A 72089-nucleotide genomic window follows, 5' to 3' on the forward strand; every position below is an offset into this window, starting at 1 on the left:
AATAATAAAATTACTTAAGAAAACATAGCAGTAAGCTTCACGCTAGACTAAAGTACAACGTTTTGTGGTACGATGTGTATTTAAAATAAATAAAAATATGACTTATACACCCTACGCCCTACCCAATGACATAAATCGAAATAAAACATACATTTAAAAGGTTTTTTAACCAAGATCGTATTGCTGACATAACACATTTATCCACTTGGTTATTCAATTTATATATAACTAGGATATAAAATTAAATAATTTTGTATCTCTTGTTTCTATAGTTCATGTAATTGTTAAAACTAATTATTCCCAGCTTATTTTTAATGATCATATAATTTTTGAGGTTTTTCCAATAATTTTCTTATTTATATGATATTGTGATATCGTAAACAAGTGTTGTTTATTACTTTCCCAATCAACCTCCATAAAATTAAGCGTCGTGTATCGTATTGTCTACGTTAATAAAATTTAAAGAGTCGTTTAATTAAGATAAAGTTCCCATAAAATTTACTGGCATACTTAAAACCGTTATCGAAATTAAGGGACCTTTTACGATCCTCTGATCACTATTCTAACTCCGAATGGGATGGGTTAAATTGAAAATATTCAAATTAAATAATCTTTAAAAGTGATAAAGGTCATTAGGCTAATTGTTTTTAAGTAACTCTTACAATAAAACGAATATCTGTATCCAGGAAATCGCCACAGGAATTATATAACCGAGCAATAGCTTCAGGAAGAAAAAACAAATAAAATCAAAATTTTTGAGTTGTATTTGTGTATTTTCCAAGTTATTTTTAAATCGGTTTCTTTCTTACGCATTCTCAGATTGCCACATTGCGGGTTCAATATTACAATAGAACAAAAAACCGCCACGGCCGTGCGCGCAGTAACAAAACTCGTAACAGATACGAAAACGTCATTCTTTCAACTCGCCGAGTTCTTAATATGAGTATATTTCCCTGTTGTTTGAAAACAAGAAATATTTACAATAATCAAAACTTTATAAAATAAGAAATACCAGACAGTAGTCGATAGATTTCAGTAGAGTACATAATTGCTACTTCTCTGTTTGTTACGTGAAAATCTTTATTAACCCATTAACGCTGAGAAAAAAAAATTGTGAATTTACAATTTTTTTTTTGAACTTTTATAAAGAAAGGTGTAAAATTAATCTACGTTTGGAAAAAAATAAATTTTTATTTCAAAATATACAAAAAACATGCTGTCACCATATGGGCCCTGTAGGCGTTCCATGGTATACACAAAATATCTGAATTAAGTGTTTGTGTGAAATTTCATAAAACATTCTAAATATAAACCAACATCGTACTTGATACACATTGTACGCCCTTTGCTTATACAATTGAACCCGGCACATCTTCTTCTTTTTCCTTCTGGCACTACTACTACGTAATGGTTTAGCCCATCAAATCTGACATCGTCTCCAACACGGCTGTTACTTCCAGCAGCCTTCGGCCAGGCATTCGACCTTGACCTTTAGCTGTCGTTTTGTAATTTGCCAAATATGTCTAAAAACCACAGTAACATGTAAGACTACGTAAATATGTAGTAAATTATAACATTAACTGAGCAATACTTCGCCTAAACTCCAACTGGCTGATATTTCTGCTACTTTTGCGGTAGAGAATCCAAGCATTTTGTATAGATATGTCAATAAGATATGTGAATATCGACCAGTACCACTTTTTTGATCTTACACCAATACGATAACTGAAACAATGTATGTTATTATATTATTATAATTAATATACTTTACGTACCAAGATACATTTGCATCCATCAGATCGGTGCCTCCCATGTTTTTATTGTATTTGGAAATTACATCCGGGCGTGGTATAGGTACGTTTCTTTTATCTTTCCTTGAAAATATCTCTACAGATTTCACTGGAGTAACCCCAAAACACGTACTGGTCACTGTTACCACATTATTGTCCATCGACCTCACATAAACAATATCATCGTTTGTTTCAAGAGTTGAAGTGTAGGTGCCTCGAGCTTCTTTGGTCATAATCTTTTTAGGCGGTATAGAAACTTCTTTTTGAATTCGGTCATCCCTAATTGTTCCAGTTGCTTCATACCCATTTGCTTTCAAAGTACAAAGGAGGTTAGCACCAGTGAATAAGTTGTCTATAAAAAAGTTATAGCGGAGATCTTTTTTGGCTCCTAAATTTTCAATCATGTGTATAAGTGGAGCAGCAGGTTTTCCGAATATAGCATCATAACCTTGTTTCTTTATTATACTTTTTCCTTGATAAATTTCGAAATTTATCAGGTATCCACTATTGGTGTTCAAACACAATAGCTTCGTTCTGTTGGCAATACATTGTAACCACTTACAATTAGAATAGCGATGAAAACTTTTATCTCTTCTACAGACAAATTTAGATTCGGTAGATTTTTGATAAGTGAATAATTTTTTGTTTCCTTTATTATCTCTTGAATAAGTTGTTTTGTAAAAAACAACTCAAATAATTGAACTGAACTCAAACTTTGATATGACGAGTTATTCGGTGTTGGAAAAGGATAATTAGGATAAACAAGATCCGCCTCAATGAATTCACTTTTCTCTGATTTAGTTACTATCGTCGTAAGTCCTGAATTTGCTTTAGCGTCACTTTGTACCACAGTAGGTAATTGCTCATTTGCTAAATCTTCAGATGTGTCCTCCACTCTCGTACCATTTGAAAATACAACTTCAGCTGACGACGTAGTTGACGACTACTCAAATTTTCAACAGTTCCACCCTCATCTTCATCCCCTGAATCCTCATCGGTCAGATCCTGACAGTCACGTGGCTGTATGTATATATCAGTGACTTCGTTATCAGATTCGTAGGCGATATCTAATGCTTCTTGAAGAGTTATTCCTCTGAAACTAAAATTATCGTATAAAACTATAGGCTAATACATATTGTATGTAGTACGCCTACTGGTCCCATATGGTGACAGTGACGTTGACGATGAAATTATGAAAAACTAGAACCATATATTTAGAAAATCAACAAACAGTATTGCGAAAATACGTTTTTTAAACAAAATCGATCGCCTAGATATACAATAAAATAAATAAGATCGACATAATTTAACTTACTGTAACGGGATGTCCATATTTTCGTCGTCGAAAATAATCTGTCCAATAAAAAATAGCCTAACCTCTCAATCGCGAGTACAACAAGCAACTGATCTTGTCATTGTCAGGCGCATCCGATGAGCATTTCGAACGATTAGTTCTCAGTCAGTGGCGTTCAAATTAAATTTGTCAGTTAGTACAAGCACATAAATAGAGGGCGGTTTTGTGTCCCCATATGGGACCCGTAGGCGTTAATGTGTTAAAACAATTATTTAAAAAATTGTTTAAAAATAACAAAATTCTCCATTTTATTAAATTGTCTATTTACTTAGACGTGGTCGCCATTTTCGAGTAGGTATAGATATTCGAGCCAAGACATAACCGAACACGAAAGGAAAACCAATGCCAAGCATCAGTGGATTCCTCATTTAATCACGGGACTAGCGACGATACTCATTGCTATGTTGATCGTCATGTGTATTATTATGTCCTTTAGTGCAAAGGATTTTATATCACGTTCAGGGCTTTCACCCAGTCGCTCTGATGAGTCCTGCTACAAAGACGAAATACAAGTGATTTGTAGAGGCTATATAAGTAAATTCTTAACTGTCTATTCTAGATCTTTGTTTACTCGTATTTTAAGTAGAAGAAAGCAGTTCACGAAAGGTTCTTGCCTAGATGAATCGATATGCTTTAGACATTTCCGATGTGAAAAGTCAGAGAGGGGCAAATAGCAAAAGTCCGATCACCACCTTGTACTCCTTAAATTTAAACAAAAAATTAACGCCAAGGAAACAGAGAAAGGTCAAGAAAGGATCAAATATGCTTCAGATATATTGACCTCTAATGATAAAAAAAAGCGTGAGATATAAAACGAAAAAAGAAAACATTATTGAAGAATGTAATAAAGTAAATGAAAATCAGGTCGGAAATATCGAAGATAAGTGGAGTGTTTTAAAAGAAGCAATTAAAACAGCTACAAAAGAAGTAGGGGGAAACACAAAAACTTAGCCAAAAAAGACAGTGTGACAAGGAGTAGAAATACAAAAAGAGTACTTTTGAAAAAGAGAAAAAAATTAAACGGGAAGATACCAAGAGATAGGCCCAGAAAGAGATAGATTGATGGTATTAACCAAGCTTTATAAGAACGAGGAATACGAGAATGGGTAAAACAAGCAAATAAAAACATGGTCAACTATAGTCAAGAAAACAAAATATACATGACACTGAAACGATGTCCTCAAAGAAGACAAACTAGAAAGTAACGATTTTAAATATAAAACGCTGGACTTTTTGAGCAGTTATGCATGTGGTTGATCACACCGTGTAAAACTTTAGAGCCTAGAAATCACAACGGGCGACCTTGGCCCTTCATGGGATGTCAGTTGTCACAGATGATGATGATGACTTCATGATAATCGTTTTAATCTTATTTCTCTTTATCGTCTGTCGTACCTTTGACGTTATATTATTATGTATACATACTCGATTTAAAACGTCTTTCTTTTTTGTCCAATGTCTATTCCTCATGCATTTTGGTCATTTCATCGACATTCTACAAGAATTTACAACTGGCCAATTGGTAATGTCCCCTTTTCAGATTTTTTCATGGGAACCAACTAATAATACATATGAACATAACTGTATACCACTCTTAAAATTTAATTAGTCTTGCTCGAACTTATAAAAGAAATAGCAAGGCCCAATTTTGGTCTCAGTTTTTAGTTTTCCGTCGAAATGGCTTGTGATGTAAATGTTTGATTTTGGCTAAACCTGCAATTTATGCAGTAAGATTTCAATTTACTATTGTCGTCTCCGGTGTAAGTAATAAACGTATGAAAATGTGTTAGCAACTTAGTGCAAGTTTCCATGTTTATTAATTGTTCTAACTATTGCGCAATATGGTGTAATATTGCGTGGTTAGCCGGTACGCTCTTATTGTGGCATTGTCTTGAAGAGACAATGCCTTTATGGTTTTATTGGTGGTGGAAATAAAACACAGTCTTTCTAAGAAGAAAAAAACTCAGCTTCAGAGTCTTAGAAAGTTTGCAGAGCCCTTCGAGCAAAGTGCTCTAGGGAGCTACCCTACACGGGTAAAACTAAACCATACACTGACTTGAGATCCGAAAATGTCCCATATTTAAAGATAAATTAACTTTTATATGAAACCTTTTCATTTCTCAACCAATTAAATTTAATTATAAGTTCCAGAAGGAAGGGCGATGCACATCGAGGTGCGTGATTGGTGGCACCTGGATGACATCCCCCCTGCTTTGGAGACTCTGAGGCTGATAAAAAAAGCTGATTTTATTAAAAAACTTAAGAAAAACAATTTTTTTACAATTCACATATAGAAAAGAAAAAATGCATAAAATATATTAAAAATGTATATGTCCATATTGTCAAATTAACTTACAGTTCTCTAACACACACTACACTCGCGTACACTCGCGTAGCACGCACTTGCACTGCACAAAACACTCACAGGCGGTGGTCGGTGTTGTTGACAGCATATGCAGGTCCATCCTCGGCGATGTGCTCGTTCTACGGCGGCTTCGTCCTCTCTAGCTATACGTTTCCCATCTGCATGTCGCCGGTGAGTTTGCCTGAGCCTCCGTGGTGACTCTGGACCACATAATGGTAGGCAGGCAGTGACTGGCTACTGCGGAGACATCCATCGCATCAGGTACTTAGCATCAAGTAGGCTGGCTCGTCGGAGATATGGCACATCGACGGTTTCAGGGCTGCAGAAGGTGATATCGGCCTGTTAGTTTGGTGTACTAACATCCGATGCTTCTCCCCGCTGTTTTCTTGAGTGGTTTTGATGCAGGCGTTGTGTTGGAACTTTTGCGATTTTCGATCGCGGAGCATGAGAACTCTGACATCTCGGGGTCGTGGTAGAGTTCGTTAAAAGGTTGGGCGCCATGTCGTCTCCGGTGTAAGTAATAAACGTATGAAAATGTGTTAGCAACTTGGTGCAAGTTTCCATGTTTATTAATTGTTCTTACTATTGCGCAATATGGTGTAATATTGCGTAGTTAGCCGGTACGCTCTTATTGTGGCATTGTCTTGAAGAGACAATGCCTTTATGGTTTTATTGGTGGTGGAAATAAAACACAGTCTTTCTAAGACGAAAAAAACTCAGCTTCAGAGTCTTAGAAAGTTTGCAGAGCCCTTCGAGCAAAGTGCTCTAGGGAGCTACCCTACACGGGTAAAACTACACCATACACTGACTTGAGATCCTAAAATGTCCCATATTTAAAGATAAATTAACTTTTATATGAAACCTTTTCATTTCTCAACCAATTAAATTTAATTATAAGTTCCAGAAGGAAGGGCGATGCACATCGAGGTGCGTGGTTGGTGGCACCTGGATGACACTATTAATTTATTCGATAAAATAGATATTCTTCTATAGAGTTTCACTGGCTATCTCCCACGCATGTTTGAATATCTGTGATCTCTCCCTGTTTTTGATGTATGTTCCATGCTTGTTTATTCTGACACTTTGTACTCCTGCGGTTTCTCCCACGTAGAAATTGTTGCATTTATAAGGTATTTTATAAATGCAGTTATTTGGTCTCTCTTGATCTCTGAGAATATTTGAATTTAAAAATTTATTTATAAAAAAATTGTTCATAAAAATTGGTACCACTTTTTGAAATGAAGGATCTACATATTCGTTATCAGCGAACAATTTTACATAAGATAAAATTGTTATCAACTATCCAACTCTCCTTCTTCTTAGGGTGCCTGTCTGTTCCAAACGTTGGCGATCATTCTGGCTATGATGACTTTATTGGTTGCTGTACAGAATAGCAGTGTTGAGGTCTTTTTATACCATGCTCTCAGGGTAGGATATTCTTCTTCGTCCTGGGGCCCTCTTTCTTTTAATTTTACCTTACAAAATGCATTGGAGTGGCTCATATCTGCCTTGATTTTTCATTATGTCTCACAAGTACTGCAGCTTACGGCCCTTCACGATGTTTACCAAATCCGCGGTTGTGTTGATCCTCCGCAGTACTTCTTCATTGTTGTATTTGTCTGACCATGGTATCTTCAGGATCCTTCTGTATAACCATAGCTCAAAAACCTGAAGTTTTGATAGAGTTTCCTCCTTATATGTCCACGTTTCTACTTCGTAGAGAAGCACTGAGTACACGTACCATTTAAGAAGGCTTTTTTGTTTCTAGGGTGAGGTCATGGCTCTTGAACACAGAGCTCATAGTCAAGAATGCATTTTTTGCCTTTTCGATGCGACATTTAATCCTTTGGTTATTGTCCCACGACAATATAGCAATTGATTATGGTTCCCAACTAGTTGTATTTTGAGACTCGTTTAATTCTCATTTGGATCGCATACAGATTTGCACCAGTTATGTTTTGCTTGCTTATGATCATTAGCTACCACTAAGCATAGAAAAAAGGTGCCCAGCTGCCGGACTAGTATAAAAAAGTTAGTTTTTAATCAGGTTTATGCTATATAAAATTATTTTATGACTATAAACTTGTTTAGAATTACATACATATAAACAAGATATAAAAAAGTTTACACATGCATTTTTTGTTAGGTTTTGGTAATTATGTTTTACCTTTTATCGATACGTCTCTAAAATATATATTAAAATGAGCTTTACGTACATTTAAAAAATTTATATTTCAAGAATTCTGCGATTGCTCGAATGTTAACAGCGCCTGCAGATATAAAGTGAACTAACGAATTCTATTTCCTTTATTTGTATCCAACTTATCAAACTTTAAACGAGAATCAATACCAGATGTGTTTGTCCAACATATACAAAGCTAAATATTTTAAAAAGGGCTGTATGTTAGTGATGTGTTTTGAAGTTTTTTGTTATGATTTGTGTTTTGTATGTAGTTTGTTAAGCTTTGAAAAATTAGCTGCATTATTTAGAGAGACTAGCCTTATGAATTTATAACATGTAACTTTTCAAGATCCGAAATCTTGCATATATATATATATATATATATATATATATATATTTATTTTTATGCTATGTAAAATTAAAAATAATATTGGTTTGCTCTTAATATATTTCAAATTATAAAATATAATAATTCAAAATATTTCAACTGATAAACTATGAAAGATATTTCAAAGAAAAGAAAGTCCATTATCTTTGGATTACCTGTAGTTAACAAAATTTAAGATATGCATAAATTATTTTCTTTGTAAAATATATTTGAGTGAACGTAGTGAATTGAACAATACGACCGGGTTTTCCAAATGGACTTGTACAGTGAATAAAGACAATAGGGTAGAAGTTAGAAATTATATTTCGCCGTTAGTTCTTAAGAATTTGTAGAAACCGATTAGCATGTTAATAGTTTGTAGGAAAGTTATAATTGTAGTTGAAATTGTTGTTTGTTATCTAAATAGGGATAAATATGACGAACTTTGATTGGCAAAGAGTGAAAAAAAGTGGGAGATATGGAGGAATGAGAGTTTAGCTAGATTTTAGAGGGAAAAAATATCATCAGTTGTTTTCGAAGGGTGCAAGGCGAACAGTCATTGTTCTTTGGCGGTTCCCAAGTGATAGTAAGCATTAGAAGTGAATGTTTGTGAGTTTTCGTGGACTAAGTGTATCCTGACGGAAGCTTGTCCAGTAAAATATTGTAAGTCATACTTTTCTACTTATATATTCCAAGAGTCACTGTTCAGGCCGGAACGAGAGATTCAGTTTATCGAGAGGAGAAGTTTATCTTTTGAACGATACGTGCATCTGAAGGAGATCATTGAAGACGAGAGGCTCGCAATAATTTGTTGTAAGATTGCTGATTACCTAGGGAACTGCTAAGAATAGATAGTGTAGGCTACAAGGAACAAGGATTTGGACAACTCATTATCAGAGAGATAGTTTTTTTATATTCGTCAGTTTTTCCTTTATCAACAAAGTTTTTTTTTTTAATTGCTTCATAAAAGATAGAAATAGTTATCAGGAGATATAGTACAACAATTTTGATTTGAAATTTTAATTTACATAGTATATAACATTAATTTTTGAAGGTTCACGTACGTAGAACAAAATTTTATAATCATTGTATGAGATATTTTTTGGTAAGATAGTTTCGAATAGATAAGATTCATTCAAGTTATTCATAGCCGTTCCGATAGAACGGCTATGAATAACTATTCTGATGAGACTTATTAAGTCGAAATACGTATCAATAGATACATAGACGCTTTGAACGTAAAATCAAATCTTTTCTGTCTTTTTCATTTTAAACAAGATATTTTTTGTTTAAGATATTTGAGTGTGAATTTTCTTTCAATATATAATTTTGTATCATATATGTTTATTATTCCGGTATTCCTCAGACCTTACCTATCATATGTAAAGCATAGATATTGAAGCACGAATATAACCCTGAGATAAGAGAATTAAATAGTGTGGTAAAATCATAATTGCATCATTTAAATAAGTTTAATTAATTAATTAATTAGCTAATTAATTGCTTGGCGCATCTCTGACTTTTACTAAACAGACTTTTACATCATTTTTATATTTGTCCAAACGATTTTCCATTTTCCTATCATTTTCTTCTAATTTTTGTTCATAGTTTTCCAGACGATGCTCTATATTCCTGTTGTTTAGTTCTATTGATTGTTTTGTTTCATCCATTTTTTGTGTCTGCATTTGCATCATTGCTAATAATTTTTCTAACATCGCTGTTTCTTTTCTTTTCTCCATTATTGTAGCATTTCCTTCATTATTAGATCCTTCTTCAACAATTGTTTCCTCTTCTCTGTTATCCTCCTTCCTTTCTTGCATTTTGCTTTGACTCCTTGTGGTCGACATATTGTTTCTTTACGTTACTGTTTTTTGTCCCCACCAAAGATGAAATTTTACAACACTCTATATGTTGCGGAACACGACAAATATGTCTCCCCAAATTTAATCAATTTTTTCGACAAATATCAAATACGCAATCAGAAAAATTCAAATAATTCAAAATAAATATCAAATGTACGATTGGTAAAGAAAATAAAAATCAAATATATCAATAGCAGTAAATATCAACTAACTACGATCAATCAATAAATCAAAATTTTTTTTATCCACTGGAAAAATTGTCACAATACTTTCAAATTCAAATTCCCTCAATGTTATTTTTTTATCTCTAGATCACCTGTACTTATTCCTGATCTCTTTCCCTACCATCATACGTAAAGCTGCGATATTTTCAAGCCACCACGTTTTGGGAGCCAGTTAATGTGATATTAAAAGTCAGAGATGCGCCAAGCAATTAATTAGCTAATTAATTAATTATTTAAACTTATTTAAATGATGCAATTATGATTTTATCACACTATTTAATTCTCTTATCTCAGGGTTATATTCGTGCTTCCATATCTATGCTTTACATATGATAGGTAAGGTCTGAGGAATACCGGAATAATAAACATATATGATACAAAATTATATATTGAATGAAAATTCACACTCAAATATCTTAAACAAAAAATATCTCATACAATGATTATCAAAATTTTGTTCTACGTACGTGAACCTTCAAAAATTAATGTTATATACTATATAAATTAAAATTTCAAATCAAAATTGTTGTTCTATATCTCCTGATAACTATTTCTATCTTTTCTGAAGCAATTAAAAAAAAAACTTTGTTGATAAAGGAAAAACTGACGAATAAAAAAAAACTATCTCTCTGATGATGAGTTGTCCAAATCCTTATTCCTTGTAGCCTACACTATCTATTCTTAGCAGTTCCCTAGGTAATCAGCAATCTTACAACAAATTATTGCGAGCCTCTCGTCTTCAATAATCTCCTTCAGATGCACGTATCGTTCAAAAGATAAACTTCTTCTCCTCTCGATAAACTGAATCTCTCGTTCCGGCCTGAACAGTGACTCTTGGAATATATAAGTATAAAAGTATGACTTACAATATTTTACTGGATCAGCTTCGGTCAGGATACACTTAGTCCACGAAAACTCACAAACATTCACTTCTAATGCTTACTATTACTTGGGAACCGCCAAAGAACAACGACTGTTTGCCTTGCACCCTTCGAAAATAACTGATGATATTGTTTCCCTCTAAAATCTAGCTAAACTCTCATTCCTCCATCTCTCCCATTTTTTTTCACTCTTTGCCAATCAAAGTTCGTCATATTTATCCCCATTTAGATAACAAACAACAATTTTAACTACAATTATAACTTTCCTACAAACTATTAACATGCTAATCGGTTTCTACAAATTCTTAAGAACTAACGGAGAAATATAATTTCTAAATTCTACCCTATTCTCTTTATTCACTGTACAAGTCCATTTGGAAAACCCGGTTGTATTGTTCAATTCACTACGTTCACTCAAATATATTTTACAAAGAAAATAATTTATGCATATCTTAAATTTTGTTTACTACAGGTAATTCAAAGATAATGGACTTTCTTTTCTTTGGAAGATCTTTCATAGTTTATCAGTTGAAATATTTTGAATTATTATATTTTATAATTTGAAATATATTAAGAGCAAACCAATATTATTTTTAATTTTACATAGCATAATATATATATATATATATATATATATATATATTAAAATAAAATGATCTAAATAAAATAACAAAGTAAAATGATTTAAATAAATGATAAAGTTGCCATGAATGATTTTGCTACCAAAAAATATAAGCTAGTTGGAAATAGTAAATTTTGTAATAAGCTATTCCAGTACATTGACAATTCCAGTCATTGGAAAATAAATCTTGACATAATGCAGGTGGTAAAGTATATATAAGCCATAAATCTCGTGTGTGAGACCTGGTTGTGATCGAATCATAGGTTACGTGCCTTCAAAGGGCTTGTAGTAGTTTAGAGCCGCAGTATTTCATCTCCTATTGTATATATACGGTGTATTTTGGGAGTCCGGAGTCCGGCAGTAGATCCATAAATTTGGTCGTTTAGCTTGCCAACGTTTAGGTTGACGGTTATTTTCGTCGGGAAGGAAATCTGGGACCACGCACCCTTTTTCTTTTCGGTTTTGTCTCCTTTTTTGTCAAAATAAATTATTTATTGCTCTTTTTATCTGCGACGTTCTACGCAGTACATCTAAAAACACTATTTTATAACGACACGGAGATTTCATCATATATATTTATTTATTATAATATTAGCCGTTTATTTAGTTTTATTAAAAAATAATTTATTATTAGTGTAGTTCTGCACACTAAAACTTATCATTTTAGGAATACGAGGACGTATTATAATATTTTCATATAGCTTAACTAAAAAATTGCTTAGCTTTTGTACAGAAATAATTGTACTTGAAAAATATAGACAAAATGTGCCTTTTTTGTTGCATTCTTTATTAAGTACCAGTGGTATTCTGTCATGATCTGTCATTAACGAAATAAAAAACAAATACATGAAGGCCAGCTATTAAGCGAAAAAGTTATAGAACTGAAAAGAGAAGCTGCTACGTTTGGTCTATATATAAATGAAAGCAAAACAAAATATATGGAGTGCACAAAATCGAATGAACATGAGAATCTGAAGGTAGACAACCATACCTACAAATATGCCTCTACTTTTCCCTACCTAGGCTCAATAATAAATGATAACAACAACATCAGTCACGAAATACAAGCACGGATTCTTAGTTGTAATAAGTGCTTTTATGCATACAAAGACTTAATGAAAAGTAAGTTACTAAATCGTGAGTCTAAGCTGAGAATCTACAAAACAGTAATTAGACCAGTGGTCACATATGGATGTGAAACGTGGACCCTCTCAACCACCGATGAAAATCAACTGAGAATATTTGAGCGCAAAATACTAAGGAAGATATTTGGACCAACCCAATGCAGTTCGTTGGGAATTAAAATGAACCACGAGCTGGATGAACTAATGCAGAGCGCAGATATTGTCAGATTTGTAAAGTCACAAAGACTAAACTGGCTTGGTCACCTAGAAAGAATGCCAGATAATCGAGCTGTAAAAGTAGTCCAGGGATGGAAGCCCCAAGGAAACAGAACAAGAGGAAGGCCCCGTAAAAGACGACGTAGAGATGGATCTTAAAACCATGAACATCAGGCAGTGGCGAAGAAAAGTATCCGACAGGGCAGAATGGAAGAACATTGTTAAGCAGGCCAAGACTCACAAAGGGTTGTAGCGCCATCAGAAAAAGAAGAAGACATGAAGGCCAGAAAATCGACAGGCCAAAGAAACCTACGGAATCTGACAATAGGAGACTATAACATCGAAAGCGTGAAATATTTTTCATATCTAGGTTCACTAGTTACCGCAGATAACAATGTCAGCAAAGAAGTTAAGAGGAGAATACATATCGCTAATAAAACATATAATGGACTAAATAAACATCTAAGATCTAACAACATCACAAGAAAAACCAAATGCAAAATATACAAGACCCTGATAAAACCGGTCCTTGTATATGAATCAGAGACGTGGACACTGTCGAGAAGCGATGAGAACCTATTAGGTACGTTTGAACGAAAAAGCTTTAGACACATATATAAGGGGGTGAAAGAAAATGACATATGGCGCAGAAGATATAATTTTGAAATATACACAGCATACAATGAACCCGAGGTCATAACATCCATAAAGATCGCACGTCTGCGCTGGATTTGCCATGTTGAACGGATGTTGGGGACTGAAACACCAAAACATATAATAAAGCAAACACCAGTAGGGAGAAGATCATAGGGAAGACCCAAACTTAGATACATGGAACAAGTGGAACAAGATCTGAAGTCACCTAAGATTACCAACTGGAAAAACAAAGCAAGGAACAGAACAGAATGGCGGAAAATCCTAGAACAAGCCAGAACCCAGAAAGGGTTGAGGAGTTACTGAAGATGATGATGATTTCAATCAATGATATTAGTAAAATACTTATAGTAGCAGGGCGCAAGAGCAACAGCAAGGCCATGTAAAAGGTGGGAGGATAAAGTGGCAGCGGAAGAGCAAAATTTGCTAGACCTGAGAACCTGGAGAAGATCAGCGCGGGACCAGCAAGGTTGGATGCATAGTTTGGAGGAGAACAAGGCTCGATTTGGCTGTAACGCCATTGGAGAGAGAAAATACTTACACATTTACCAATACAAGTGGTTCATAATATTCAAATGAATAGGAATACTATACAAAAGGCGTCTCAATGAATAATATTTGTATATAAAGATAAAAGTCAAAGCACCATCTTCAAACGTAAACCATCGTTGAAGTAGATTACAATTTTCCAGAGAGCACCTTGACTGGAATCGATTAGTAGGATTACGTATTGTCGCAGATGAATTAAGGTATTGCTTATGTAGTTCAGATAGATGTATAAGAGTTATGACTTTATTCAATGGAGGATCAGTTATGGCTTGGGGAAGGATAGCTCTTACAGTGCGAACGGATCTTGTTGCTTTATGAAGAGGTTTCTTAACAATTAAAAAGTATATTATAGACATTTTGTCAATATAGGAGCCTAGAACCACTACCTGTCTCTCTTGACGACATAGAAATTATAATGAAAGTAGTTTTTTGATGCAATTGAGAAAGACCAAATACGACGCTTGATTTAAAAAAATTTTAGTCGCTGAAGAAAGTTATTATGAATTTAAGCGAAAATAATAATAAGTTAATAAGTGTTTTTGGGAGATAATGTTAGATGTTAGAATAAGAGATGTTATTTTAGGCTTTAGTTGTTTTAAATGTCAAGTATTTGTAAATATTGTTTTCTTTACTGTCATTTACTTAAAATGTCCATAAAAACTAAGAAAATACTTAGAAGTTTTATAAAAAAACTTTGATAGCGGAGATATCGAAATGATTTTTTTACAAAAGTATTAAAAAAAGATGAAGCTATATTGCAATATTAATAAGATGAAGAGTTTGTTTTTAATAAATTCCCTAAGTCCTTTAAACGCAACTTTGTTTTTAAACCTCGTATATGGGTATAATGTTTATATTTCTTAGAAAACATTGGTAAAGCAATTAACTAGAAATAGATATATAATGAGATAGAAATCATTAAAATCCAATCAACGGTTTAAAAGAAAAATAGATTTAAACGTATGGTACATCTACAGTAAAATTTTGGAGAGTTCTGTATATTTGTATCAAAAATATTGTTCTGTTTTTGGTTTTGCAGTTTGTATGGTTTGCCAAATTGAGTGTTATATTTGGTTCAATATTTATTCTTTTTGTATATACCGCACTAAAAATATATATTATCTCTCTTTGAACTGAGTCTTCAATACTAAATCAATATTAGTTTTATATATTTTTAATACGTATAAGGCAAGTGCATGTTCAAGGAACACCAGGCACGTAACGTAAAAAAGTAAGTAAAAGTTGCAGTAAGTATTGTCACATATTAAAAATAATGCAGTGTACGATTCTTAATATAATCTGTGTCTTTATATAATCTGTGTCTTTATACAGTGTGTAAAAGCCAAATGAAATAAATTCATTATTTAGGTTACTGTACATATTTATAAAAAATCCCGAAACACGTCAAATTTAAATTATAACTTGACATTCTTTAACGTGAAAATGCAACCCCTACCTTCAACCCCCTTGGAATGACAGGTACAACCCCCAATTTTTAAAATAGGAAGTATAGGCTTGTGATATATCGTTTGAAAGGTCTTTTTATTCTCCATTCAAAAATGTTGTCGCTTTCAAGTTTATTAAGATTAATTAAGACAAAATAAATTAAAATCATGTGGTTACCGAAATTCGCTAAAATATGCTCAAAACTTATTTTCCGTTTAGGTCTTGATAATGAGAAAGTGGACAAAAACCATAGCAATGTGGTTTTTAGATGATAACCATTAAAAAACTTTAAAGAATTTCCGTGGCAACTTTATTTTAACACGCATAAGTAAATTGTTTTATTTAAGTTGTCAGTATTTTAATTTAAGTAAAAAGTTCGTTTAATTCAATTTTGAAAAATGGTAAGATTAACGGAAATGCATAAAATAACAGTTTTACAAATGATTGGTTACGGAGATAATACCCGAATACAATAGGAAGTAACTCGCCTATTTCATGAGAAATTTCCTAATTTACCGCCTATATCCCAAGGAACAATAAGTAAAATAGAGAAGCAGTTTCGCGAGTTTGGTCATGTAAGGCAGATAAAAAAAACCAGCTGCCAATGCACTGAGTGATGAACTCAAATTAGATGTGTTGCTTGAGTTTCAGGAAAATCCACATACATCGAGTAGACAGGCATCCACTACATTCAATGCTAGCCATACATCGATAGTAAACATATTAAAAGAAAATAAATTGCATCCCTATAAGATGATATCTACTCAGGAGCTCATGGAAGACGATTTTGATAGGAGAACTTTTTTTTGTGAGCAAATGATGGACATGCTGGATAACAATATTATCCAATTAGAAGATGATATCTTTTCTGATGAGTGTAATTTTTTACTTAACGGTCATGCTAATCGGCAAAATTGCCGCTACTAGGCCACGGAAAATCCTCACTGGATGAGAGAAGAACACACTCAATACCCTCAAAAGGTTAATGTTTGGGCAGGGATTGTAGGAAACAATATCATTGGTCCCTTTTTCATTGAGGGCAACTTGAATGGCAACAATTATTTGGCACTACTTCAAAATGATGTCATTCCAACGTTGGCAAATTTATATCCTAATCCAGGAAACCCTCAAGTTCCAGCGAATACGATATAGTTTCAGCAGGATGGAGCACCACCACATTACCAACTTAATGTCCGGCAGTACCTCGATAAAATATTTTCCAATCGGTGGATAGGGAGGCGAGGATCGATTGAATGGCCAGCGCTATCACCTGATCTTACATTATTAGATTTCTTTTTATGGGGATATGTGAAGAACTATGTGTATAAAACTAAACCTTCTGATTTAAATGACTTAAAAGAACGAATAATGCTTGCGATTAGGTCGATCACGCCTGTTATGTTAAATAATGTTAGAAGACAGTTTTATTTAAGATTAGGATGTTGCCAAGACGTTCGCAGTGAACATTTTGAACATCTACTTCATAACATTCATAGTTTTTTTTCGTGTTCTACATTTTATTACGTTTTGCATTACATTTTAGTTTTTGATTGTATTGTAGCGAATTTCGGTAACCACATGATTTTCATTTATTTTATCTTAATTAATATTAATAAACTTGAAAGCGAAAACATTTTTGAATGGAGAATGAAAAGACCTTTCAAACGATATATCACAAGCCTATACTTTCTATTTTAAAAATTGGGGGTTGTACCTGTCATTCTAAGCGGGTTTAAGGTAGGGGTTGCATTTTCACGTTAAAGAATGTCAAGTTATAATTTAAATTTGACGTGTTTCGGAATTTTTTATAAATATGTACAGTAACCTAAATAATGAATTTATTTCATTTGGCTTTTACACACTGTATAATCTGTGTCTTTAGGATTATAATTTGAAGCAATATACTTTTTATACAGCTCATAAATTTCGTTACACAATCAAGTAAATGATCCAAATCATGCATTTTTTTCAAATTTAATTTAAATATGCCATCAAATTCCATGTCTTTGCTTTTTTCCAAATATTTAGGTTTAAAATTTATTAACTGAATAAAAAACATCAAGGGACAAAAAGTTTTGAGTATTGCTGAGATTTTCTTAATAAACTCCCATTCTAAAACATAGCTTACTATGACTTCGAATGAATACCAAATGCAAGCACAAAAAAGCTAGTGTAAACCATGTTTGCTTTATATTTTATTTAAAATCTTTCAGTATTTTAACACAAGCTTAGCGGAAAACTGTATTTCGTGCGCATAATACCAAGTTTATTTTCGTTTTTCGACTCTTCATACGATTTTATGTATTTTCAGTCTATAAAATACAATATAGTTTCTTTTTGGTTTATTTATGCATACAAATGTACAAACAAATATATAGATACGAAGCTTAAAAGTAAATAAGTAAAATAAGGTTTTTAATAGATTAGGGGCATCATTTAAAAAGTTTTTAATGGCAAAGATGTATCGTAAAATACTACATAGTGATAAATGTAAAAAATATATTGACTAAATTTATATCAAGTCAATAGTAGAAGTAAATTATTACATTAACCCTTTCGCTACGGGCCAAGTATCGGTTGCGCGTTGTTCATATGCGGCGTCGGGAAAATTTTGCACTTCGAGATCGAGACGGCCACTCAGTAGTTTACATTCTTTATATTGAAGTGGTTGATTCGTTTTTCGTTTGTCGGCAGTTTGTTTATATTCGTTTTATCGAAGTAGTGGAATTTGTTTTCGTAAAACTTAAAAAAAAACGGTATTCAGAAAGTACGGCGCTAGGGTGGGTGATGTGCTGCCGCGTATGTACGGCATCAGTATGGTGTATTTGTGGATCAATACTAGTAAGCAAGATGGACAATGTAGAACATACTATTACGATTATAGCTCTTCAAAGATGTAAATACTTAAAAATGTACGGTGACAGAACCTGAACGATGGAGATTAATTTGCGTAATAGTACGGCGCTCGCTCATCAAAGTTGCAAATGAAAATCGTACTTTTACGGCAACAGTATCGAAAGTGATGAAACAATGGACACAAGAACGGAACAAATACAAATCGATAACGAGGAAGCTTCAATATTATTAAAATCTGAAGTCCAACATGCTATAAACAACTCAAAATCTGGCAGAGCCCCTGGGCCAGATGAAGTTCATATCGAGCTGATTAATCTTATAGACGAAGACAATTTAAGTGCAATAACTATACTTTTTAACAAAATATACAAATCTGGTGAGATACCCACAGAATGGCTGCTATCGACCTTTGTTCCGCTACTAAAAACCAAGAACCCCAAACACTGTAATAACTATGGATTAATCAGCTTAATGTCAGACTTATTAAAAACATTTTTAAAGATTATACATGCAAGAATATTCAGAAATTGCGAAGCGGATATGAGTTATAGACAGTTATATCCACTCTGTTCTTCTTTATGGTGTCGAAGCATGGACTTTTAATGTTGACTTAATAAGAAAACTGGAAGCTTTTGAGGCTTTTTAGGAGAATTTTAAAGATACCATGAACCGATCGTATGACGAACGAAATGGTGCTGCACAGAATACGAAAAGATAAATAACTTTTGACCACCATTAAAAGGCAAAAAACAGCATATTTGGGGCACATACTTAGAAATAATAAGTACGAATTATTGCATCTGATTATGAAGGGTAAAATCGAAGGAAAAATGGGTCCTGGTAGACGACAAATATCCTGGCTGAAAAACATTCGCGACTGCACCGGGTTAAATACACAAACGCTCTTAAGAAAAGCAGAAGATAGAGACGAATTTTAAATAAAAAAAGTAATGTAAAATGAACGACATGGAAAAAATTAAATACTAGGTATTGTAAAAACGTTTGAGCAACCTCGCAACTTCAGTTAGTTATGCACGACCTTTATTCTGGACTCCTCCAAAGAGATTTCGGGAAGCTACTCCGCTAGCTTTCCGAACCTATCTATAACCCAGTACTTTTCTATTCAATCTGGCCAGGGGAAGATTGGTTTTTTGTGGTTTTTCAATCTCACTACTCAATGATACCTGTCCCTCCCCCGAGAAAATAGCCGCAACTACTTTCTTCCCTCAACTGGCTAAGATTGAGACTGTCTATCGAACAAGCGATCTAAAACACGAATTTTAGTACAATACACTAGTTTTAAAGTTGATCGTAGACATATGAACGGCTTGCAGGAACAATGGTAACTAGAGAACACAGTTTTCCAGTTCAGCTCGCACACACTCACACTCCAAAAACATTCACACACACAACACTCACACTGGCATAATGATGAAAGGGGTCCTCTTTATCCTATCGAAGGAACCTCGCCGTTGGCGCCCCCGGCCGACAACTGAATCTTTTGCCCACCACAAATTTTAGAGTCGGCTGAGGATGACTGATGGAACTAAAGTAACATCGAAATGGTAGCATCCATCACTGTAAAGCCATCAGACACACTCACAATGGGCTACCTGTCGCAAAACAGATTTTCAAAAGCTGACGAGGCCTGGCCGTTAACACAAACATCTAATAACAAAATTTTATTGCAATACACTAGTTCTGAAGTTGGATGTAGACGTAAAAACAGCAACAATAGCAACTAGAGAATCCGTCTCTGTCACATCTAGCTCAGAAAACACAAACACTACACTCTGGAAAGAACACCACATCCAGAAAAACCTTCCAGCTCTTATTCAACTGGTGACTCCATCTCAACAGCCTCCAAAATGCTCCACTACACACGCCACGACAACTACCGCAGTGCCTTTTTCGGTGCTGTTCTGCCTTTGACCGTGCCACACAACAACATTCAAACCAAATCTGAAGTGGATCACAAGATCCTAAACTGGAACACATGTTCAATTCTTTCGAAATAAAGAATCCTTACCCTAACTCTCAAAATGAACATTGGAAGAAGAAGATCCCAAACTAGATAGACTAATGGCATCAATAGGAATCGCAAGTCACGAATGGATGCAAAAACAACGAACAGAAATGAATTGACACACCTAAGATAAGCTTACATCCGACGATGGATAAATCAGCTGTTAATTATGTCAATAACAAAGATATAAATCAGTAAAGAAAAGTAAGCATTTGCAAGGAAATTGTAAAAGTAACGTACTATGTACCTTATAACAAAAAATGAGAAAAAATATCAATCGCTATTGGCAATATAGGTATATAACGAAGATTATGTAGAATATTCAGATGAACAAGGGCTCAAAACATTCTGAAATACCTTTGTTAAATATATTTTACAAATATGGATTTTCCAGTCTGACCCTAATATATTTCTTTATATTTTCCCTACAGCAAAAATGTTATGTTTACTTTGGATACTATGTAAACTACAATTTTTTGAGTGTGTTTATGAAAATAAATTAAAAAAATAATTAAATACTTAACAATTTAATTAGAGCTTTTATGAATGTTTATTGAAGCTTCTAAATTAGCTTTCGTTTTTGTAGAGAAAAACATACAGATAAGACATTTTCTTTGTCAATTATTTGTCTTGGTAATGTAAACGCTCTCAAATAGCCGCCGGGTACATTAAGTCGAATTTCTTAGGAGAAATAATTCCGAAAACTCGATCACTACTGTCGAATTGGCCTGGAAAATAGGAATAAAGATATAGACAATGAAAATATATACCAAGTACACAGTACACTTTATGTTTCCAATAACTGTTGTGGCTTTTTAATCTAGGATATTCTACTTCCTCTCATATTCCTTTGACACTCTATTTTGTTTGGATTAAAAGTCGCGAGATGTCCTATTTTTCTCTAGGCGTTATAAGGTACATCCGAGATACCACAATTTTATTTATTTTATTGTCCTGTTCTCAACATAAAGTCGTCCTAAGGTGTTCATAATCGTTTAAAGTCTATTTTTGGCTTATTGATTTAGCATCCATGATTTAACTTTAAACTATAGGACACTCTATATTCTATACTTTAAAGAAGTCTAATGAGAGAAACTTTTTCAGTTGTATAAAGTTGCATATGCATCTTAAATTCTAACTCTTATTTCGCACTCACTATAGGTAAAGTGCTTTTTTGCATATTTCATCCTTTTTTTTTCACAAATTTCATCTATTTGTCTCTTTTTTCATACTAACTATGCTATTTACCATGTTATTATTCATATTACTATTACTAAACCCATATAATAATTAAATATCAATGGTTTGTTTATAAAATATTTCTAGGAAAATGTACCTAAATGTACTCGAACTCCAGTCATTCGCGTGGAAAGTAAAAAAAGTAAATAGACGTGAAGGTAGCCGCGATGATAGTGAGGTTAATTAAAAAATAAATGGTTAATGTCTATTATTTTTCTTTTGAATATTATTTCGATTTAAATATACTCTGATTATCTTACCGTATGCTCTCTCATTAGACAATAGGAGCCACCGCTAGATTTCCCTGAATTACGCCCTCGGTCATTTGAATCTTTTTTGTCCTACCACTCATTTATTTAAATATTCCCATTTTCATCAAGTGAGTTCGTTGTTCTTTTTTCCTTTTAACTCCCCATTACAGAGATATCCATGATATCTGGTTCTTTCGCACAGTTTATTACAATTTTCCTTTTAAACTTTTAAAATCTGTAAATCATATTGTCTTGCCACTCTTACAAGGTCTTTTTGTCTTAAAACTTCTTTCCTGACGTTTACACAATACATTAACATAAAATACATAGATACACAAATGCACAATACACAAGCAAATAATAAAAAAAGACAAAAAATAATTAGTGTTTGATATCCCGAGAGCACAATCACCACCTTCAGATTTTTTCGACTAAAAGCATGGCTGTTGCCTTCAGTTCTCCACCTTGCGTCTATGTCGTATATCTGTGCTTCTAGCTCTGTCCCATAGTGTCTTGCCATCAATTGTTTTCAGTGTGTTTATCTCTGCTGTTTCTAACATCATTTTTGTCCTCTCTGAGTCAGGTCGTGTTTCTGCCGCGTATGGCATTATTAATCTGATGGCTGTTTTGTAAATTCTGCATTTCATTTCTTTCCCGGTACTTTTATTCCTCCATACTGTTTCATTTAGGCAGCCTGCGTCTATGTTTGTTCTATTCACTTGATCTTCCATTTCAGTTTCCAGCTTTCCGTAGCTAGATAATGTGATGCCTATATATTTAAATTCCATCACATGTTCTAATATCTGACCTTCCAGCTCTAATTTACATCTTAGTAAATTTGCTGTTGTGACCATGCATTTTGTCTTTTTTGAAGAAATTAACATGTTAAATTTTCTGGCGGTTCTATTAAATTGGTGCAACATACGTTGTAAATCTTCTTCATTTTGAGAGAGTAGTATTGCGTCGTCTGCATAGCAGATTTTTTAAGTTGTTTTTCCCTCATTTGGTATCCTTTTTTAGTTCTTACTTTTTTTATTATTTCATCCACAATCAGGTTGAACAATATAGGACTCAGGCAATCTCCCTGTCTTATCCCATTGTTAGCTGCAATAGGGTGGGTTAGTTCTTCTTCTACTTTAGTTTTATTGTGTTGTTTTGGTAGATATTTTTGATCGTTTTGATTATTCCTAGAGGAATCTCTCTTGCGTACAATAAGTGGATAACGTCCTTTAATTTGACATGATCAAAAGCCTTTTTAAGGTCCACAAAACTTAGATATACCGGTTTGTTGTATTCTAATGATTTCTCTTGCACTTGCCTCATTATATGTAAATATATCGTCGGTGCATGATCTTCCCGACCTAAAACCTTGTTGTTCTTCTGATAGTGTTAAAATTTCGTTCAGTTTATTTGTTATCACTTTGTTTGTTAATTTTATTATTATGTTTAAAAGATTAATTCCTCTGTAATTTTCCGGGTCCGATTTGTCTCCCTTTTTCAAGAGAGGTATTAGGATGCTTGATCTCCATTCTTGAGGAATTCTGTTTTGTTCTATTATTTTTTGGATTAGTTTTAATCGTTGTTTGGTCAGATCTGGTCCTCCGTACTGTAGGAGTTCGTTCGGTATTCTGTCCTCCCCTGGTGATTTTCCATTTTTTAATTTCCTTAATGCTTCCTTTACCTCTTCCTCCTCAATATTTATTTCTTCGTTTGTCGTCACTTCTGGTGTTGGTGGTTCATTATCGTCACCTTTAGAAAATAGGGGTCGAAAGTAGTGTACCCATGTTTCCTTCTAAATGTGTTTCGTTTTTATTAGTTCGTTCATCTCTTTTCTTTGTTCTCTGATCATTCTCCATATTTATTTTTGTATTCCGTAGAAGTCGTGTTTCATCTGTTTTGAGGATTTTTTCGTATATGATGAATAAAGCTCGGATTATAGGCAAAAAGCCATTTTTGCCTATTTTGCCTATTATAATTGTTTTTTGCACTTTTTGCCTTTTTTCGTAAATTCCGCCTATTTGTGCCTTTTTTAAAATTTCATGGTACTACCCATGATATTATTCTATTACTAAACCATTCTATAATAAAATTTTGGGTCAATAATAAAATATCAATGGTTTGTTTATATAACAGATTTCTAGGAAAATATACCTGATCGAGACTTGAGGGTTAACTATTTGGAAATCCCTAAGCTTTATTAGTTTATTATCAGTTGTACAGTCGGTTACTGTATCAGAGTTTAGTCACAAATTGCTATATCCTAGTTTAGTTTTGTTGCGTATACCGAAAAGCAAAGAACACGTTTTAAAACGTTTTAGACATTTGTGTGAAAAGATGACATCTAAATTAAGGCTATGGATCGCACCTTATTCGGAACTTTCTCTAGAAGGAGATGGAGCATTTTGTAAACCATGCGGCAAATCGGTAAGTTTTATTTTTTCTCTTTTTTTCTCGTCCCACAACATAACTAAATTCTAAAGCGGTTTTAGAATTCTAATTATTTTTTTTTTAAATTCTCAGATTTCAAGTAGAAAAAAAGTACTTTATTGACCAGCATTGTGGAACCCCACTTCATAAACGTAATTTGGAAAAATTAAATTCCTCTAAGTTAGCCCAAATATCTCTGCGGGATAGTTTAAGCAGTTCAAAAAAAAGGAGGAAGACGCATTTAAATTTGATTTATGCCAGATGATGATTGCATTCAACATTGCTCTATATAAAGTTAATAGCCCAAGTTTTAAATGCTTTTTCAAAAAATATCTTAATAAATCCTTACCGGACGAGAGTACATTGAGAAAACATACTGTGGAAAAATGTTATGTGGAATGTATTTCAAAAATTAAGCGGGAGTTAGAGGGCAATTTTTTGTATATTATCGTGGATGAAACGACAGATGTATGCGGAAGGTATATAGCTAATTTAATGATTGGAATTTTGAACGAAAACTTTGCGAGAACACCTTATTTAGTTGCCGTTAAAGAATTGGAAAAAACAAACAATTTAACTCTTTTTACCCAACGCTATACCAGTGAATAAAATAGTTTTAATGCTTTCAGATGCTGCGGCATATATGTTAACAGCTGCTGTTAATTTAAAGATTTTTTATCCTAATTTAATTCATTGCACTTGTGTAGCCCACGGGGTAAATAAAATTGCTGAAGAAATAAGAAATCTGTTTCCGTTGGTAAATAATTTTATAAATTTTATGAAAAAAGTTTTTGTAAAGGCTCCGTTGAGGGTGCAAATATATAAAGAAAGACTTCCCGGTGTCCCTTTGCCACCTAAACCAGTAATTACAAGGTGGGGAACCTGGCTCGAAGCAGTTTTTTTTTACTTTGAACACTGCAATGAAATATAATTAGTTATGTCAGAATTTGATGATGATATTTCCGAAGCCATTCGGGAAGCAAAAAAATATTAAAAAATTGCAAATTGAAACAGGAACTCGCTTATATCAATGACAATTATAAATTAATAGTTACCGCAATTACCTTATTAGAAAAACAAGAGATAAATATATGTGAGTCAGTAAAATTAATAGATAATTTAAAGACGAAAATTAAATCGGCACCTGGAAGTAACGGTCAATTAATTTAAAAAAAAAAGAAAAATTTTTTCGACAAGAATAAAGGTTTTTCGTTTTTATCTAATGTTGCTAAAGTTTTGAATGGGACATTTTACGAGGAATTTCAAATTATGCCAGATTTATTATCCGCTCTGAAATATGCTCCAATTACATCTGTCGATGTCGAACGTTCGTTTTCAATGTACAAATTAATTTTAAGTGATCGAAGACATAGTTTTAAGACCGAAAATATTGAAAAACATTTAGTTGTTTCTATAAATGATAAAATTTTAAGTGGTTACAATGTTTAATTATTAATTTACAGTTATTTAGTTACTAGTTTATTTATACTAATGTTATGATTATGATGTGTAAATATAACTGCCTTAAGTTAATATTACGTTATTCCTTTATTGTATATATTTTGCCTAAATGTTAATATTCCTGCCTTTTTTAATAAAAATCTTTGCCTATATAGGCGCCTTTTTCTTCAATTTTTGTTGCCTATAAATTCGAGCTTTGATGATGAATACGTTATAAAAGTAATGTGTTTTTTATTTTTCTAATATCTGGATGTAAAATCTTGACGCTACAACGCTTTATAGAAAACCAATTTAATTTATTTATCGAGACTTATTTATTTATATTCATTTAATATTTTATGTAATGTAAGTTAAATCATTATTTATCACAGTCTAAATATTTGGACATTGTAACTTTAGCGATACATTTGTTAATTACATACATATATTGGATTTAGTGTAAAACAAAGTTTTTTCTTTTCTATATATTGGGTATATTGCATAGCAACTAATAACAAGTGCACTGATTATTCCAATTAGAGCCACTAATACCACTGCTTTCAATATTCAACAATGCCTGTCAATTATGAGTTATCATAGCGAAAACTTACAAATGTATTTTGGTTCAACGTGTGTATGTGTGTGTAATGTTTGTTACATGGTGCGAAACAGCTTTCCGCATTGTTGTGTATATTATGAATATCTTCTACTGGGTTAACTTCGGACAACAACATATAATACATAAGGTTAGGCACTATACAATGTTTCATATCTGCTGGTGTGGTAACAGGCCGATGCGGATTTTCCACTGTACAACTATTCTGTACATCTGTACTGTGACCAAAATACTACTAATTCAACTTAAAACATTGAAGACTTCGTTTCTTAATATTTTTATTTGTTAACTTCAATAGAATACTGTTATGTTATTCTTAGTTGAATTATAAAGTTGGTGATTATTACAGAAAACAAGTATTACGACACTCACAACGGAGATGCTTTAAACTTCAATGACATTTGTGGGATTGGTCAATATGTTTACGGTTCTACGGATGCTGGATGCTAAAAGATGAGAAAGAACGTCTATTTGGAACAAGAATAGTAGAAAAAGTGAGCTAAAATATGAAAGAAAGTCCCGATACAATTTTGAGAAATATATCTAGTAAAGTGAAAGAAAAATCAATTGAAATTTTTGGAAAAACGCCAGAAAAGAAATTTAAGAACAAAACACCTTGTAGGAATCAGATGGAATCAAAAATATTGATGAGTGCCAAGAAAATACGCTCATAGATCTTAAAAATTGTCGTATGCAAGAAAAATCGTATTAAACTGCGATAGAACCAGATATAAAGGACGACACTTGTGGCATTTGAGAATTGCTTGGTACATATTGAAATCCCCTCGTATTTTCTAAAACACCAAAGTATTTTCAATCCTATTTGCGTCGACGAGATGATATAAACACATTTTTAGAGTTTGTTTATATATCACGGACGCGTATTTTCTTTGATCGAAAGCCGCTCGATACTGCGTTACAAATAAATATACCCGCTTAGTGTTTTGTTTGTAGTTAAGCGAATGATTTTTAAGAATTTACTCACTCTCGCTGAGACGTTGTCAAGAGCGGTTTGCTTCAGCGTTTGTCTAAATTTTTCGTCAAATTTGTAATGCAAACTATCAGTTAATTAACGAGTATATTAAGGGAAATCTAGGAAAAGATCATCTAAGGAAAATCCAAACGACAACAAGTAGCTAAAAATGTAATTTTTCTTACAATCAATCTGTTCATCGTTTGGTATCCCTGTTTGCTATTTATAGTAAAGCATTTATAATGATTTAAATAAAAATTAAAATTTTTTAAGACTAAAAATAAATAAAAGCAAATAATTACATTCTGTTAAAATATTCTTTATCTATAAGGTTATACTTGATAAAAAACAAATATGTTTTTATTCCACAACAGATATAACTGCATTTATGATTATTCTTGTCCTAAACTCACCTACGAATATTTGTCTTCAAACAATTTACTTTGATATGTTGCAATTGCAGATTTGTTGTGAAACCCCATCGTTTCCGGAAAACAACATCCCTTATTTCGACCTTACCCCAAAAATCTTGATTGATTTCCTCAACTTTTTCATCCGTTTCATTATCTAATGGATGTTTCTTAGCTGACAGTGTGTCGAGAAACTCGCCTCCAAAAATTCATATGATGGAATTTATGCTAGCCAATATTGTTACGAAACTTCTAGATTGAAATATTGGACGAGGAAATTGACTTATATTAGACAGTCGCTGTATCCACGGTGATATTCAGATAAGAGGAAAATTGATCTTTGCAATCACGATAGTGCGACATAAATAATTAAAATTTAATTATTTGAATTATATAATAATTACATTATACCTACATAAAAAATTAATTATTATTTTTTTGAATTCTAAACGGCTTTCCATTCGACTAAGGAATGCCAAAAGACTAAATTGAAAAAGCATGTCATTTAATTGAAATATAAAACAATAATAATTTAAGAGATTAAATTTTAAAATGTCATATTACAAATATTTATTTGTTATTTTCAGTTGATAGTTTTCCTTATAATCTTTTTGAAATATTTTTCTAATCATAGCCAATCTTAATATCCTACGTTTCATTTAAACTTTTATATAAGTATATGAAGTTATACTGTTTTTTTTTTAATTCACTTTTAACTAATTTGTTTTATTAATAATCTCAGCTTTTGTGGAGGAAGAGTTCTGAACTAAGTAGGTATTCCTCAGCACTCCGCATAAGACGGACTGGTCGGGGAAGTCCTCAACCCCGACAAGGCGCGTCCCATATGGCTAATAAGAGACGTCCTATATATGACACAGGATAGGTGCGAATAAGGTTCGCCAAATAAGCATCCGCGGGTCAACTGAGAACATGGTATAGCGCAGCAGATATGCCATTACTAACTTCAAGGCTAGAGAAGGATGACTTCTTAATAGGCTTGGAATCAGATATTAGGTTATTCGGTTGTAATACTGCGGTGTGTAAGGCAAGGAGAAACCAATACACTAAATATTCCCAAGATATTATGACGATGACAAGTTATAGAAAACAAAAGGCCCCTAGTATGAGAAAGACCTTAAATAGTCAAGGGGTGCTAAAAATCTCCACGTTAAATGCTAAGAACCACACGAAAATGGGAAAAAAAATGACACATTGACAATTGGAACCTCAAATGCAAAATTTTTTTATGCCAGGAAAATCTTATAACATCGTAAGAGAAATGAAAAGAATGGGAGTCAACATTCTCGGAGTCAGTGAAGTTAGGTGGCCTGGATCTGGACAGACAAACATCGATAACAATGTGATATACTATGCTGGTAATGACGATCCTCATCATTATAACGGAGTGGCATTTATAGTTGACGAGAAAAGCAGTAAATGTGTAAATAACTTTATACCTGTATCTGATAGAGTAGCTATGCTCCAAATTAATACCACTCCTCGAAATATTAACTTTATTCAAGTATATGCTTCTACAGGAGAAAAACCAGAAAGAGAAATACGAGAATTCTACCAAGAGATCAAACAGCTAATGAAGATCGCAAAGGAAAATGCTGTAAACATTATTATGGGAAATTTTAATGCCAAAGTAGGTGAAGGACGGGCCGAAGACGTAGTCGGAGACTTTGGTTTGGGCCAAAAAAATTATAGAGGAGAAATTCTAATCCAATTTTGCCAAGAAGAAAATATAATGATGGCAAACACCTAGTTAAAACTACCAAAAAGAAGATTATATACATGGAAGGCCCCTGAAGATAGTCAAAACCACATAATAAGAAACCAGATTGATTATATATTAATTGACAAGCGTTATAGAAATGGAATCAGGGCAGTCAAAACATATCCAGGAATAAACATCGGTTCCGACCACAATCCTGTTATCGATAAAATCACAACTAAACTGAAGAAAATCAAACTCAGAGAGAAGATAAAACCTAGCCTCGAACAACTTAGAGATCCAGCAGTACAGGCTTATAAAGAAAATTTCAGGGTAGTTAAAATATATCCAGGAATAAACATCGGTTCCGACCACGATCCTGTTATCGATAAAATCACAACTAAACTGAAGAAAATCAAACTCAGAGAGAAGATAAAACCTAGCCTCAAACAACTTAAAGATCCAGCAGTACAGGCTGATAAAGAAAATTTCAGGGTAGTTAAAATATATCCAGGAATAAACATCGGTTCCGACCACGATCCTGTTATCGATAAAATCACAATTAAACTGAAGAAAATCAAACTCAGAGAGAAGATAAAACCTAGCCTCGAACAACTTAAAGATCCAGCAGTACAGGCTTATAAAGAAAATTTCAGGGTAGTTAAAATATATCCAGGAATAAACATCGGTTCCGACCACGATCCTGTTATCGATAAAATCACAATTAAACTGAAGAAAATCAAACTCAGAGAGAAGATAAAACCTAGCCTCGAACAACTTAAAGATCCAGCAGTACAGGCTGATAAAGAAAATTTCAGTGAAGCACCCGCGGTAGCAGAAGAATCAGTAGAAAGTATTTTACACACCTTCAAAACAACAATCACAACTATACAAACAGAACAACTACAAGACAACTCAAGAAAAACAAAGAATAAATACATTGATGATAGAAGAAATCCTTGAACTGATGGACGTAAGAAGATCTTACACAAACCGCAATGAAGCAAAATATAAAGAAACCCAGAGAACCACCTAAACAAAATCAGGAAAGTCAAAGAAGAATAGATGAACAGCAGATGTGAGGAACTAAGGGAATTACTAAAAAAACATGACAACGTCAATGCATACAAAAATATTAAGGAAGTCACAAATATGAAGAAAGAATTCACTACAACCACTCTAGCTGACGTTAACAACCAAATAGTATCTAGCCCAGAATATGTAGGAAATATATGAGAAAAATACATCTGTTTGATGACGAGACAACAGAACCACAAATGAATATAGTACGAGACACAATACTTGATATATTAACATCGAAAGTTACAAAAACAATCAATACAGCGAGGCCAAGAAAGGCCTCAGGTCCAGATGCGATATATGTAGAGATGATAAAACTTATCAATGAAGAAAATCTTCAGTCCCTAACACTACTATTTAACAAAATATATACCACTGGATTCTTTCCCAGAAGACTGGCTTAGATGGACATTTATACCTATACCCAAGAAAAATAAAGCAAATAAATGCTCATAGTTCAGATTAATTAGCCAATGAGCTTAATGAGCCATTTTCTCAAAATTTTACTCAAAATTTTACATCAAAGTATATAAATAGAATGCGAAAGAACTCTGAGGGACAATCAATTTGGATTTCGTATGGGACTTGGTACGAGGGAGGCATTATTTGACCTCCAGATATTATTACAAAAATGCCGAGATCAATGAAAAGACGTGTTTCTCTGTTTTATCGACTACGAAAAAGCGTATGATCGAGTAAAACACACAGATCTCAGAGAAACCCTAATACAACATGGTATAGACCATAACATGGTGGCTCTTATTAAAAACCTAGACAATCGTATGACGGCAGAAATGTCAATAAAAAGAGGAGTTCGCCAGGGCTGTGTACTTTCTCCACTATTGTTTAATATATATTCCGAAAAGATCTTCAAAAATGCCCTCGAAAATATTGAAGAAGGAATAAAAATCAACGGAGAATATGTAAACAACTTAAGATACGCAGACGACACCGTCATTATTGCGGACAGTGCTGAGGGTTTGCGACGACTTTTAAATGTGATTTTTTATGTGATACTATATTAATCTTTTTTTTTAACTTTAAGAAAATTTTATTGTAAAGCTTAGGCAAGCTTTGTTCCTCTAAAATTTTGTTTTATATATTTAATAAATATGATTAGTTAACTTGATTAATATTTGTTTTTGCCAAATTTTTTATTCTACAATTTGCATTAAGATAAGACTATTTAGCTACATTTAAGTACGAGCTAGTCGAAGCTCCAAAAATAAAATTCGCATCTCAAGTGTCTTTTTATAGTTAAACGACTAAGTGTCATTTTATTGTTAAACAATTAGCGCCCAATGGTCTAGCAACTTTACTGTTATACATTAGTTGCTATATTGTTATACATTGGTGCCCAACGTGGGGCATGACCACACAACCTTGACATTAATAGTCTCATGTTCTAACGACTGAGCTAGCCGGGCCAGCCTCATCCACTAATATTTTTTCTTATTTGCTCAACCGTATTGAGAACAGAAACATCCCTAATAATAATCTCATAAGACAATTTATCTGTCTTAAGATCTTTAGAAACAATTGGAAATATCTTTAGTAATTAAAGATGTAATGTAAAGTAATTAAAGAATGCCACCAAGAAAAAACTGGTTAAGTAAAAAAAGAAATCAGACTATTTGGACCACTACAAAACTACTATCAGCCAAAGAAGTAACTTAACAAACTCAAAATATGTTTAAAATAAATAGGTATCGTAAAAAAAGGAGTGATAGTTTCATTGCTATAAATTGACACAATATTGTCACAAGAGAATTCAGAAATAAGAGACGCTTAAGGTCAGGGTTAACAAATAAAAATGTAGAGGAAACAAGCAGAAAGGCAGCTTTCATAGCATAATTTGTCTGTTCAAAATGTCTTAATGATCCCAAAAAGGATCATACATGCAAACCTTTAACACATAAGGCAGCTTTTGCAAAACTTAATCAAAGCCGAATAGACTAATAAAAAGAATAGACTAATCAATAGTATACAATTTGTTAAAATTTATTACAAACGCCGACCCGTATTTTTGTTTATACCATGTACCCGTGTTTTATTTGTGACAAGTTTTAAAATTGGCCAAATATATTAAATGACTTACTCCGTTTGTTCGGCTTACATTTGCCAGAAATAATAGATTATAATTTTACCGTTACGAAACTAATGTTGTATGTGCTGCAGTAAATTTCGTAATTCGTTATTCCACTACATTGGCACTTCCAGTCAGTCCGAAATAAATCTTCACAATATTAGGTACTAGTTATTGTATTAGTTACTTTATTTCACGTAAAACAGCACTTTCAAAATAAAGAAGTTGTACACTGTTTGGAAAATAGGTTAATAGTTTATTAAGCAAGAAAATAGTCTAAGATAATTATTATATAATAAAGCATTTTGGTACTATTTTTCACTCTAAGATTGACCATTTGTAGTAACAAACTTAAAAACTATTGAAGAAACTAGTTCAATTATACAAGACTACTAATAATTAAAGAAATTCAGGGGACGCTAATCTATCAAAAATTATAAAAAAAAAGAACCACAACACATAATGACCCATGACACAGAAGACAATAATGAAAGTAAAGTAGGGCGGGGAAATACGAACCTACAAGAGGCTCATGATAGTTGTGACCATGACTAGTCTGATGCGAGTAGCATATGCCTATAGCGTGTTGCTCTACATATATTTGCATGTGAGAGAATGAGTCGTACAGGGTGACACACTGACTATAAATCCTTGGGTGGATAAAAGAGTAAATTTTTTTAGAGGGAATGTACCTGCAGAATGTTTGGATCTATGAGAGCAATTGTCGAGAGAATGGTGAAGAATGTGTGAGGTAATGGATCCATAAGGTTATAAGGGAGATACTCTTCTCGAAAGAACGTGGAAAGAGAAAAATCGCTATGATCTTTTGAAGCAAGTAGGTTTCCACAGCATTTTCTTGGAGTCCCGACGTCCTTGGCTGGGGAATGATGACGGGTCAGAAACAACGGCCTCGCTTGAAGCTCATAGCTTCTGCATAGTCGCTCTTAGGAGTCCTGATAGGACGAAACACGTATAAGCGAATAGTGGAAGCATATACTAAAATCAAATCCTGTCTTTCTGTTATTATTTTATTTAGCAATTCCATCCTAATGTCTGAAATGATATGTGAACACCGATCATTTCAAAACGGTTGCGGGACCAAGTGTTTAGGACCAAAGTATCTGAGTAATATGATCTCAGATTAAATTTCGGAGAGAAAAATTATAGTTAAGAAGGTGTAGTTGTGAATGTTACGGCTAGGGCTCGTCTTTGACCTGACGATGTGGACTTGGCGTTTGACGGGGTTGGTTCAGACCCGCATGTGTAGAGAGGGTATTACCTTTTTTTCATGCCTACATATTTTCGGACGATTTAGCTATAGTAAAAGCCTAAGAAAAAGACGAATTGATGTATCGGGCGTACTTGTTGAGAATTTAATAAATGAACATGATTTAAAAATCGCTGGAGATAAGGTCAACGCTGTAGTGATCAGAGTAAAGGAGTAATTTGTGAATGTGCAGGTGTCACTTCTGAGGAAACAGTAAAATACTTAATATGATGCTGCTTAAGAATGGAAGCTCACGTAAACATTTGTGAGTGCTGATTCACAGGGCTACTCAGAGAGCTGCTGTGCTAGAAAAGATAATGCCCGATATTGAAGGACAAAAGTCTAAAAGGTGAAAGGCTCTTCATTATATTGTGCTGTCCACGGTACGCGGCTAGGTGTAGTTCGAGCGGTTGAAAATCCAGATAACAACAGGCTTACAGGGCTGTATCAGCTACGGCCCTATAGGTGATTACCGGTTGTGTTTCCTTGTATATTCTGGCGCGTGAAAGAGAACAACTGTTTCATGTAATTATTGGAACACCGGAGAAAATTGGGGGCCCAAGTCCGTTATGATCATAGACTCCGCTTTTTTGGGGAAATTAACATGTTAAATTTTCTAGCGGTTATACTAAATTGGTGCAGAAAACGTTGTAAATCATCTTCACTTTGAGAGAGTAGTATTGCGTCGTCTGCATAGCAGATTATTTTAAGTTGTTTTACTCCCATTTGGTATCCTTTTTAAGTTCTTACTTTTTTTATTATTTCATCCATAATCAGGTTGAACAATAGAGGACTCAGGGAATCTCCCTGTCTTATACCGTTGCCAGTTTCAATAGGGTCGGTTAGTTCTTCTTCTACTTTTACTTTTATTGTGTTGTTTTGGTAGATATTTTCGATCATTTTGATTATTCCTAGAGGTATCTCTCTTGCGTACAGTAAGTGGAAAACGTCTTTTAATTTTACCTGATCAAATGCCTTCGTAAGGTCCACGAAACATAGATATGCCGGTTTGTTGTATTCTAATGATTTCTCGTGCACTTGCCTTATTACAAATATAGCGTCGGTGCATGATCTTCCCGACCTAAAACCTTGTTTTTCTTTTGCTAGTGTTATAATTTCATTCAGTTTATTTGTTATCACTTGGGTTGTTAATTTTAGTGTTGTGTTTAGTAAAAAATGAAGAAACAAAAGATAAATGCAGTAGAGTTAAGACGGTACATTAAAGGAGGCAACTAGAGTGTGTGTGTGTGTGTGTGTGTGTGTGTGTGTGTGTGTGTGTGTGATAGGAAAAATCCAACGAAACTGAAAAGCGAATTTTATAAAGTTGCTACAAATCTAGGTAAAGCAGTAATTGATTTCAAAATAAACAAGCATAGTTTTAGATGGTTTGAATATGTTTAATGCCCAAATAATAAACCAATAAAAAAAACTGAGCTGCAAATTTCTGGGATATAATAAATGGGAAAGAAAAACGAAACAGGAGCAGATGCTTAGATAGAGCATGTCTATTAAGGACATTAGTGTTGGTATAACCTGTGATAAAAATTTCATAAAAATCATAAAAGTTGCATAGGTATAATACCCAATAAAATATTGATTTGCAAAACACGTAGAACTTACGAAACTATAGAATTATTTCTTTTATTGTTTCTATCACATATTATTTAAAGCACCTGTTGGTAGATTTTAGTTATATTTTTCTATGTTTTGATTTAATGTTTAATTTTTCTTATAGGTATATTTCCACAAAAACGAATGAAAACATTCATATATTCAATATTTATTAACACTGGCAGTTGAAACAAAATTTAAAAACGACAACAAATCGAGATCAACCCTACCTTCATTTTTTCATGATAGCTTTTAACTTAGTCACGCTTTTGTTATTTTATACTCTGGTTGAATAAATTTCGCACACATTTGCTTTTACCGGCGCGTTTTTAAATGATTACTCTTCATTCGAATTTTCACAAAAGCTTTTGTTCGTATCAAATAGTTCTCCCCAATACTGTAGATTTCAACCGTGATTATTACAGTAGATGATTTTTCAATTAGCGCAGGAAATATTTTTGAAGTGACTATAATTCATCTGGCACTTATACGAAACAACACTCCGGTTAAGTATTGCGAGAACTTAATAATGCTTTAAAATTAAACTGTAATTTTAGCTTTAAATTTAAAGAACGAAATAATTTCTCTAAATATTATACAGTTTTTTTAAATTATCATGACTTCTTTAATACTAAGAGGGTTCGTTTTCTCTAAATGAATTATTTTGTAGCGTTTTATATTTAATATCTAAATAATGGTATAAATTCTGTTTTAAGTTTTGTATTCAGTTGTTTCAAAATATAGTTGTTTTTTTTTTCTGTTACATTGTCAGGTATAAGATTATTCCGGTTAAAACTAGAAAACGAGGACATTTAAAATAATCAATATAATACGTGTTATGTGTTATTTCGACGAATTTTGGGCTTGGGCGATTTTGAATCAGGAGTCGATTCATTTTTTTTTGTGAATGTCTTAAGACCGGTTAAGGTGATAATACTCTTTGTATAATGACAGTTTAGAACAGAGTAATCACCGTAAGATTTGTGCAGTACACCGAAACTGATGAAATTTTGAAAATGAATATATAGGATGTCCCACCAGCTTTGTTGTCGTCGGCCTGCTTGATCCAACCCCATCTACGTCAGATCTTCGTTGCTGCGTAGAGAAATGGTTTCCTTTTGTTCCAGTTGAGAGTTTTGTCTTTGCAGCTCCAATCCCAGAGATAGCAAGTTTTCAAAGTTAAGTGGCAAATTTTGTGAATTAAGGTAACTTTTAAGCGATTAAATTTTAAAGTAAAAACAGACATTTTTTTGATAAAGTAATAATTGCTTTCATAACAATTTAAAAATTGTAATATTTAACAATTTTAATTTGACTATTATATAGAAAAGATATTTCATATATAAGGTTAAATTTTAAGATATTTTCATAAACAAGGATATCTTTAATTTTTAATAATCTAATTTGGCCATATTAATAAATAACCTAGAAACCATTTCGAAAATTTTTGTAGCAATCTCCTTTGTAAACAGATAGACACGTAAGTTTTTTTTTATTCTGTATTTTGCAACTATTTTTATAGTATATTTTTTGTGCCATTTGTATGTTTGATAACTGTTTGTGATAAGACACAATAAATGTTAAATTTTGTTTCTTAACATTTGTTTCTTTTTTTTTAAATAACTTTTTTGAGTTTCCGTTTGAAAAAGATATGTTTCTTTATGTTTGATAATTATTTCCCTAGTTACAACTAGCTGTTGTAATGGTTATAATTAGGCACCTCCAAGTGGCGCTCTTTATAAATTACTAGAGGTGTTTCCTGTTTCCTTTTGTTTTGTTTGTCCCAAGTGATTCATGAAGCTTGATTTCATTGTGTAGTTACCCCAATCTAACACCCTTTTCGTTCACTTATCCACGACCTCAGCTCTCCAGCTAACCCCTAAGTGCCGTTCGCACATATAACGATTGTTTTGCTTGCCCTATCTTCGCCCTCATAGTTTCTGTCTCCAATTTTCTACCCCTATGTTCTTACCCTGAGATAGGCATAATATATCGTTACAACTTTAGTTTATATGTCTTATGATAACAATATTATGGTAATATCTTCAGAACACTAACAAAAGACACAACCGAACTTCTATGGAATTACCATGTATTTTAAAACAAGATTAATTTTTTTGAAAAAACTTGTTATTGTTACGAAGAATAAAAGTTTTTCTTGAAAAAAAATATATTAGCGGTTAACCCCTCCCACTCCAGGCCATTTTTTGACGTAACGAGCTGTATACCAGCAAAAGTTTTTTAATTAAAATACATTTTACGATAGTTGTATAAAAGAAGAGACATTCACCTAAGGGGGCCAAAACGATGTTTAAAACAATTTGAATTTATATGACAATTTATTGTGTTTACCAAAATATCCACATCTGGATATCATTAAAATGTACCTATGTATTTAATTTATAAAGTCATGCCAAATATTACAAAATAAAACATATATAAAGAGACATTCCTATGCTTTGTGCCCTCCAAATAAAATTTGGCAGGACCCCGGTCTACCTGGCCACTGCCCCTACGAGCCCGACACCAAAATGAAGGTGCCACGCAACGTACGCCAGGCCAGGCACGTTTCGCGTGGCTTTACCTTCCTCGTAGTACCTGCGTTGTGATTATCTCACCTACCCGTTATCCCCACCTACGGGCGGATAGGTGAAGCAGGCAGAGGAATTTCCACCTCGCACGTAGACAGGTCGCCGCCGAAGATCTCTCCTCTACCACTCTTAAATCTCCTGGCGGGTACGTGCCGGAACACTAACACCACGATTGACACAAGGCCAAAAAAGGTGTGTACGGGCCCAGCTCGTTCAACCTCGCTTGGTTCTCTTGGAATAGGAGTAGAGTGGTCCCCGAGAGTCTCGTCTCACATACTAGGAATGTAGACCGGTGACCGTGATGCCTAAGCGTCCGTGTGCGTTTCTACAAACCCGACATCTCAAGCCACGGCTCTCCACCTCTCAATTCCTACCCATTAGTCGCCTCTTATGGCAGTCAGGGTTTTTTGACCTCGTCCGTATTCTTATCTCCGCGAGCCGAACGGAGTATATAAAGAGACAGTGAACAATTCAATTATATTCAGAACAAAGCAAAAAATAAAAGAACAATATTTTTATTACTTCTGAAAACTTTCAAAATGTTCCGCTAAGCAAAGTCCAGGTTTGTCCGGGCAAGCAATGCAACATTTTCTCGTTAGTTTACGCCCTCCAAGGCTTTTACAAATTACAGAAACTTTTTTAGAGTCTTTTTTTTTTCAATTTCTTTTGGAAAATCGGCCATTGTATGCAACGGTTTCCCAGATGTAGTAGGTGTTGATTTTTTTTATTCATTCATTTCTTGATATCCTTTACTATATTTTAGAAGTATCCCCCGGCAGCAGAGTTTTGTATATTTATACATTGAAATTTGTTTTTGATGAGCTTGGCTGTAAAACAGTATGGAGGTCAATAGCATAAGATGTAAAAGGTGCAAACCTATTTTGGTGAACTACGTGTAGCATTTCCGCAAAGGACTGTACGGTTCAAGATCTTGGTCCACTGCATCAACTGATCCCATATTTTGATTGTAGAATTCAATATGTTCCGGTTTGTTCTAATAGAGAACATTTCCTCCTACAATATATCGTTCTTTTTCTCAAAATCCTGTAGTGGGTTTACTGGTAAGCAGTTAAACGTCTTTCTTGTCCTTATAGCGAACTAGAAGGAGCATATCCTTGCGAACAAAACATGATTGTTGTCTATCTAATGTTAGAACCAATGTTAGTTTTCTTGGAACCCCCTTATTTGGTCAAATAGTGCCTGTAAGGAAAGTCTTTTGTGTCAATAGAAACTCGCAAAGATGAACAGATGTATACCAATTATCTACAATCAATTCACGATTACTATTCAGTAGGTTTTGGCAAAGATAAACTACTATTTTTTCGGAAAAAGAAAGGTTTATCCTCGATGTTCAGATGAACTGGAAAATAAGGAAAATATTTTATTGCCAAAGTTGCTCATCTATTGCGAAAACTGGTCCTGAGTCCACTAAATTTTGACAATTATCTCTAAATAAGAGCCATAAAAATGCCTAGTCTGCTAAGCGGTGAATTACTTTTGGCAAGTTCTGGTAGTGAAAATCTAAGGAATTTAAAAATTGCCAAAAAGCGATTTCGGCTCATAACAGATTTATGAAAAACTAGAACTGAAAAAGAATTTTCAGTTCTTTTCTTATAAAATGTAGCCATAACAGTAGTATGATAATGCCTTTTGACTGCGATTAAATCTTACTTAGACTTACTTCTGACTTGTGTAAAACTTTGGTGACATACCTGCAACAAAAAAAAAACTAATTAAAACATATTTAAGTAAAATTTTAGCATTATAATAATGTCTCTACGGCCGATTACTACGGTCATTGACACAAACCAAAATATACCTATGTATACTTAAAATAAACACAGTCGAACCCGCTTATTAGAATAGCCTTCGTTCCAAACAAGAATATTCCTATAACCAGGATATTCTAATAACGATCGTTGGTGGCTAGTAGAAATAGATGTACTGATCATACATACAATAAGGAAGATACCAGCACTGGCAGGTATTTTTCGCTCAAGTTAATTTCTCTGTTTAAATTATCAAATTTGATTATTGTCCAAACATAAAAAACATAAAAAACATAAATGATGTATCCTCGATATGTTATTAACTTACTAATAGGGACCTAAGCTAGATTTTACCCAACCACTAGCTAGATTTTACCCAACCACTAGAGCAAGCCGGATTTAGGAGAACCTTTGGAACGAATGACCACCTTCAGGTAATAAAATCCTTGATAGAGAAAGTTATAAAATACAACAAGCCATTGATATTAATATTTGTAGACTTTGAGAAACCATTTGACTCAGTCCAGCAACACCTCCGTGTTAAGAGCTTTTACAGAGTGCAGTAGTGATCATAGGTATACAACTCTTCTTCGGTATATACGTAATAGCTCATTAGCTGAAGTGACAGTGTACTATGGCGATACAAACACGTTTCCCTTGGCTAAGACTATTAGGCAAGGATAAATCATCTTTCCTAAACTATTCACCGCTGTATTACAGAGTGCTATGAGAAACAATAATTATATTGGAGTTAACATATAAGGGGAGTTTCTGAAAACTTGAAGTTTTGACTAACTTGAAGAATATGACTAACATGGGTACCTTGCGGAAAACTGAGGGAAGCCTTTAAATCAGATATTCCCATGTGCTTGAGAAGGAAGGTGTTTGATCAATGTGTACTCCCAGTTTTAACTTATAAAACAGAAACATTGACCCTTACCAAAAAAATAATAAATAAGATACAAGTGACACAGAGAGCAATGGAGAGGTCAATGTTAAATATATCTCTCAGAGACAGAGTTTAAAATAAAATAGTTTAGAGAAAAGCTGGTTTAACGAATGCGGTTAAAAGAATTACAACACTGAAATGGAACTGGGTAGGATGTATTGCCAATGATAGATATGGAAGATAGATCAAGAAACTCAAACCACTTCATCCGGCATGAATCCGGCACGAACTTCAAAGAGATCAATCGAAGATTGGCAAATTCGCAACTGGGAAATGGAAGTGCCAGATTGTAGACGATAGATGGCTGTAGTGGATTCGACGAAGACTCACTCCGAGTTGTAAAGTCAGTCCAGAAGAAGAAGCAACTCAACGGAGAGACTGACTTCCAAGCCCTGGTATAAGCCCACAAACCAGGAAAATGCCGAGAATAGCACCCACTAAGCTTTTCTACGGAAGCAGTGCCCCAGCTAAACCCAATAAATTCAAGCTCATTTTTTAATTTGCCAGAAGTCGAGCACGTTGGCTCAAAGAGAGTCAATAAGCAGCGGCTCACAAGCTGCTAAGAACTGAACAGTTAGCTTGGAAGCATACTATTACCAACAGATAAGACTCCATCTTGGCCATGCCATGAAAATCAATCTTACAGTCATATGACCCATTAACACGAAACCCTTCAAGGGTCTTCCAGTCAAGAAGTAAGTCATGTTCGAGGAAGTCCAGGAGATTCTAGAGCCTCAGGCATTATCCGATTTATTGGATGACCCTATATTAGCTCTGTGATGATCATCAAGAAACATCGCAGCCCCTTTTCCAATCTATGATGACCTCTCAGACCACCCCCCCAGAAATCCAGCAGACGATGACCACTACTCAGAGGAAGACGAGAACTCTTATCTCTTAAGATTTCGTTGTTTTAAAAATATATTAATTACATGTTATTTTCTGATCATTATCTTTTTTAAAGAATCCCCCGAATATATTCCGAACTAAACAACCGGGGATACGTTTCTTATTTGTGTGCAACTTACAAGCACAAGTTAAATAGTTGGAGAGAGAATACAAAGTTGCCGTTCCTCTCTTTTTGGTTTGTAGTTATTTTTGGTTTAAATATAAAAGTATGTCCATGATTTAGCCGTACTGTAAGTTAATAGTATTTTTTAATTATGAGAGACGTATTTTACGTTTTATAATCCAGTATCTTTTCTGCTTGCTTTTGTGTCATATTTTGTGTAACATAATGTTCCCTATTTTCGTTTTTCAATAGCGAGAGTAGCAAATTAAACCAGCATTAATCTGAACCGTCGAATTTTAGTTACCTTTGTGGCGCTTTTTCACATTTTCATACTTTTTATTTTTCAATACATCAATTCCAGATGAAGCTATTTATTAGGAACCTTCCATGTGTAAATTAAAAATATAGCCGATGGGATTTAATTCAATTTACTCGGAGAAGCAGGCCCTTTATCGCTGTGGTTTAATTCCGGTATATCTGTCGTTATTTAACTTCAACAAACATGTTCTCTATTATTATTTGGAAACCTGTAGGAATAGTGGATATTATTAGTTATTCATGTCAGTAAACCTAGTGAAAATGTAATTTACATGCTAAAAGGACCCTATAATTTGATAGAGCAGCGTCCCTAATATCAATTACTCTGATATGAGAACTTCAAGAATAATAAAATGGAATATGGTGGTATTTAACGACTAAGCAATTGGTAGGGTTTTCCTTGTATGCTTTTAGTAGTAATAATACGTGCTCATATTCAGTTAAACGTTCAATTCGATTAACGAAAAGGAAGCTTTAGTATAATTGCAAATAAAATTAAACTTCAATAAAAAAGTATTGCAAAAATATTGTTTCTTTAGTTAAATATCGTAGAATGAGGTGGTTTTGTGAATGTTTTAGGTATTTTTTAATTTGACTTCTAAATTGGGAACCTGATGTGGTAAAATTCATTAAGTTATCACACCATAGATGAATAGAGGACGTAATCAGGCTAAAGAAACATTTAGAAAAAAATTTGACTGAAGAAGGTCGATGGGACAACGAGCCAATACTTTTTCTTTTTGAGTGTGGTAGTCAATAAAAAATAGAGCTTTGCTAAGGCGTACTATTTATTCTGAATCCAAGCTTTCGGTGGTTTTTTGCCACCTTTATCGAGGTCTACAAAGAAAATTACTATGTTGTAACAATTTGAATGGTGCAAAAAAAAACTATAAAAAACTTATCCGAATGTAAGATTCGTGGCATAAACAACAACGTCGTTAAATAACATGATAATACTGAAATTGCAACTAAACTTAAAAATGTTACTGTTAAAAAGACACTTTAAAAATTAACAAATACGTTAAAAAGTTAAAAAACAAAATGAAAGACGACATGTTAAAACAGTCGTCTTTGCAAGCTTGATTTCAGTCACATTTCACGAGCAGAAAGAGAAAGTAGGAGGACAATTATTCTTTGAATAGTTTGAAGAAAATACAAAAAACAAATTTAAAACTAATGTCTCACAAAATACTGTTTATGAATTTTGAGTACTACCAAATGTATTACCAACTTGAAATTGAGCGGGAAATTAAAAATATTATTTGTAACATAAGCAATAGAAAGAAAATAGTACATATTTAGTAAATAGGTTTAGAAAAAACAACTCAAACAAAACAAAACTGAATTAATAACTGAAGTTTGATCAAAAATATTCAATTAATAAAGAAATTTTTAAAAAAAGAGAAAAGAAAAAAGAAAACTCTGAGATGCAAAATAGCTCAGTCTAAAGTCAATATAAAATTGTAAATTTTGCCAAGATTCTGGATCTCAGATCTTTTATTCAGATTGTTATTATCACTCTTGCTGATATGTACCATCCCTAAGAAATACCAAAGCCAAAGCACAAGTAGGTTTGTTTAATCTACAATCACTCTTATGAGAAATGATACGGCTAGACAGATTCCTTCCAGTTTCACCAATGTACGTGGATGGACATTCAGTACATTAAATGCAATAAACAACATCTGTAGTCTCTAAAGTGGTAAGGGGTTATTTTATTTTGCTATACAGCTGACGTATGGTTTTGATGTTCTTGTTAGCTATTTGGATATTCTTAAATTCTTTGAAAATCTTAGTGAGTTCAACGGTTAGTTTCGGAATATATGGAAGGGCATAAAAATACACACTTGTTGGAGCAGAATTATTTTGTGCTGAGGGCACTGATTGTGACATAGTAAGAATGTTATTTCTATTAACAAAAGGAACATTAAAAATTAATTTATTAATCAGTCTTGGAGGATATGAATTTTCAACAAAAATATTACGTAAGAGGTTGAGATCATGTTGGAGATAATCCGGATGTGATAACCTTTTGACACGTTTTTTCATCGATAGGAATAAATTAGTTTTTACCCTAGGAGGATGGTAAGAATGGTAGCTTATAAATATATTGCTACATATGGGTTTTCTATGCCATTGTGTTTTCACAACATTATCCTCACATGCAATCTTATGTCAAGGAAAGGCAAAGATCCCTCCCGCTCCTCCTCGCACTTGAATTGCAAGTGTGGGTTTCGTTGGTTGAACACATTTAGCGTAGAATGTATAGAGTCTGCAGGTAGTCCTTAGAAAAGCTCTATTTTTTATTGACTACCACACCCAAAAAGAAAAAAGTATTACATTTATATGTAAAACATATATTTTTTCCAAACTAGTCAAAAATTTTGGACTACTTTCAAAGATTTTATCAAGATAACCTAGAAAATTATTTAAAATCTATTGGAGTTGGAGGATGGAGAAGAGCTGTCAGAGACAGAGGTGAATGCGGGATTGTTCTGAAGAAAGCTTTGGCTTATAACGAGCTGCGATGATACTGCTGATGATGATCAAGAACTTTTAAATGGGTTGCCCGAAAATTTTTTTTTATGAACACCTAAGCAGTGTTTATACCATTGAAATCTGATCGCAGTTGGATCTGATAGCTTTATTTCTTTTTTGACAGTTGATAAATACCTAATCATAAATTGAGATCTTTGTTTTTGTTTTGTTTTTAAAAAAAGGTTAACCACTATGCATAGTTCCATTTAAAAACTATTTTTCATTTCTAATTTTTTTCCGTTGCAAATTGTCGCTCATTAACAATTGTAACTTTTGTAGTATCTCCAACTTCAAGAGTTTGTAAACTGATAGAACATAGTAAGTTTGTTTTTGATATTTTGTATTTTATTATTATTATCTATATTTGTAACTGTTTGTGGTGAGACAGCAATAAATATTAAATTTTTTTCCTAAACCATTTTGTTTATTATTTCTAACTCTCTAAGCCTTTTTTTGTGCTTTCTAACTAACTAACTCTCTAAGCCTTTTTATGAAAGAAGAAACTTTTCTTTCATATAGCAGCGTTATTCTATAAAGCGGCGTCCATTTTAAATAGCTTGAGAACCTTCTTGTATTGTGTTTTGTTTCAGGAGATTTATGTAAGTACCCTTTTTGCTTTACTTTTTGTAGTTGCCTCAATCCAGCCCACTTAAGCTGTCATTCACCTATTCACGACCCAGTTCTCCAAATAAAACCTGAGTAGCCGTTCGCCAAAATTTCGGTTTATTTTGCTTACTCTATCTCCACCCCAGTAATTTCTGTCCCCAATTTTCAATCCCCTATAATGATCCCAATGTGGTAGGCAAAATAATCTTAGTTAAAAGTTACTTGTTAATACTTTCATCTTCTATAAACGCCAGGATGAACATATGTAGTTTTTTTATTCTCTACTACAATTTTCTATCAACTTCAATAGCTTTATATCTTCTTTTTCGTACACTTACATTCCCCAATGAGGTCTGGATACGAGGCAGCAGTATGTATATTATTTCATTACTCAACCTGTTTTGTTTCATGTACATATGATATGTGTAGTTATAATAGGTAAAAAAACTACGAAACTTTAAATATGTCTAACCAGAACAGCCATACTGGACTATTCATTCAGACTCATTTAGTTAAATACGAATATCCTCCGAGTAAATTATATTTTCACTAAGAGGAACTTCCCATATTGTTCGAAATTCGTATGTAAATGTTTTCCTAACAAAGTTATAATTTATGGATTGGTTCAACATACTAGTTCGGTTTTAATTCGCGCAAGCAATTTTAATTGGAGAGAAATTTACATCCGACGAGGCAGTTTGTCGTTTTTAATGCAAATGGCCAACATACCGGCCAGCCAATTGCCGATAGATAAGATTTGACAGCTAGCGCGTATATACAGACAGTTTAATCGTTGTGTTCGATTAGATTTATTTGGAAATGCTTTATCTGCACGTTGAATAAACAGCGGAAGCATACTACAACATTCAAGATCTTCCGTCCGATAAATTTTTCGCAAAATATGTGTTCACGTTAAACGAAGTAGAGAAAAAATACTGTTTGTTAGAATGTGCAGCAATTTTTAGTTTTTCTTATTTTCCGGGTGGTGTATTTTTTTTTATAATTGCGTGAAATTGTACTTATGGAATTTAAGTAAATATTTAATAGACTTTGAATTATGTATATGCATCAATTTATTTATTTAGCGTATGACTTACATCACATAAAGGTAATTAAATTTATATTTATACATTATACAATACATTACAAGCAGATGATGTTCAGGTCTTTTATATATTCTGCTAACTGCCATTTGAACGTCTTTTGTAGAACTGTTATTAAAGATTAGTTCTAATCGTCAATATAGTATAATTTTTTGAATGCTTTAAATATAAAAATTGATTACACCCTATAAAACACCTTGGACATTTTCTACCCTTCTCTCTGTTGCATAAATATCATCGTTCTAGCTACTTAATGCTCGAGGATTTGCTCTTCACTTACATCTAGTTCTGGCAGGATATGTATTATATGTTGTTTTATTGTAGAATGCCATGATTTTTTTGTAATTGCTTCAAATCATATTTTTTTATGTCAACTTTTCCTGAAGTCCCAACAAAAATATTCTGCTACTATGCAAATGATTTGTTTTTGTTTTTTTTTTTTAACCAAAATTTATAAGCCTTGAGTCACCGATTACTTTTTCTCTGTGTAGCGTATCCTTTTGCCAATTTACCAGCAATTTCTACGACATCCTCCGTTTTGTTATAGTGTAACATGATTTCTGATTCTTTTACAACTTATAACTCCTAGAAAAGGATGTAATGGCTTGCATTAAAAGAAAAACGAAGGCCCTATATCAATAGTATTTGGACTATAACTGTGTAGCCTTCGATAAATATTTCTTTTATCAGTAGGACCTACTAATTTCTTATAGTCGAGTGGAATTATAAGCACAGCATAAACCGCAAACATTTTTTGCTTTTCTAATGCAGTACACATTTTTATTCAATTCTATATATTTTTCAAAGTTTAAATATTTTTAAATTTTTCCAAGTGGGGCGGCAACTTTTATTAACAAATAACATTAAGAGAAAATAACTTTTTCGAATCAGTTCAAAAAAAAAATAATTTTTTAGACGTATTTTATCGAAATAAATACTTTTTATCTCTTTCACTTGGCAATGACATAGGCAACTAACTTTGGCAATACCTTGATATGTTAACGTATGTTATTGCCGATATCCGTACAAAGGCAGGAGAATCCGACGATATTAAAATCAAACGTGGGGTCCGACAGGGATGTATACTATCACCCTAACGTACTCTGAAGAAATCTTTCAAGAAACAGTAGAAGAGGTTGAAGCCGGAATTCGAATTAATGGAGGATGTATCAATATTATCATTTATGATGCATCATTTATATGGTAATATAGATATAGATAACCAAAGCGAAATAGAGAAATCAGGAAGTTCAAGGTCAAACATATGTATTTTCCTCACTTTCTGATATCTTTATATGTAATATAAAGGTCATCGTATGTGCAGAAAGCCACATGTATATTAAAAGAAATGTACATATGTATTTAAGGTATCGCAAAAAATAAATTTCAATTGATTTAGTTACAACACGTCTTTATAAAAATAATTAGAAATACTTTTTTTATATAAATAAACTGTAAGTAATATTTGTATTTAATTACACACATATTTAGAGAAAAATGAAAAAGTGTTTATTTCATGAGATAAGGCCAAAGAGTTGATTCCGAAGCCATTCGGTGAATTGTTTTTTTTTATTTGATATTTAATATAAGTTTAAGTTATTTGTTAATAACAATTCTATTCCGCCTGGAAGAATAAAAAATACATTTCATATAAAAAAATATATTGAAAATCGAATCATAAAAAAAACTATAGTCAGTATATTCCGTTTCTAAACGTCTTTTTAAAGGTCTTAGGATTTTGGATTTGGATCATGTGTTTAAAATAAATCGATAGCTACACGATACTATCTAGCAACCGATCTTTGTCAATGACAATTACAATATGCTCATAGAATGCCAGCAATAGTCAGCTCGAAGATTTAGAAGAAGTATCACCTGAATGTGCTTCCTCTCTCTCTTTTGTCGTTTCCCCATTACCGAGGATCGTGATTTCTTCCAATATTCCAAATAATTTCCAAACAATTGATCTCTCCAAACTTAATCTCGAGTTGGTTTATAATGGAAACGTTTGTCCTATGAGCTGTCCAATGTATGCTCAGCATTCTTCTCCAGCACCACATCCAAAAAGCATAAATTTTTTGGCGCTCGTGTTCACGAATAGTCCAAGTATCTACCCCGTATAGAAATATTAAGGATACAAGGGCATTCACCAGTCTGTTCTTGATATTTTCAGAGATAGATCTGTCTTTCTGAATTTTCTTTTCTTTTCTGAATGTGCTATAATACCTTAAAGTTGGACCAGTTTCATCATAAACCATGATTTCATTGTACTGTAACATATTAAACAACACATGCTATACTGTAAATTATTGCAATCGTATTCGTGCCTTAGTAATGAGCACGTAAATCAAATCAGGTGATTTAAATAATAGTTAATAATGTAAAGGTGTTATATTAAGTAATTCCCGCAAAAATAAATCCCGTCTTGTCAAAATTAATTCCGTAAAGCATTACACCTAGTCTGACCAAATCCCCCTCGTGTCAATAAACGCCTACACAGCTCTGATTGGCAACGGCAGGAAATCCACTTACGTAACAACTAAATATCCGTAGGTGAAATATAGGGCTGTAAAGTTTTCTCATAAAACAAACTGGGAGTTGCAAATCCCGATCATCGGTTTAATGTTAAGTTATGTTAAACTCTTCTTTGGAGTAACAGGATCATATCGCGCAAGTATTATAACGGTATCTAAAATATTTGATAGAAACTTTAACAAAATTGATCGGAAAAATTTATTTAGTTCTATTAGAATAAAACGTCTCATACTTTTCTATTATTGTTTTTAAAATTATTATTATTTTTATTTACTTCGTCAGTTACTTCCTAATCATTTTCTTAAGTTTCTTAATTTTTAAGCTTATATATGTATTTACTTTTGATAGTTCTTTACTATATTATCAACTCATGCAACGAAGACTGTAGTAAAACATTTTAGATAGTTTTGAGAAAATTAATTTAATAAACACTGGTTAGCAGTTTCTAAAATATCCAAAAATAAACCGTTGAAAACAAAGCTTTTGTAGGCACGTTTATTTAAATGCAGTTCCCAAAATGTATCACCAAAAATTATATTTTTTCTTCATATATTCTGTTTTTTTATATGAGTTACTACATTTTTCGTCGGAAAAATTTAGGGAAAAAATGACATACGATTATTTTGAAAGAAACATTTTAATACGAACTTTATAATTATATCTTACTACTACTACTACTTGTCGGTTGATAACGTTCTCCGCCGTTTTCCGACTTCCAATCGCCCCTTAGTCTGGTTGTTCCATAGGTCTTCTTCTATGGCCCTCTCTTTCAGTTCTTTATATTTATTCCTTAGCTCCAACGTTTTCTCTTTCAATTCTCAATTCTTTGTATGTGTCCGAACCAGATAAGTTATTTTGTTGTTAGGTCATCTGTGATTGTTCGTTTGATTCCCATTATTTCTCTAATGCGTTCGTTGGTAATCGTTTCTCTTCTAGATCTTCCTGCAGCTCTTCTCCAAAAATCCATTTCCGTCGCTTTCAGCGTTGCCAGTGTTCTTTCTTTCAGTGGCCATACCTCACAGCTGTACAAAGTGATACTTTTTACTATAGTCTCATATATCCTCTTTTTATTTTCTTTGCTGATGAAAATAAAATGCTGTTTAACATTGTGGTGGCTTTTCTCCCTGACGTATTTTTCTCTCTTATGACTTTGTCTAATGTTCCATCTTGTGAAATAGTGATACCTAGATATTTGTAGTCACAGCAGTGCAGTATCGTCTAATATGAGATATTTTTGTATATACCATAGTATTGGTGAGCGGTATCCCTATTCTACAAGACAACATCCTTGCTTTAATCCTTTTGATGTTATAAATCCTGTTGTTATTTGTGTCCCCGCTTTTATTTTCGTTGTTGGTTGGTTGTATAGCACTTTGACGGCTTTTATTAATTTTATATTAATATTCGTGCTTTTCATTGATTGCCACAGCTTCTTCAGTGGAACGCTGTCGTAGGCTTTTAGTAGGTCGACAAACAACATATGAATCTCTTGATTCCGTGCCATCTTTTTTTCTATTATCTGAGTTAAGGAGAAAATGTGGTCAATAGTGGATCGACCCGTACGAAATCCTGCTTGTTCTTCTGCTTCATAATCTAAGTATTCTCTCTCGATTTGGTTCATTAAAACCTTTTCATATATTCGACTTATAGCTCCGGTTACAGCTATTCCTCGGTAATTTTCACAATTATTTTTATCACCCTTTTTATGTATAGTGCTGAGGTATGATGTCTTTTATTCCGTAGGGATTTCGCTTGTGTTTATGCATTCTTGAAATAGTTGTCGAAGACATTCGTACAATTTGTTCGTTTCGTACTTAAACAATTCTCTTCTTCTTCTCTTCAGCTGCTGTTTACACACATTTTTAATTTCCTCTGTTTTTAATCTTATTGTCGAGCCGACTATTGAAATTCTACCTTGGTTTTGATTTTTATGTTCTTGAAATTCGACTCTTTTTTCTACCAAAAGTCCTTTGAAATGCTCTTCCCAGTCTTCCGGTTTTATGCTTTGTATTACTTCTTTATTGCTTTCTTTTTTCAATTTTTTTATCAGTTTCCAACTTTCTGTGCTTCTGGTTCCTCCTAGATAAGTATTTATTCGTTGACAGTTTCTTTTCCAAGACTCTTTCTTCTTCTTAGAGATTTTGTTTTCGTACTTCTGCTTGTTTTTTTTATATTTTATTTTATCTTGTAATGATTTGGAGCTTATATATTGTTGGTATAGTTGTCTTTTACATTTTATTTCTTCCTCTATTTGGTTATCCTACCAGTATGGTTTGTTTACCTTGGGTTTTGCTAATTATTGGCTAATTATATCTTAAATTTCACATTTATTTACATTTACATGGTTACATTTATTTCTACTCAAAGTCATCTTCTTCAGATTCGCTGCTACTAGAATTTTAGATGTCTTGGATCTTGATGTATATCATTATTCGTCTGTGTTCCCTACTTAGACTGTAAAAAAAAAGTTATGGTACAAACGCGATATTGAAGGTGGATCGCCTTTGCAAATCTCTAATAAACCTTTTAATTTCTTATCAACAGGTAGATAAGAAGTATGAAGTTTCGGCAACTCAGTGGAATGAGTTTAAAGTTGACTACGCCTACTTTTTTTCAGACATAGAATTCTTGGGGTTTCTGCAAAATCGTATTTAAATTAAACAGTATTAGGTTCTTCTGGTAGCCACGATAATTCCAGCATTTTATTAATTTTTCTTCTTCTTCGCGTACCATATCAGAATTATCCGACGTTGGCGATCAACATTGCGAAGGCTTCTCGATCTTCTGCAATATGGAATAATTGTCCTGCATTTGTTATCTGTGTCCATTCACGAATGTTTTTTAACCAAGAAACTTGTTTTCTTCCTACACCTCTACGGCCCTCTATTGTGCCTTTAAGGATCAGTTGTTATATTTTATATATACTTCCCCTTACTATATGTCCCAGATAAGACATTTGTCGATTATTAATTTTTACTGGATTAAAAGTTTCGTCCATTCTTCAGTTCTTAATTTTTACCATGTCATAAAATTTTACAAAGTCTGCTTGGGACATCTCTTTTACTGTGCACTGGGTTGGCCAGTTACTTTCGCCATTTTTATTAATGTGATCCTGGGGGATATAGACAGCACCCTGTTGTTTTTTAGGCTATCTCTATTCCTGCCTGCATACTATCTCCTTCATTCTGAGTATGTATAAATATATTCGGTTTTTTTATAACGTCTTACGACGTTGTCCGACTCCCAAACGCCACTGTATTCTGTCTTGAGTTAGGTCTTCGTCCAGATTTCGAGCGCTAATCGCTTTCCTAACTCCCAGGTTCCAGCTCTGTGGTGGTCTTCCTCGTTTCCTCTTCTCTGGAGATTGCCACATCATCGTTTTTTTAGGCAATCTTTCGTCCCCCATTCGGCTCACATGCCCATACCATATGAGCTGTTTTCTCTCAATATCCTCAACTATAGTGCCCTCTATACCCATTTGTTGTTTTATCGCTTCATTCCGTATTCTGTCGGCTTTTGATATTCTCATCGATCTTCTGATGGCATCCATTTCTGTGGCTTCGACTTTTTCTTATATTTTTCGGTTATTCTCCATGTCTCAGCTCCATAAAGTAAGCTAGTTTTAACCATTGTCTCATAGATGTTCCATTTTCTTTTCTTTGATATTTCTTTACTCCATAGAACTCCGTTTAAACATGCTATAGCTCTTCGTGCTTGTACAATTCGATGTTCTATTTCTCGTTCGTCTTTTCCACTACAATCGAAGATGACGCCCAAGTATTAATATTCGTTGCATGGATTTATTTTTTGATTGTCATCGATATCGAGTTGTTCTGCTTCAGCTCCAATTGAGAGGTATTTTGTCTTTTCTAAATTGATATTTAATCCCCATTTCTGGTATTCTTCAATTAGTTTTCTAAGCATATATTCCATGTCATCTTTGTCATTTGAGATCACCACCTGATCATCTGCAAACTGTAAAGTAAATATGTAATCCTGATCGTTCAATTGTATACCCATTCCTTTGACTTTCCTTTTCCATTGTTTCAGAGCTGCAGAGATATAAATCTTAAATAGAGTCGGAGAGATACAACATCCTTGTCTGAGACCCTTAGTAACTGCAAATTTTTCAGCTAAGAGGTTTCCGAATTTCATTTGGGAGTTTGAACCATAATATAGATCTTTGAGAGCACTAACCAATGTTTGATGTATATTTGATGTGCCCAGAACTTCCCATAGTTTATTTAGCGGGACTATGTCATATGCCTTCTCAAGATCTACAAAAGTCATATGTAACTCTCTATTTGTCACAATTTTCTTTTCTATAATTTGTTTAAGACAGAAGATGTTATCTGTACATGAACGACCTGCTCTAAATCCTCCTTGTTCTTCGTCTTCAGACGATTGATAATCTTCCTCTATCAGGTCCCGTAGTATTCGACCGTATAGTCGACTCATTGAGCTTGTGACCGATATCCCTCTATAGTTTTTACAATTTCTCCTGTCACCTTTTTTATATATTGGGGTCATATATGCTGTTTTCCATTCATCTGGTGTTGGATGTCCATTAATATATTCGTTAAATATCACCGTGATCATTCTGTGTAATTTCTCTGAGCCATTCTTTATTAATTCCGTAGTTACTTCCTCTGGTCCACTTGCTTTTCCATTCTTCATCCCTGCTATAGCTTTTTGAACTATGTTGATATCTATGGTAATATGCTCTCCCAGAATTTCGATTCTTGATGAATTCATATCTTCTTTAAATTCGCCTCTGTTCTCATTTAATAGATGTTTGTAATAATGTGTCCAATCCTCGAGATTTATGGGATTTAGAATCACTTTCTCGTTAGTCGGCTTCTTAACAGAGTTTTTAAACTTCCACGCCTCAGTGCATTGTCGTCCTCCAATATAAGATTCTATCTCTCTGCACCTTCTATCCCATATCTCATTTTTGGAGGTCATAATTATCTTTCTAGTTTTCTTCTTCATTTCATTGTATCGGTCTTTGTCTGCGTCATCTTTTGTATTCAACCACTTATGGTATAGTCTTTTCTTTTCTGTTACCGCATTTTCGACGTCTTCATTCCACCAAAGCTTGTTACTAATTTTATTTTGTTTGATTCCCAAGACCTCGTGTGCTGTTTGATGAATACTTGATATTATGTTCTCATATATGCATTTGGTATTTGTTAGTGTTTCGTCGAGTTTGGAGTCCATTCGAGTCTTATATAGTGTGCGGGTGCTCTCATGAATTAAACTGGACAGATTGTATTAAGGAAGATCAATTCTTTCTAAAAGTTGTTCGTCTTAGCTTGATGAGACACTGTCCTTTAATCTATATGGGAAAACAATTTTTGCCCTGACCATGTGGTGATCTGATCCGCATACTGCTCCTCTCATAGCTCTAATATCTCTAATGAGTATTTGTGAATTTTGTTTTACTATCACGTTAATTAATTTTAACTATCACCCAAAAACCTGTGTGTCTTTATATTAAGAATTTTAGAAGCATACGCAAACATGTAAAAATAAAACGGTTTCTATTTTGCCCCCCACAATTGTCGGAGTATAAGATGACACTTTCAACTCCTTTAGTTTTTTGTGTCCTCAGAAAGTCTAACAAGCAATAACTAATTTCATTTGGTCCCCGTCTCGCCATCTCTTCACACCAAACGTAACAGAATCCTTTATTGTTACCTATGTCGTAGACTGTAAAATTATAGGTTGCAATCTTACTTTTATAATAAAATGTACTTAAGTACATCTGATTGATCAAAACACGCAACACATAAAGTTTTCTCCTTAGTAGCTAGTCCTTTATCCACATCTTTCAATTTTGGGACTGCAACTTTGTTGACTAAGTGTTAATCATATTTTTCTTGCAATTTCAATTTATGTCATTATCAGCATCTGTATAACCCGTGCATAGTTGACACTGATTCTTTTTTGGTTTAAAGAATGCTATATTGAATTCTGAGGTGAAAATTTCACGATATTGCCGTTCACCTGCAATCTAAACTGAATTTTATTAATATTTAAATCATCTTCCAAATACATTTTCTTTGAATGTTTTCTATTCTAATGGGAAGGAACTGATGGAAACAATTTAATATGAGTTCTAACACTTTCCTTAATATCTTCTGCAATTTATTGGGTCTTACAGTATGGCGTCCCCGTATATCCTTTTCTAAAGTGCCACCTTCTCCAATTTTTTTCCTAAGCAGTTGTAACCCAGCTTTCCAATATACCCAGCGTGTTTAAAAACATCGTTTTACAAATTTTTATTCTTTTATCAAGCAGAAAATTATAGTGCCGGGAAAAATTGCGCCTTGACTCAGTTTTCTTTACTATCTTTTTCTTTTTCTCTTTGATGAACATATTATGCGATGAAATCCCATTTTCTGGTATGATCTGCTAGTCCCCAATAATTTTCAAATATTTTTTGCCTCTTATTTTCCGAAATTTTTTCCGTGCATCCATTTCTGTAATTCTCATTGAATGGTGCTTTCATGATCCTAGATGGAAGTACTTTGCCTGCTCTATTTTCATGTTTATTTCCTACATTAAGTTGTTTTTTAGCCTTATTGTCTTTCCACTCCTGTTGATATCTTACACGCTTTCTTCCTTTCGTGTTTGTCATTTTCTTTTTAGTTAAGTTTTATTACTACTATGTTGTTTTTCACCTTCTGATTCAGCATTATCGTCCATAGGAACCTAATGTGGATTCTCATCAGAACAGTCGGAATTTTCGATATCCTGATAGTTGAAAGGACATTCCTTCTCTGCAATTTCCTTTCATGATAAAATCACTTTCTATCTTTTCTGTTAATTTCACGGGTATTGGTGAAGACAGTTCTCATACAAACATATTTCTCATAGTCATAAGAATTCAGATATAAACCTATTACCTACTAGGTATTAATAGCTTTTATGATGACGAAATGAAATTTGAAGTATTACTAAAGTAATAATATTATTGCTTTTGTATCTATACTTACCGGGGTCAGGTTGTTCACTAATTTTCTTAGCTCCAATATACGTTTAATTCTATTCATATTTTAAACTTCAAAAACTCTTCACACAAAGCTCAAGCAAATATTTATCTTGGTGCATAACCTCAAAAAGTTATTCTCTAAAATGCAAACAAGTCAATAGTAACTCAAAGAAGACACAGCACAATCTCAACATTTTGCAAAGAAAACTAGTAACTCAATATACGACAAATATTTTTAAAAATATATGATGATTATGCAGCGAAGATTACAGTAACTCAACTTAATGCATTTTTTGTTGAAAATGTGATTTTTAGAGTTACCACAAGATTTTATGTTACCGATATGTATAAAATAATTCAGAAGAAGGTAAAACTTCCAATTATACAAAAATTGAGTTACTACAGTTTTCGTTGCATGAGTCGTTATATAAGCTATGGTTTATTTGACTTCATGACTACAATTTTATTTTAACATTATTATACTAAAACTAGAACATAGTAAAAACTGAATCAATGTTGGTTGTTAAATTAAATTTCTACTTTGTGTTACAAAAAGAAAATCCTTCTGAAGTGACGCCTCAGGTGGTATAATTTTCTCGGTTGTTTGTACTATTGATTCTAACCAGAAGCAATGGACGACAAAATTTCGCTCTAGCCTTATACTCAACTTTATGTGATTGTTTGCGAAACGACGGTTTGGCTTCGTGCATCATCCTGGAGTAATTCTTAGAAATATACAACTCGTACAAATCTAGCTTATTATCATAATCTCACATTTAACACGTCCTTGCTTAATTCGAATAAAAAAATTTAGATTTTAGTGTGACACAGCCATTTCTAAGATGTAATATAAATACATAACTAATGTCAAACTAGAACTATAACAAGTCTTTAATAATATCCAATCGAACAGTTGAAGGAAAATTAATTTTAACCCTCCTTTAGTACAGCGGGGCCCATTAGACCCCAACTCGCAACAAAATTAAAATACACTTTTGTGCACTTTACTTTTTTAAAATCCGGCAACATCATAATAAAACAAATTTATTCATTCATAAGGTCCAGGCGCTCACAATAAATATTCTTTAAAATATATTAAATCTACAATCGGGTTTTCCACTGTACTGTAATGAAGCAAGGTGACAGGTAAAGGAATTAGTAATATGATTCTACTGATATTTATCGGAAGAAATCAATTTTCATTATGTAATGAAGGTGAAAGCGTTATGAACGTAGGAGCAATACTTTTAAATTTACTCTCGCTAATATAAAGCTATATACTATTTTGCAATATATAATACTATATTATTTAGATATACACGATATTTATATATAGATATACACGAAGTACAAAACATCGAATTCTCCAGAATCCCGAGACACCTATATATATCCCGAGACACGAATTGAAACAAACAAACAGGTCAGCATACCTTTTATCTCCTGTGTCTAGTTTAGTTAGTAAGTGAATATCTGTGAGTGGTATCTGTAAGTGGAAGGTATCTGTGAGTGGTGAGTATCTGTGAGTGGTAGGTATTTGTTAGTGGGAGGTATAACCAGTAACCAGTTAGAGTTCGTATTCTTGTAGTGGTTGAATGCTTTACATGGAATTAAACAGTATTCGTTATGACTTCTTACAGTAAACACTTTCCTGCTATCCCATTGAGTGCATTTTCTTCCGAATAATTACGCGATTTTCCATTACAGTATCTTCAGTATATGAAAACATCAAACTTACGAGATATTGAACATAAACTGTCGGATAATGTAAAAAATAATCAGCATATTCGATCGAAAATTACTCGTTGTTATAATCATTGGGATTCCACCGAATATTCGGTGCGTTCGGTATACGAACGGTGCGACCAGAATTCTCATTTCTTCTGGTAGGTGGTGAGGGTGTACGGTCAGAACTCTTACCACTTAGCTTACCATTGGAGGGGGTAATACCAATGGTGGGGGGTATACGAACGGTGGGGCCAGAACTCTCATTTGCCCTCTACTAATAGATATAACTAGTTACGAAGCTACAAAGCTTAAAAGCAGCAATTAGATCTATATTAACATGCACGGCGGAGACAAGACCTGACACATCTAAAACTAGACAACTACTAGAAACAACAGAGAGGAAAATATTTCATCGAATATCAGGAAAAAGTCTGCTGGATAGGGAGAGAAGCGAAAACATGCGAAAAGTAGAGCATGCAATATAGAAGATATAAATGAATGGGCACAAGATAAGTCACCAAATAGACGAAGAAGTATTGGAATACTAAGAAAAGATGGTAAGGTAATTTAAACAATTTCGGAGGCTAATATTGAAGAAGAAACAGGCTTTAAAGCCTACAGACAAGAAGGAAGAAGAAAAAAAAGTTATAGATATTACTTTGAATGTATCTATATGCATAAATTTATTTAAATAAACATTTATTTTTCAGAAATCTTATGAAAGGAGCAAGCTTTTCTCTTGAAAATGATGGAAAGAATTTTTGCTTTGAGGGAGAAAAAGCAGACCACAATGAAAACGACCAGGACCTTTCTGAAAACAGCGATGACGAAGAACAAGATATTATTTTAAATGAACTAACTACCGAAGAAGTAGACCTTAACGGAAACTCCACAGAGGGGGAAAACAACGAAATAATATTATAAATCAAAAACCAGGAACTTCTCATGATTACTTGATGTTGTTGCTACTTGGAAGTGCTTCAAATTCATTGAAATGTTGCATTTACTTGTTAAGTACACAAACACTTATTTTGACATTAAAAAGGAAAAATATTCAGAGTCCAGTAAAACAAGTTATACTGGCATTTATGAAATGAGAGGTTGCATCGGATTGCTATTCTTAGCAGGGCTTTTCAATGAAAATAGGTTAAACTTAAAATATCTTTAGGTAACTGATGGAACAGGTGTGGAAATTTTTCATTTGAGTATGACTCTCCAAAGATTCGGATTTCCTCGTAGACAAGTGCAGCACTATGTAGGCTCTAGTTATTACGATTTTTATTAATGTAATAATATGACTCTTTCTTTCAGACATCTTAGAAAAAACGCCTCCAAAAAAATCAAAAAAATACTAACAAAAACCGACGCAAGCCAACAAAAAACAAAACAACTTTAACAAAACCCCAAATCCGGGTACGTAGGGCCCGAACACTTGAGCTAGCTGAGTCTCTGAACTGAGCCTAGCCCAGAGCAGTGCCTTGGAGCCCAAGCAAGCAATTTTAGTTACGCGGGCAAGTCAGTAGATGATAACAGGATTAAAGCACCTCACGATAGCTTAAATTTTTAATTGATTAGGGTACCATATTGATGGTCTATTATCCGGGACTCCCACGTGAAGAGCACTTGTCTGATAATCGCGCATCAGAGTGTTACGGGGAAAGGAATGCTCTGGAGCATTGGAGAGTGGTTAGGGGATTCCTGTTTTACCCGAATTAATACACCTCGCTCCAATTAATTTTTACACTCGAACGTCTTTTTAAGGAATGAAAAAGTGTCACAGGCTGGGTTGAATCAAATTGCTTGTTTGCCTCTAACTTGCTTACGATTTGACTATATACATACACAGACCGAAACACAATGCTTTAATAATTTTTTGGATTGTTGTTGATGTTCATTCACGCAATATTTTAAAGTACGAAATAAAGATTTTTACATTGGCTGATTCCAAAACATTTTAGGCAATAAATATAGAGGTTGATCTTGGAAAGCAGCCCGTTTCTATTTTAGCAATTTACCATATGGTGTGATAAAAAGATTAATTGATCCAATAAAAAAACACAAATCGTAATGTGGCCCTAGATAACTTGTTAAATAGTTACAATTTGGCTATAAATTTATTGAAATATTGTAGCACAACAATGGTTGGAACTATTCGAAAAAAAAAAGGTGAAGTGCTTACAAAATAATAAGTGTGACAAGGCGTGGAGCGTGGCCAATATCTGTCCATATTTGCTTTCCAAAAATTACTAAGTAACTAGTGTCTCGTACCTCTCAAAAGTAGACACCGTACAAGATTGTGATAGAAACAAGTTTTTTTAACAATTGGATCATGAGCATAAACGAAACTAAACTAAATAGAAAAGCTATTGGAAAAAATGCAAAGGACGATCACGGAAACAATGGATAGAGAATGCTAAAGTAATTAAAAGTAAAGAAAAAAACCTAAAAGCCATAATACCTTCTTAGCCACTTGCCAATGATACGGCAATCTTGGCAGTGGATATTGACCCTAATGTAGCAACAAAATCATTTAGTCCAAGTACAATACTAGCTTAAGCGATGGAAGATCAGTGTTAATGCTAACAAATCAGTACAAATTACTTTTACAACAAGAAAATCTACATGTTTACAAGTTTATATTAATAATACTCCCATTTCTATAAAACCAGTTGTCAAATACTTGGGATTGCATCTAGATGAAAAACTTATAAAGACCACGCACATTAAAACTAAACGGAAACAACTAGATCTTAAACTAAAAAATATGAACTGGCTATTTAACAAATGGTCTCAGTTATCTCTTGAAATAAACTGCTCCTGTACAAATCTATACTCATACCAGTTTGGGCATATGGAATAGAACTATAGGGCTTTAGTTAACCTTCAAATACGAAGATACTTTAAACATTTCAATCCAAAATACTCCTTATGATCAGTAAAGCTCCATGGTATGTATTTAACCAAACATTTCACAATGATCTGGACATCCCATTACTTAAGGACATAATAAAGAATCATTCGATAAGATATAACAAACGTACCACTGATCACAACAACGAACTGATAAATAATTTATCCCAACCATCTGCTGAAAGAAGATTGAAGAGGGTATGGCCAGAAGACCTACCGCAATAATACTTAGAGAACCGTCACTGGATTGTAACTAACTAACGTTAATTTACTTACAGGCTATTTACTTTTTACTCTGTGTATAGAGTAGATTGTACAATAAAAAACAATAAAAAAAAATGATATGATATATTGACCCTTTTCATACAACTGGTCCATATACTTAATTTATACATTACGTATAATAATGTAAAAAAATCTTTTTCACATTCACGTTATGCCTGTGATAAAACTTTCATATATTGGAATAAAATTATGCTGATTGCGTCACTGTTGGTAAAAAGCGTTTTCCATTTTAGAAATCCCAAATTGTTTCACATTTTCATCGCTTAATTTAATAGAGTCGGCATACCAGACTGAAAAGTGCTTTTAAATGAAATTCAGTACTCGAAAAACCCACTACTAGTGACTATCAACGTATATTTCGTGATATTTCGAAACTTACGATTTGATTATTTTTTATTATTAACATTAGTGGAAAGTAAGTATTGTAATGTACTGAGTAAAAAGGTGGTTATAAATTTATCGTTTTGATAAAGTAAATTGAATTAAAATGGTTAATTGAATATTCGTTGTAGTAGTAAAGAATTTTAGTATTGTATAACTTATTGGCTTCGTTTACAGGCTAATTAAAACAGGATTATTGGCTTTAAAGAAATATTAATGGAAGTCGACTAATACATTTTTGTGAACAAAATGGGCATCAATGATTTTGAGTTCTTTCAGTCCAATCGCTAGCCTAGCCAAACTTTGTTTAGTTGGTTTTTCTTCATTCATCTTTTATTCATACAACTGTCTATGAAATCTAAACGATTTATTGGTTTTATTTTGGACATTATAAAAACTTTCAATTAACAAAAAATAAAAACAATTAATGGACTACATTGAACGACCGGTAAGTTAGATTTTTGACAAATTTATGCCAATGCAACATATGAGTTTGTTTTTCAACAGTTTGTTTGTTTTGATTTTGTTAATTTTGATGGAAAAATTAAAATTTTATTTCGACAAATATAAAATTTTAATTAAAAAAATTGTCCGTAAAGAATGGGTTTCTGCTGAAATCAACTGAACTGTTACACGGCAACAATCATGTCAGTCATAGAAATTTAATCAATTCGTTAACTAAATAAAGAGTCGATTGAATTGTGACGCGAAAAATATTTTTAAAAATAGTTTGTAGGTATAGTTTAAAATGTATTTGAGGTTCATATTTAAAATTATTCATGTTCAGTTACATTCGTTCAAATTATAGTTGAAATTTTTAAAAGACAACCAAAATTAAAACTACACCTTTGGCAAATCAGCTGCAATGTTTTCAGGACACAGTGAATAGGCAGTAAACATTTGCTTTCAACTAATTTCAGAAAAATTCAGATTCATTTAACCTGAGGATCTAGATGGTCTTGGTATCAGAAAACTTATGTCAATCTATTTTGTTCCGTTTTACTATAATTTAGTTCATATTATTTTTCGATTTTATTTTATTTAGATTCTGTGGGGAATTAAACAAACAATGTAATATTACGAATTATTAGTAATTAAATTATCACGAACTATTCCTTCGATAGCTCTGGTAAGATAAATGAACTTTAACTCATAGGTGCGAATAATTATCTAAATTTAAATGGTTGCAATAAACAATCAAAAACAATTTAAAGGTTGAGGTAAAACTAGGTGAAGAACTTACCGCTAATTATCGTGATTTGCACTAATTTACGAAACAATGAACAAAACGAATTCAACATGAATGCATCGATGCACTAGCGGGTGCGTCTGTCCCTTTTAACGACTAAAACTCTTCCGTCTTTAGCGAGATGTATTCCCGAGCCTCAGCGGTACTATTAGGATCGGATGAATACATGAGAGGAAAAATGTAATGATTAATTTATACAACCATATTTGAATTTAAACAGATTCATACTTGTAATTTTAAGTTTTGGGTAAATTTTAGTTTCCAGAAGTCTATTAAAAGATTAAAATATTTATTAGTTTTACATATTTCTGGGGAAAAGTTGTTTATTATAATCCCTCCCTTTAGAAAGTATGTACGCGGCAAATTCGTCGGCTATTGTTGTCGCATCCGCTGCGCCTCTATATGGTTCTGATAAGGGCAATATGAATGATTTTGTAATTTACGTTTTTACCCCAAGGTAAAACTATATAGTTCTTAGTAACGCCCTCCCCTCTACGAGGGATTTCTGTTAGGCATTTGTAATGTATTTTTATTAGGATCGAACGAAACTCAGTTCTGTAAACATGTATAGTAAGCAATAAATAGTTGAAAATTATGAAAATTGTCGTCGTATATTATTTTAATCAAATAATATTTTATAGCAAATCACGGTAAACTAAGTGGGTCAAGACATACTTCTTTATAAAATTTCTTTTAGAAATGAAATGCTCTGAAATGCCTCTGAAATGAAATTGGGCAAACCGATCGACAAAATGTATTTTTCGAGTGGAGACCAAAACAAGAAGCTCTACAGATGGACTGACGACCTAAAGCATGTTAGCAATAACTGGATGTAAGCCGCAAAAGACAGAGACAGATTAAAAGAGCTGAGGGAGTCCTATATCCAGCAGTGGAAGCATAAAGATTGTTGATAATGATGAAGATGATGATATTCTTATTTAAAAGCTAGATTTCATATCTTTAAATTCCCCACGTTAAAAGTGGCTAATTCATATGTTTATCTATCTGAAAATCACTTTTCAATAATTACTCCAGAATGTTCGAGAAATAGCAGAACGCTTTTAAACGATCGATTTCTGAAGACTTTTATTTAATTTATTGCATTTCTAAAGGAAGGGATGAATTTTGAATACGCAACACAGAAAGAGTTGATGAACTTGCTAAAAAATAAGCAGATATGAAATACTTCGATCCTTAGCCGCCATTTGAACTGTCCGAGCGTACTGTTTAACAGCTTCTTTAGAAGTTTTATTTCAAGACCAAAGAAATAACACCTTTGAGCTAGAAGAAGAGGTAAATGATAAACCAAGAATATTACAGCAGGAAGGTTATTCCGCAATAACACAGTTAAAGGATGGCCCTGATAATATACAAGCAGAACGACTCAAACTAATTGACAACGAATCAATAGCAATAATCGCAAAGATATTCAACAACATATAAAACTATTGAAAAAGCCAACAGAATGGCTGAAATATGAGTTTATTGCACTTCAAAAAAAACCAGGAGCCAAAAAATGCAATAATTCATAAGAGAATGTACAAGCTGTGTGAAAGTCAAATTTCATAGTCAATGAATAGGAACCGAGAGGTACTGACCACCATCAAATCTCGAAAGTTACAATTCTTAGGACATATTATGCGAAATGAATCCAGATATGCGCATCTTTAAACCTTCCTGCAAGGAAAAATATTTGGAAAACGAGGTCCAGGAAGAAGAAGAACATCTTGGTTAAAGAACCTCAGAATCTGGTTTAATACAACATCTGTTCAGCTTTTCCGCGCTGCTGCAGATAAGATAAAGATTGCCATGATGATTGCCAACATTCGTAACGGATAGGCACGTCAAGAAGAAGAAGTAGGCAATAGACCAAAGGGGGCAAATAGTGTTTTGGAGACTACCAATAACAGACAGAGAAAATAACTGCGTATATACTTAACATTGCTATTTATATTATAAATGGAGAAAAAGATAGAGACACGGAGGGAGAAATAAAACTGTTAGTTAGAAAACATAGCGATAATATGCAATAGGTGCATAAAAACACACATGTTTATTAAAATTCTTATTTCAATTACCCTTAAAAACATTAGATCTCCGAGTTACTGTTGACATCGACTTTACTGGGGTAGTTGCACTACGTACTTGTTATTATTTTGAATTCTTTACGCACCACCATATAATATACAAACCATTTCGTTCTAACTACAGCTTGCTGGTTTCTTTGTTTGTTGCTAACACTAAAAGTAAAATGCTTGTTGAATTTCAAGCCATAATTGAGGTTGCGTTAGATTAGAATTGTGCAAATAAACATATGTACACATATCATATATCGCGGTGTTAAGGTCTCAGATGCGGACGCTGTATTTGCACAATTATTAGAACATATCGTACCCATCAGGAGTGTGATAATTGCCTTTGTTGTGGTTGCTGAGATAATTAATATTTGAGAGATAATTCGTAAACATGAATATGGCTAATATTATACAATTATATAGAAGGATACTAGATAACCCACGTTCGGCAATTAGGATGAGTATAATTAACCTACCCATAATGTCTAGTAGAATAAATTTTATTACGGTGTTAACTAATAAATAGTTTGATTTATATAAGTTATTTCTTATAGGTACTCAATTCATGAGGGTTTAAATTCAGGGTTGAACCTTAGATTTTGCGTTGCAAAAAAATTAATCTACATATCAATCCGAAACTTTGTGTATGAATTCCGTGCTGTGTTAAATTCTTCCATGAATCTTCTTCTTCTTAAAATTTCCCATGAGCTTGTAGTCTTTAATTCGAAAAGTAGTATTACAGTGCTGACAATTTTTTTGTGAAGATGATGCCCTCAGTTAGCCATGTGTTAGACGAGTATGTCATGTACGCAATGTCCGTTTGATTAACATTTTTTTTTAGATAAACTACGACAGGTAAATATTCACTGCAGACAGAATTTGATGAAGAGCTGAAGTAACTTTATTCCAGTGAATTCTCCAGGTGTATAGAGTAAGCTTCTTCAGTTTGGCTTTTAGATCGTTGCAGATTTGTATAAAAACAATGGTGTCCATGGATGATGCAGCTTATTTGGCAAGAAAATCGACTTTTCGTTTTATTCCCGACATAGAATAGTACCCATATACAGCTGATAGATGGAATCAGTGCATATGCCATATGGCTACGTGTGTGTTTAGATATTATTGAGCATATTTGAAGGCATTTGAAATAGCTAGAAAATAACTAGTGTGGATACTACACTAAGGAGAAAATTTGCAGAGTTAGATAGGCTGTAGCACAGCGGTTACATAATATCCAATCCCACTTTCAGTCTTTGATGCGTCAGTGTAAAGAAATACCACTGGCATTTTTGTAAGAGAAATATCATTTGCGAGTATGTACGGATAATACGGATTATGTATTGGAGAGGGTGGAGTTTTGGTTTCAGACAACCATATACATTTTAATAATGGTTGTAGAAAACTCGGAAAAGGGTTTATATAAAGGGTTGTTATGGGGTTCATGTGATAATGAAATTAAAGGATATACTGGATTGAAGAGGTTGAAAAAAATTACAACACATGAGAGCAGATCGCCTAATCACTAGAGGAGGTTCATAATAAATATTTTCTGCCCGACTATAATGGAATGCTCTAAGATGTAAACGGATCGCCATATTCTGTACTGTATTTAGTAAATTTAAAGTTGATTTAGTTGCAGACATATAGATGAAACATCTGTAGTAGACCACAGATCGAATTAATGATCTGTAAACTTTCAGTAACGTAGTTTCTTCGCCGCAATGATAATTTGAGAATGTTTTAATTATATTTAACCTTTTAGGCATATCCCTTTAGTTCTCTGAAAGTGTTATTTCAAGGTTAATCTTGAATAAGATATTATCCCCAATATTCTACAATTATCAACAACCAAGAATTTAAAATTATTGTCAGTAATTTCAGTGTTAAAAAAATTAACTCTTAAGCTAAATTAAATAACTTTGGATTTATAATAAAAGAGGGTAAGTCATAGACAATTCATCAGATTGCAATCTTGAAACAAATTTTGGAAAAAACAGTGAAAAATGTTCAAAGCAATGAAAGAGCTAGGAATACCAAATCAGTTGGTAAATTTAGTAAAACTAACTCTTGAAAAAGTTGAATGTAGAGTACGAATTCAGGGGGAACTGTCTGAACGTTTTAAATCAAATAACAGGCTGCGCCAGGGAGACCATCTCTCGTGTATACTATTCAATCTGGCTTCAATCACAACCACTGGTTCCTTATATATTAAATCAGTGCAAATCCTGGCCTATGCAGATGATATTAATATTGTTGGGAGAACGAAAAACGCTGTACGAGAGGCGTATGTAGCATTAAAAGAACCAGCTGCAGAAATGGTTTTAATAATAAACATCAATAAAACAAAACATATGAAAATAAGCACGCAACCACAAATCCTACGACCAGAAAACGAGATCATCCAAGCAGTGAACGAATTTGTATACCTGGGAGTGCTCCTTAACACTGAAAATAATACTACCGCAGAGATAAACCGCAGAATTTGCATGGCCAACAGAGGCTAGTTTGGGCTCAATCTCCTCCTTAAATTCACGAATATATCGAAAATTACAAAAATAAAACTCTAAAAAACAATATTACGGCCAGTCCTAACATATGGTTCAGAGACCTGACTCCAACAAAAAATATTGAAAACATGTTAGGATGTTTCGAAAGAAAAGTACTAAGGTGATTATATGCAGCAAAGAATGACAATGGAGTGTGGAGAAGACGATACAACTTAAACTTTATAGACTATAACAGGAACCTGATATCGCAAAACATATTAAGAGAGGACGTGTGAGGTGGATAGGGTAATGTGGATGGAACAAAATTACCCAGCTAGAAAAACGCTCCTTGATAGACCCATTGGTCAGAGAAGAAGATGAATACCCAGAACAACGTTCCTTGATAACATCGATGAAGACATGAGAAATATGGGAATACGTGTTTGGAGGAGAAAGGCGATAGATAGGGACGACTGGGGAGAAATTCTTGAGGAGACTATGACCCACGCAGAGTTGTAAAGCCAGAATGATAATGATGGGTAAGTCCTAGAGATACAACTTTGTTTTATAAATCACTTACTATTAATTTCAAAACTTTACTAGTAGTTGCATTGCATTTACCATAACAGTACATTAAGAAGTCGTCGGCATATAATTCGATTTTGATTGGTGGGGTAATTTTGTGACAACTTGCTAATCGCAAGAATGGATAAGGATGTGACTAAAACTGAACCTTAAGGAACTTAATCATGTTGGATGTATATTGAAGAAACAAATATTATATTTATTCTTTATATTCATTGCAAACTTCTTAGATAATTTTTTCCACGCCAGCCATTATTTTTCTTTAGTAAAAAATTTAAACCAAATTTAAAACTAAAATAATTCATTAGAAATCATACAGAATGTGGTAGAAATAGCAAAAAAAATGCATACCTAAGTCCCGCGAGAACAAAATAAATTTTTAATTACATAATTTAGCTTTTCTTTCTCTTCATAGAGCTTTATTCTGTTCCTCAAAACTAGCCCTGCGTTAGACAACTTGTAAAAACGTAATTAAGTTACGGCGATGAGCCAGATGAAAACTTAAATCATATTTCGTGCAATGTATTGTTCCGGATGACCTCGAGGCCGTAATGCACAAACCGAATGTTGTAATTAAATGTAAAATGTTACTGGAATCGTAGGTTCGTAAAACGAGTTTTATTTAACAACTAAAATGTTGGTTTACAACTTAATAATTAGAGTTTTATTTTCAATTTAACCTTTTTGCTAATTTTTAAATCTGTTTTCGTGTATTCAATGCAAATAGAAATAGGAATTTTAGACTCTTAAGGGCTGTATAATAATTTTGTTAATAGCCTTAGTGTTCCGAAAGCGCGTGATTTTAAAGTTGAAATTAAATATTAGCGCACGAAGTAATAAATAGATTATGTATTATGTCCACGTTTATCAGTAGGGCGGGAAGAGAGTGTTTTCGTCCGCCCTTAAAGTTAAAATATTTAGTACCTTAGCTCAATTTGAGTTGTACACACTTGTGTCGCAAAATTTGTCAACGACATGTAAAAAGTTTGTAATTTGCCTTGAATAAGTGTTGGTTAAAATAATTGTACCTTAACTTCATTTTTATAAGAGTTTTATAGAGAGAATTTATATAAGAGTGAGTTAGGAAAATTATCACACAACTGTATCATTTAGCATAGATAATTGGGGTATATTTGTTTAGTGATTACACCGCTGAATTGTAAAAGTGCTAAGGAGATTGCTGATTTGTGTAGTAGGCTAGTGAGCTGTCGCCAAAATTTTCAAGACCACAGCAGATTTGCTTCGAGTTCGAGGAATATCCCGTGATCACCAGCCATCTTTGTGTACAATAGGACTAGTAGATACAACAGAACTTTTTAATAAACATTTTAAAAGAGTTTTACATCCATACACTCTCAATTTATCTGATAATCAATAGACTTTTAATTTATCTAAGTTAGTAATATTCCTAAATTTGGTCCCTAGGTTTTCTTTTTTAGTTTAATATTTTTAATTGTGTATGTTTGTTGTTTTGGGATAATGAAACCTGTACTTAATCAACTCATCTATTATTTAAATCTTACTTAAAGGATAAGATAAACTTTTTACCACCTCTTTATGGGGTGTGATATTGAACAAAAGCGTTGGTGCATAATTACAGTTCACAAAGGTCATTGGGACTAATATATTTATCAACAATTTGGGCATTTAACCCCCAAGCGAAGCTTTTATACTGGCATTGTATTACTTTTTTCTCTATAGTAAAAAGCTGAGGCGAGCATCACGGAACTAACACCACAAAACGGCATCTTCATGGGTAGCGTCATAGAAAAGTGCTTTTTCACATCGATTCACTACTCGGATCAATTCGTTTCTGTCCCGTCTCGCGTGCCGTGTCGCAGCAAACATCGCTGTCCCGTTTTGTCCCGTACTTTGTCCCGAGTGCAAAGTGAACCATTTAATATTCTTTGTAATGCTCTGAGTTGTTGTCCTTCTTCCCGGAAATTTTGACATAATTAAATCCGGAAACTAACTGTCGAAACCAAATTCAGATTTCTGCTTTAATCTGTACCTTCTAAGAATTGCAAGGCAAAACAGACATTGATAAGGATGTAATTAGACACATGGGGAATCCAAAATTGCATTCCACAACATATCTCCTCAATAGGTTAGATTTTTGCTTAGTTGAGGAGATATGTTGTGGAATGCAATTTTAGATTCATTATGTCTCTAATTACATCTTTATCAACGTCTGTTTTGCCTTGCAATTCTTAGAAGGTACAGATTAAAGCAAAAATCTGAATTTGGTTTCGACAGTTAGTTTCCGGATTTAATTATGTCAAAGTTTCCGGGAAGAAAGACAACAACTCGGAGCAGAATTAAAGCATCGTGTCGTAAGTGCTGAGCTGCAGCAAAAACAAACAAGCTCCTACACCACAACAAAAGCTATCAAGACTTATATTTGCTTTAAACCATCAGCTACAAAATCAGGATTTTTGAAACGGGGTAATATTTACAGATGAGGAAATTTTTCAATCTTCTAAAAATGGCAAAATTGGGGTGTATAGATCAGATAATAGTAGATTTATTCCTCAACATGTCGATAGATATAAGGCAGCTGGTAATTTTAGCGCCATTGTATGGGGAAAGATTTCATCTAGAGGAGTGGGAATGGTATGGCGTATTGATGGCAGATTTGTTGGGCAGACTTATCTGAATATTCTAGAAAACATCATGTTTCCAAGCGTAGAACAGTTTTATTCAGAAAATAATTTTATCCTCCAACAAGATAATTGTCCTGTTCACACTGAAAATATAATAAATCAGTGGCTCCAGAATAACAACATCGAAACCTTACCATGGCCCAGCTACAGTCCAGATTTAAACCCAATCGAGAATGTGTGAGGGGGTTATTATAAAACGGTTGTAGCGGCGTAATTTTATATTTCAAAATGCTGAAGAGCTGTGGCACGGTAGAGCTCTATGAAGAAGACAATTCCATAATTCCTTTCACGCAAATGGACCGATGACTACAAGCTGTTATTAATGCTGATGGAGATATTACAAAATAATAATTTTATGTTTACAAACCTAAATTTAGTATAATTTTGGTCTTCCAGACCCTTGCTTTCTCTTTCGAGAGTTTCTTGTTTCCTCCTTTTTTTATTAATAGAAAAACTGTGATTCTGCTTATGGTAAAATGTTTTGCTGCCTCTGATAGTGCCAAGTTATCTTTTAATTTGGTTACAATTTTTGATTTAATATATTGCTGAGTTAAGTCGTTTGTTTTATTTCTTTATAATAATACAAAGAGTAACAACAACCCTATTTTGTGTATAAACTTTTATTATTTATCTGCTATAATAAATATAATATCAGACCAATCAAATACACTGCTCAAAATGATCAAATCTTATTAAGAGTCGTATCAGTTTTTTTAGTAACCAGCTGTACAATACCACAACACTTTCAATTTTTTTCTAATTCTCCGTCAACCTAGTCCTAAACTCTTGCTTAGTTCTGTCCCTAGCTCTTTATCCGGTCTTTGAATATAAATACAACGTGTTTTGGAAGCTCCGACGAGTTCATTTTTTCTATGTAACCTAGCCATTGCAGCCCATATATTTTAATGGATCTAATCATACCAAGTTCACCGTGAAGGCAATACTGCTCAAAAATATAGTGCATGTGCCGTACTCCACCTTCCTGCATCCTTTTTTTTTCCATATCTAAGAATTTTTTACAAACTTATTTTGCAAATTTCAAAATTCTTTATATGCCCCGTATAGTCTTCTCTGTATAAATTCCAAAACATAGCAGTCCTGTGCAACTATAGCTTGGTCATCTGCGAAGTTAATGCCGGCTAAATAGCCGTCCACTGGTATCCCCATACCATTTCTATTGTATCCTATTATTTAATATATAACTTAAAATAGATTGCTATAAATCTTCTTTGTCAAAGGTAAAGAAGAAGAAGAAAATAAATTCATATCTTGTCTGTATATAAAACATTGTAATATTTATTGTTATCATTTTTATGACGGTGTATCGAAAGAATTTACTTTTTACATAAAAACCTTATTTTATCCGCTTCAAATTTACGATCCATTTACTTGTCCCTGCAAATACATCCCTTATTTTATCAGTGATGAATGATAAAAGGCCACACACATTTCTCATCGTGTTGCTATAACCATAAAAAACCACAAGTCGGGTTAACTGTCACCAAAGACGAACATTTCAATCAAACATACCTCTGGTCGGATTTGGAACGAAAATATTTCTATATTCCACATTCGTATTCGAGCGACACATAAAAAAATAGTTATCATGACAAGTGCGCCGACTTCATCCATTTTCGTATGGGAAAATCCGCATAAGAAAAGTTAACGATGGTT

Source organism: Diabrotica undecimpunctata, chromosome 1, assembly GCF_040954645.1.
Source record: "Diabrotica undecimpunctata isolate CICGRU chromosome 1, icDiaUnde3, whole genome shotgun sequence".
NCBI classification, from domain to species: Eukaryota; Metazoa; Arthropoda; class Insecta; order Coleoptera; family Chrysomelidae; genus Diabrotica; species Diabrotica undecimpunctata.